The sequence below is a fragment of the Pinus tabuliformis genome, chromosome 7, assembly GCF_031772625.1.
Source record: "Pinus tabuliformis cultivar Carrire ecotype Pingquan chromosome 7, CPIR1, whole genome shotgun sequence".
Taxonomy (NCBI): domain Eukaryota; kingdom Viridiplantae; phylum Streptophyta; class Pinopsida; order Pinales; family Pinaceae; genus Pinus; species Pinus tabuliformis.
The window spans coordinates 2004809282-2004881370 of NC_142293.1; positions in this window are offsets into that span (position 1 = coordinate 2004809282).

The following is a 72089-nucleotide window of genomic DNA, read 5'->3' on the forward strand; positions in this document are numbered from 1 at the left end:
GGGTGGTGCCTGCACGAGGGGGGGCCCCCTTGTGCAGGCGCCACCCGGGCCGCACGTGCCCTCGCCCGGCAGGCAGGGCGATTCCCGGAATCGCCCTGCCTGCCGGGCGACGGCACGGGCGGCCCGGGTGGCGCCTGCACGAGGGGGGGCCCTGCCTGCCGGGCGAGGGCGCGGGCGGCCCGGGTGGCGCCTGCACGAGGTTGGGCGCCCTCGTGCAGCCGCCACCCGGGCCGCCCGCGCCCTCGCCCGGCAGGCAGGGCGACCCTGCCTGTCGGGCGAGGGCGTGGGCGGCCCGGTGGCGCCTGCACGAGGGTTGGGCGCCTGCACGAGGAGGGGTGCGGGCGCCCTAACCCCCCAGCCCCACCCCTCCGGTCGAACCACCCATGCCCCCCTCACCCGCTCGCCCGGCCCGGGCGCCCTCACCCGCCCGCCCAACCCCTCCCGGCGCCCTCACCCGGGCACCTCACCCCTTTGGATGGGCCACCCACCCCCGGGCACCCTCACCCACACGCCCCACCCACCCCAGGGTGCCCTGACCAGCCCGCCCGCACGGCACGAGTGCCCTGACCCGCCCTACCCAAACGCCCGCGGGCATCCTGACCCACCCGCCCCTGCCCGCCCCGACCCGCCCGCCCGTTCGGCCCACCCGCCCACGGGCGCCCTAACCCGCCAGCCCGCCACACCCGCCCGCCCCACCCGCGGGCGCCCTCACCCGCCCGCCCGCCTGCCCCACCCACCCGCGGGCGCCCTCACCCACCTGCCCGACCCACACCCGGGCGCCCTCAACCGCCCGCCCGACCCACCCCCGGGCGCCCTCACCCGCCCACCCGCCCGCCTCACCTGCCCGACGCCGGCCCGCCTCACCCACCCTCCGCCCTCGGCCTCACCCGCCCTTCGCCCGCCCGCCTCACCCGCCCTCCGCCCTCGGCCTCACCCGCCCTCCGCCCGCCCGCCCCTCGTGCAGGCGCCAGCCGGGCCGCCCGCGCCCTCGCCCGGCAGGCAAGGTCGCCCTTGCCTGCCGGGCGAGGGCGCGGGTGGCCCAGGTGGCGCCTGCACGAGGTTGGGCGCCCTCGTGCAGGCGCCACCTGGGCCACCCGCGCCCTCGCCCGACAGGCAGGGCGATTCCCGGAATCGCCTTGCCTGCCGGGCGAGGGCCCGGGCGTCCCGAGTGGCGCCTGCACGAGGAGGGGCGCCCTCGTGTAGGTGCCACCCGGGCCGCCCGCGCCCTCGCCCGGCAGGCAGGGCGATTTCGAGAATCGCCCTGCCTGACGGGCGAGGGCGCGGGCGGCCCGGGTGTCGCCTGCACGAGTTTGGGCGCCCTCGTGCAGGCTCCACCTGGGCCGCCCGCGCCCTCGCCCGGCAGGCATGGCGATTCCTGGAATCGCCCTGCCCGCCGGGCAAGGGCGCGGGCGGCTCGGGTGGCGCTTGCGCGAGGTTTGGCGCCCTCGTGCAGGCGCCACCCGGGCCGCCCGCGCCCTCGCCCGGTGGGCAGGGCGATTCCGGGAATCGCCCTGCCTGCCGGGCGAGGGCGCGGGCGGCCCAGGTGGCGCCTGCACGAGGGGGGCGCCCTCATGCAGGCACCACCCGGGCCGCCCGCGCACTCGCCCGGCAGGCAGGGCGATTCCCGGAATCGCCCTGCCTGCCGGGCGAGGGCGCGGGCGGCCCGGGTGGCGCCTGCACGAGGGGGGGCGCGGGCGGCCCGAGTGGCGCCTGCACGAGGGGGGCCCTCTTGCAGGCGCCACCCGGGCTGCCCGCGCCCTCGCCTGGCAGGCAGGGCGATTCCGGGAATCGCCCTGCCTGTCGGGCGAGGGCGCGGGCGGCCCGGGTGGCGCCTGCACGAGGTTGCCCAACCTCGTGCAGGCGCCACCCAGGCCGCTCGCGCCCTCGCCCGGCAGGCAGGGCGATTCTCGGAATCGCCCTGCCTGCCGGGCGACGGCGCGGGCGGCCCGGGTGGCGCCTGCACAAGGGGGGGCGCCCTCGTGCAGGCGCCACTCGGGCTGCTCGCGCCCTCGCCCGGCAGGCAGGGCGATTCCCGGAATCGTCCTGCCTGCCGGGCGAGGGCGCGGGTGGCCCGGGTGGCGCCTGCACGAGGGGCGCCCTCGTGCAGGCGCCACCCGAGCTGCCCGCGCCCTCGCCCGGCAGGCAGGGCGATTCCCGGAATCGCCCTGCCTGCCGGGCGAGGGCGCGGGCGGCCCGGGTGGCGCCTGCACGAGGGTTGGGCGCCCTCGTGCAGGCGCCACCCGGGCCGCCCGCGCCCTCACCCGGGAGGCAGGGCGGGGCGCCCGGCAGGCAGGAGCGGGCGGGTGAGGGGGTGCAGGGTGTGCGGGTGAAGGGGTGCGGGGTGAGGGGGTGCGGTAGGGAGCCCGGGCGGAGGGGGGTTCGGGTGAGGCAGGCGGGTGGGTGAGGGTGCCGGGCGGGGGGGCGGGCGAGGGCGCCGGGAGGGGTTGAGCAGTTGGGTGAGGGGTGCATGATGGGGTGCGGGGTGGGCGGGTTGGGGGAGAGGTAGGGAGGCCGGGCAGAGGGGGGTTCGGTTGAGGCGGGTGGTTGGGTGAGGGCGTCGGACGGACGGGCGGGCGAGGGCACCCGAAGGGGTGAGGGCGCCAGGAGGTTTGGAGCGGGCGGGTGAGGTGGTGCGGGGTGGGCGGGTGTGGGAAGAGGTAGGGAGCCCGAGCGGAAGGGGGTTCGGGTGAGGCGGGCGGGTGGGTGAGGTTGCCGGGCGGGGGGCGATTGTTGATTAAAATTTATGATAAGTTTTCGTTGTTACTTTAAGTCAATATGTTTTTATTATTTACTGATTTATGTGTTTCTATTTTTCAGGAAAATGGCATCAAAGAGAATTTCAGTGAATCTTTCTGGACCAAAGACTCATAAAGGTGCATCTAAAAGAAGCATTGGTGAACGAACTCCACCTCAGCTCATGACTACAAATCTATCAAGTGCCCAAATCTTCTTCACAATGAAGATCAACAATTTATAAATGATTGTGAGTTCATTCATATTGATAGTTGGGCAAAAGATGATAGCCATATGTCTATGATTTTTAATCGGGTAGACAGAAAGAGTCATAGCCAAATACTGAGTTATGATGCTGTTGTGAGAAAACTAACATATGAAGACAAAGAAGCAAAATGAGAGATAGTTAACATTTATCAAAAACCACAGTTATTGATTAACTATCTTATAGACATTTGTTCAAATGAAGGAGATTGGGTTTTGGATTTATTTTCTGGCTCAGGTAAGTTTTATTATATGGAATTGAATTTCAATATGTTATTTTTTTAATTAATATGTCATTGTACTAATTTAGTTCATTATTTCTTTTGTGCTTGAAAATTAGGTACAACACTAGCATGTTGCCTTCAAAAAGGAAGAAATTGCATTGCAATTGAAAAAGATCCAGTACAGTGCAATTTCATTCAGCAAAGAATTAATGCTCTTCAATTTCTTCCATATGCAATGCAAGAAATTGGGTTGAAGAAAGGGGACTTTAGTGAATCACGTGTGGCAAAAAAGGCAAAGGAACCCCAACCACCATTACATGGAATGTTTGGAAAGACATACATTGGGAGTTTCGCAGACATCAAAGACCCATTAGAAGAGGAAAATGAGCAAAATGAAACAGAAAATATTGTGGAAGAGGACAATGATGAAACTCTAGAGGACGAAGAGTTTGGATTACGTGACATTGTTGATTAAATTTAAGTTATGCTTGTAAATCAAGCTTTGCAATGTTTTGACTTTGACATTTTATGAGAAGAATAAACACTCAATTATGGTTGTTATACGTTCAATATTGGTAATATGTAATTTTTGCATTGATTTTTAAGTTAATCATTATTTTTTGAAAAAAAAAAAGTGATTTTTATTATTTTTTTGACATGAAATTCATAGAAAAAACTATTATTTAACCATTTTTAGTTAAAATTATCGTATAAAAATTGTGATTTTGACATGTCAATTCTAACAAAAAATTATCAAAACGTGTAGTTTTTTAGTTATATTTATGTTAAAAATGGTTATTTTTATGTCCATTGTTAAAAAATATTGTTTTTTAGAAACAATTATTTCATGTCGATTGAAAAATTAATTAAGGATGTATAAATATGTAGAATATCGAAAGTCTAAATATCGACCTTCTAATTTAAAAATGCAAAACAGTAAAAACCTCACGAATTTTTTTTTTTTAAATTATAATAAAAAACAAGGAAATGTGAAGAAAACGACCACTTCAAAAATTATCAAATTTACTAAATAATTATTTACATTTTATACATTAAAAAATTTAAAGCCAAAAAACAGGCCTTTTAAGAAAGGAGTGTGATGCAGAATGCTCACTTTTTAAAATCAGCATGAAAATCACTACCATTCTAAAACGTGATGTACATAAAAAAAACTAAAGTGCCAAAAACTATGCTCTAGAAAAAACATGTGCGTTCTGCATCACCCATTTTCAAAATCAGGTCACTTTTTAGCTATCTCTACGAAACGGGTAACAGTATCAGTTCCCGTTTCATAGTTTAAATTGTTTTTGTGGGAAAAAGATGGATTCGGGAACAACAAAATCATTAGCAAGCTAATGAGGCAAGGAAAGGCTGAGAGTAGCAAATGAGGGAAAATTTGAAAGGTAGAACGAGACCGAAGGACTACAATTAACTGGATGAAAAGGAAAGTAATTCAAAACAGCAGGTGAACATACTTGGTAGAAAACAAAGGAAAGGATAGAAATACAACTAAACTAACAACAAAAATAAATGAACTCTAACCTACTCAGGAGGCAACCACCAATGCGGTGGCTACTGGAAGTATCTCTTCAAATGTTGGTCATTAACAGGGAGCTTTTCAGTTTCCCCTTGTAATGTTTTTAACCTACAAGTCCCTTGACCAATCTTTTCAATGACTTGGGACGGGCCCAGCCATAAGTGTTGGAATTTTGTGACTTTACCCTTTGGCTCACTCAGCTTGTCCCATTTCAGAACTAGTTCCCCCACTTGGAAATCTTTATCTTCCACCAGATGATGATCAAACCATCCTTTCAAAATCATTTTGTGATTTTTGAATTTAATTTTGTCTCTATCCCTTAATTCCTCCAGCTTCATCAATATAAGTAAAGTGGAGGTATGGTAAATAAATAAAACGCCTTTTTCTACTTACTCAAAAGATATGGTAAATAAATAAAAATATAAATAAACTAGACGCCTGGTAAATAAATAAAACCTCTTTTTATATTTAGTCCATAACCCTCGTTCTATTTATGAAGGCTCAAGAAAGAGGTTTTATTTAAGTGAATCCTATGGGCCAAATACCATATTTGTAAAAGAGGTATGGTAAATTGATAAAAATATAAATAAACGAGAGGTATGGTAACTAAATAAAACATTTCTTTTATATTTACTCCATAAGTTAGCTTATATTTACGAACACTCAAAAAATGCGTTATATTTAGGTGAAACCTATGGGCAAAATACTATGGGACAAATACCATGGACTAGATTGTTATTAATACCATGCAAAAAAACATTATTAACCCTAATATTAGTATTAATAAAAATAAAAATGGCACAAGGTATTGACCCATGGTATTCACCAAAATGGCACATGGTATTGACCCATGGTATTCACTTGGAATGTAGAGTATTTAAATGAGGGAATTAAACCAACATAGATCCATCTTTACAATGGATCTACTAGCCCCCGAGAGGTATCAAATATCGTGATATGCAAACTAGCATAGAGTGAAAAAATATTTGATCCGATCAAAAGAAAAAATGGATGTTGTAATTTAATGTATGTTAAACATTTTAGCTTGGTGAAAATAAAAAATAAAATAAAAATCAACTATTAATTTTATTAATTTTTATAAATTACTAATAGTAATTTTTAAGCTCCAGGTTTATGATAACCCATGGTATTAACCCATGGTAATACCATGGTATTCATGTGAGCATAAACTATTTAAAGGGTAAATTCTATCATCTTAGATCCCTTTTAATTTTGGGTCTACCAAGTGCTCAAAGGGATAAATAGATTTCATCCCCCTAAGAGTGGTAGATGTGGAGTTAAGATGGATGTAGGTTGGTTTTTATGATAATGAAGATATTAAATAGACTTAGGAAATTATATTGTAAAAACATCTTAAGGTGAATGGTTAAAGCATTGACATTGGACAAGTATATTTGTATACTTCTGTTTTAAACTGAAACAAATCTAGGGCTAAAAGGAATGGATTGATTGCACTAGTCATCCTTTTATGACTTTCAAACATATGCTAGAGTAAACAGATTGTAGTTTGGGTAATTTTTCTAATTGCAAACAGGAACATACTTGTGTATTGGCAGGGTGGTTACAAGTTCCCTAGAAGTGATGAATTTGAATTTTTCTTGGTTTTATATATAGTATTAGGTTTTTTTTCATGCTTTCTCTAAATGGCACAAGTGAATTTTATCTTACACCCACTAGGTTATCGATATGTAATTTTGGTAATTTTGATTTCAAAAGATATTTTAAAGAAATGCAATGATTTCATTTGTGCATTCAATAAACACAATATTTTATAACTGAGTAAAATATTCGCCATTCCTGGTGAGAGATTCGCCAAGAAATTATATATACATATCATATTATTGATAAAATCGCCTTCCATTTTTCCTATATACCATGGAGATTCGCCCATTTATTATACATGTAAATTTAGGGGGGGTTATTAAAATTTTCCTTGCTTGTTTTTCTTCTATAACTTTTAAAGAGGCAGATAATTTCTTGACTGTTGTCAAGATTTGTTCTTCCTGAGAAGCAGAGATCCTAGTTGCTGGTAGTATTTGAGAGAGTTCTCTCAAAATCATGATCATCCTTGAATACCGTTTTGTTGGTTGTTAATCCCTTGTTGGGTTGTGTTATATTTTTTCCATGACTACCCCATGCATTGCAGGGCCATAGGGGGGGTGGGAGTCCCCCCTGTACGTTGTGCTGGGTGATGTATTATTTTTTTGACCCTATATTAGGTGAGCAGACCTACCTATCGTTTTGTGCATGGATTATGCACATGCTTTTGGGCATGATGTTTTACTATCCATGCTGTTTTTTACATCCAGTTAAGGGAACTATGATTATGTTCTAATCCATGGTTAATTGGTTGGGGTTTATGGATACTTTAGCATGTATATATATGTATTGTCACATTGAAAGGAACATAATGAAAAATCAATCTGGTAGTCCTCGTTTTGGGATCCAAGGAAAATCACTGTGTATATCTATTTTATGTTTTATGTTTTCACCATTGTTTATTTTCTATTTTTAGAATTTTTATGTAGGTAATTTATGTATAGGGTTAAAACCTACATTTGGTATTAGAGTTGCTTTGGCTTGAACGAGACATATTTCCTACTGAGGAGTTTTTTTCTTGGGCCTATGGTAGACCTTGTTTAGTGGGAGATCTCTGGGATTGATTCTTGTGGTGAAATAAGAAGGTGAGCAGTGGAAAGATAGAGATCGAGAAATTTAATGGCCAGAGTTTTGAATAGTGGAAATTCAATATGGAGGATCTGCTGGTGGATAAAGATCAGTGGATTGTGGTAGATCTGGGTACTAAACCAACAACAGTGTCAGCTAAAGACTAGGTGAAGTTGGATCAGAAGACAAAGAGTATAATACAATTGTGTGTCTCAGATTCAGTATTGTTCAATCTATCAATGGAAGCTTCGGTGAAAGATTTGTGGGACAAGTTAGGGATTTTGTACCAATGTAAGTCTCTGGTGAATAAACTGTTCCTACGAAAAAATTTGTATAACCTGAGGATGAAATACGGAGACTCGGTGACAAAGCATCTTAACGCATTTAAGACTATGGTAAGCTAATTATTATCTATTGATATTAAAATTTGAGATGAAGATAAGTGCATCGGTTCATTGCGTTCTGTACCAGATTCATGGGATAGTCTGGTTGTTGAAATAGGTAACAATGAAACTACCTTACAATTTGATGAAATAGTCTCATCCATGTTGTCAGAGAAGATGAGACAGCAAAATATGAAGGGCCAGAATGGTGATGTCTTGTCTCTTCGAGGACATTCCTGAAACATAAACAAAAATAAGTCCTCGAGTGGGAGGTCTAGTTCTAGAGGGAGGTCTAAATCTACAGGAAAGCTTATAAAGTTGTGCTAGAGATGCAGAAAGGAAGGGCACATCAAAATAGACTGTAAATCTAAAGCTCATGACAAAGGAAAGAGCTCTAATGATGCTCCTTATGCATAGGTGCAAACCAACTTAGATGAAGGTGGATATATATACTTGGCTTATTCTTGAAGTACACATGTAGATCATGAGGGATGGTTGATTGAATTAGGCGCATCCTTTCACTTCACTCCCTATAGAGAGTGGCTCTGCGAGTATGAGAAATATGATGGTGGTGATTTCTTCTTAGGGGATTAAAGGAATGTTAGAATCATTGGTCGCAGAAAGGTCAAGTTTAATGTTCAAGGTGGAAGGATTATAACACTTCTGGGTGTTCTGCATATTCATGCATTGGCCAAAAATCTAATTTTTGTAAGCAAGCTGGATGATGCAGGTGTAACAATAGTGTTCAAGAAAGATACCTACAAGATGGTTCATGGAGCACTGGTATTGATGTAGGGAGCTCGAGTTGGAGCTCTATAAAAGCTTCAAGGTAGCACTGTTATTGATGGTAGCAACAATTCTATGCTTCCTGAAAGTGGAGTAGAACATCTAGTGGTCTCTAGAGAAAAGATCATGCTATGGAATCAAAGGCTTGGACATATTGGAGAGAAGGGCCTTCAAATACTTTGATTTCTATGAAAAGTGTGTATATGGGAAGAAGATTTGGGTGAGTTTCCTCTCTGGTGCTAAGAGCATGAAATGAATATTAGAGCTTATGCAGAGTGATGTGTGTGGTCCTGTGTCTGTTCCATCACTGGGTAAGTCTGTGTGCTATGTATCATTTATATATGACTTCTCAAGGAATACATGGATATATTTCCTCAGGAAGAAATATGAAGTCTTTGACAGGTTCAAAGAATTTAAGGCTCTGATGGAAAACTAGACAAGGAAGAAGATAAAGGTGCTCAAGATAGATAACAGTGGAGAATTTTGCAAGAAGGAATTTGAAGAGTTTTGTAAGAAGTTTGGTATAGAATGACAGAAGACTACTCCATAAACACATTAAAAAAATGGATTTACAAAAGCATGAACAAGACGTTGATGGAAAAGGAAAGAAGCATGCTCAGTGGTGTAATCTTAGGATAGGAATTCTGGGCAGAGGTGGTGGAGACTGCATGTTACCTGGTTAACAGACCACCTTCATCAGTTTTGGAGGATAAGAATCCACAAGAGGTATGGACTGGTAAGAAACCCTCTATTTCACATCCAAGGGTAATTGGATGTGATGGATATGTACATGTTCCAAACGAGAAAATAACAAAGTTGGATAGTAAATCTGAAAAGTGCATCTTTATTTGGTATATGGATGGTTTAAAAGGTTATAAGCTTTGGAACCCAGAAACAAGGAAGGTTGTGTACAACCAAGCTGTGGTGTTTAGAGAGGTACAAAATTTTATTAAACATGAAGTCCTACCAAAGGAACCTGAAAATATAGAGTTTGATCTAAAGGAGGAAGAATGAAACTCTACAACATAAGAGGAATCAGAAGATCAAGAGCCACAAACTTCCGCTTTGAGAAGACCAGTTCGAGAAATAAGGTAGTTAAAAAGGTATCGTCCATATTCTTTCTATTCAAATTTTTCTTTATCTATTACTGATGATGATCTGAGAATTGTGATGGAAGCAGTGGATTTAGAGGATGGAAAAATTTAGAAAGAGGCCATGGTTGATGAAATGGCATGTTCACACAAAAATGAGGCTTGGGTTATTGGATAGAATGAAACCCATTGGCAAAAAATGGGTGTTTAAGAAGAAGATTAATGCAGAAGGAAAGGTGGAGACATGAAAAGCTCAGTTGGTAGAAAAGGGTTATTCCCAGGTGTTGGGAACTGATTTTGGTGATATTTTTTCTCTGGTTGCAAAGGTAACTTCTATTATATTACTTTTCTTTGTTTCTATGGCTTTTTATTTTGACGTAGAATAGATGGATGTGAAGACAACATTTCTTCATAGGGATCTAGAAGAAGAGATCTCTATGAAGAAACCTAAAGGATTTGCAGTGAAGCATAAGAATATCTAGTATGCAAGCTAAGAAATTCTTTGTATGGGTTAAAACATTCACCAAGAATGTGGTATCAGAGATTTGATACATTTATACATGGACTTGGCTTCACTAGAAGCAAAGTAGATCATTGTGTGTATTTTAAATTAATTGGTGACTGTGTTATCTACCTAGTCTTGTATGTGGATGATATGTTGCTCGATGGAAATGACAAAGAAATTATCCATGACTTGAAGACCCAGTTGTCCTCAAAATTCGACATGAAAGATCTTGGTGTTGCAAACTATATTTTGGGCATATATATTAAATGAGATCGAGAAAAAAGGAATCTCTGGTTAAACCAGAGGAAGTATGCCGAGACAATACTGTAGAGGTTTAATCTGCAAGATAGTAAATTGGTGAAGGTTCCTATTCCTATAGGTGTAAAGTTATATACTAAACAATGTCCCAAGACAGAAGAAGAGGAAGAGGACATGTCCTGTGTTCCATATGCAAGTACAGCTGGTAGCCTTATGTATGGAATGGTATGTACTAGACTAGACATTGCACATGCAATGGGAGTATTGAGTAGGTTTATGTCAAAACCAGGGAAGGAGCATTAGAAATAAGTGAAGCGAGTTTTCAGGTATTTTCATGACACTAGTGATTATGGTTTACGCTACCAGGGAAGACCAGGATTCGAGAGAGTTTTGGATATCTGTGGCTTTGTTGATGCAGACTGGGCTGGAGATCTTGATCAGAGAAGATCTACAAGTGGGTATGTGTTTAATGTATTTGGAGGTGCAGTCAGTTGGATAATTAAGAGACAGTCTATAGTGGAAATCTCAACTAAAAATGCAGAACACATGGCAGCCACTCATGCAACCAAGGAATTATTTTGGTTGTAGATATTTTGTTCAAGTAAGGGTTAGTACAATGAGCTATAGTGATAGACTGTGACATCCAAAGTGCAATTTTCTTGGAAAATAACCCTGCTTATCATTCAAAGACAAAGAACTTTGATGTTGAGTATCACTTTGTGAGGGATATGGTTAAGGACAGAAAGGTGTTGTTGGTAAAGATGGACACTTTGAAGAATACTGAAGATGCATTAAAAAAGTTTGTGAGCATTGAGAATTTCTCTTGTTGTAGAGAAACAATGGGAATTTCAGGACTGGATCCATGACACACCTCTCCTATGGCTCCGTATGGAAAGAAAACAACAAGTGGGAGAATGTTGGGTTGTGTTATATTCTTTGCATGACTACCCCACATTGTGGGCAGGTCATAGGGGGCGCGGATGTGCCCCCTTTCGGGGTATGCACGGGGTCTGAGGGAGTGCCCTGGGAAATTTTTTTTTGGACCATATATTAGGTGGGCAGACCTATCTATGCTTTTGTGAATGGATTTCGCATGATGGTTTATTGTCCATGGTATTTTGTAGATCCAAACAAGGGAGTTATGTTCTAATCTAGGGTTAATGTATTGGGGTTTATGTATGCTTCAGCATGTATATATATGTATTTTGACATTGAAAGGAACATAATGAAAAATAAATTTGGTAGTCCTGGTTTTGGGATGCAGGGGAAAATATCTGTGTATATATGTTTTATGTTTTATGCTCTTTCCATTGTTTGTTTTATGTTTTTAGAGTTCGTATGTAGGTAATTTATGTTTAGGGTTAAAACCTAAATCCCTGTCATCCACATGGATTAGTGTATGTAGTTATTAAAGTAACAAAACATTTTAAAAATCCTAAAGAAATAGAAAGGAAGCACACTTAAAAAAGGTAGATGCAAACAAATCATGTACTTGAAGCACCACAATGCTACCAAGACCCTGGTGTCACTAAGTTATTTGTTCACAAAAGTTAGGATTCTCTTATTGTCATGAATCAATCTAAAGGAAAACACACTTGAAAATAAAATGAAATAAAAATGAGGCTTTGAATCCCACCTTTAATTCTACGCATATGAAAAATAAACTAGAAAAACAATTAGAGACCAATAGACTTTAGAGCAAACCCACCATAGTGGATGTGTTTCTCTTCACCCACTCCTTACCATACTTTCTCCACCCTCTAGTTGTCCCTGTAACTGAAATCATGCAAAACAATTGTGAAAGAAACTATGCTCTAATTCCTTTAGCATCTCCCCGAACATGACACCAAAAATGTTGGTGGAAATATCTGTATTCTAATTCCAACATTTAATTATCGAATCTAGAATTGTAATACTTAGATATGGAAACGCATAAAATGCAGGTTTAGAGCCTATTCTAGCTTATGCTAACAACTAATACTACAAAGAATTAATCGCTTAAGGATTATCACTTTTCACTGGACTATGGGACTCTAATGCTTATTGGGTTCTAAACCACAAGCTTTCATTGCCAATAGACAATGTTCATGTGGCTTTATTTATGTAGATTATTAAATATTGAGACTTCATTGCTTATAATCCTATAGTGTTGCATACAAAAATTCATTAAACATGTTGTAGAAAAATTAATTGTAGAAAAGCTAATGTCGATAACTATACGAAAAAGCATGTGAGGCAATAAATAAAACAAGGCAATAAACTACATGAAATGCAGTAATAAAATATCAAAAATAAATGCTAGGAAAGATTAGAGTCAGAATGATAAATTGTAGGTTGTTATTCACTGTAGGAATCTTTTATCATGTAGCTATAAATATCTAATCAATTAAAGAATCTTAAACTACAAATTACACATTTTTAATATAGTATTCTAGTACAAAACTTAGTATTGAATTAAGTACAAAAATTTTGGCAATTGAAATTCTAAATATTAGTACCGAATTAAGTACAAAAATTTTATAGATTAAAATTCTAGGTATGAAAACATATTAAGAAACAATTTTAAGTTTTTTTAACTCTTAAGACTTAAGAAAATAAATTTGAATTTAACCATAACATGTTCTATTAACAAATATGAAAACAAATAAGTGAATTTAGAAAAAATAAAAACTGAAATGAAATATTAAACAGAATTTGTAATTAAGAAAACTGAATATGCTCTAAATATTACTCTACTCTCCAGATAAAAATCATGACATTACCTGAGTCGAGGGGCCTTTCCCGACCTAGAAACATTCCTATAAACTAAATCCAATCATAACAATATGCAGAACTGAACAATAATTAAATATTTATTGCAGATAATCAAATGTCATCTTTACATACAAAAATGGAAATATGTTACAAGAGAATCAACTCATAGTAATGATGCAATCCCTCTCTACATCCTCCCCTCTCCCACTTGTTGCACAAATCTATTTTTTTATAATGCATAGAGTGAAGGAAGAGTGATCAAAGATGATCATATTTACTTCCATGAAAATCTAACATCATACTAAAGTAAAATAACAAATATTATTTTAAACAAATTCGTTATGATTTAAGATCATATTGGAACTTTCATTGAAGATGGGAATGATGCCACTTGGAATTATTTTGAATTTCCTCCATGTTTAGATGTATACAAATATAGACGTAGCTCTGTAGTTGTTAGTGCACAAGAGAAAATTGATGTACTGATCTAATTATCGAATTAAGCAATGAATTTCTAGAAAATTCCAAATTGGTACTGAATTAAGTACCGAATTTCTATAGGTGGAATTTAGGTTTGAATAACGTCTTGAGCTTCACATGTGAGCTAGGTGTGAACATAAATTCATCCATAAACATATAGTTGCAACCCATTTCATCTCAAGAAGTGCCAATGTGTGAACATTTACTTAGTATCGAAACTAATGTAAGTATCAAATTGTCAAATTCTAGTATTAGAACTTATTATTTGGGCATATAAACATATTAGTAAACCATCATTTGAAAAACATGTTAAAAACTCATATAACCTTAAAAAATATAGGAAACCATTAATAATTAACCACAAGGTAAAATGAGTGCATTTAGTGAAAATTGGTAATAAGATAGTTATGGAATATGTTATAAAAGTATGAATACGGCTTGTAAATGAAAGGCTTGGATAACCAATACGATAACATATCTATGGCCCAACACCAATGTGAGAGAAAACCATCGATGTTGATTTCTTTGTCTTATTTCTTATGACATAAATAAAAATACTACATTTGTACTGATGCATACTCTTGTCAGTACACAATCAACCACCTACAGAAGGATACAACCTTCTCTTGTTCTCTAGCATACACAAGAATGGAGTTGCAATCACCTAAACTCGTTTAACAACTCCTGCCAGAATGAATCCCCTACCCCCTTTCTAAAGTTTGCAACCCTCAGCTCCCTATGGACTACCTTTCAGAATATTTCATACTGGATCCACCTGTCACACAACCATCATACAACCTCTAGGCCACCTTTCATCAAAATTCTAAACTAAACCCATATCAATAATAAACCCAAACAAATATGTCAAACTAAATCATTGAATCTAAGACACTTTCACACTGCAAAACAACAAAATTTTTGAAGCATCAAGCCACTGAATTCAAAACGTAACCAGAAACAATAAACATCAAATTATGTACATGAATGTACTAAATAAGACTCGTGTATTTACGCACCTTATCTATATAACACCTACGTACATATCTTAAGTTGTTGTAAGTTGAGTAATGATTAACTTTAATGTTGAATATGTAACAACCCTGGTGAAAATTCCATGTAAAAAATATATAAGGCCACAATCAGTGGAACGCGCATTCCAAGCTAAAAGGTGGGAGAAACATCCTAGTGGGTGTTGATTCGGTTTATTATGGCTAAGGAAATTGGAAAAGGAAATGGCTAAGGCTTTGGAAAGGCCTGAGGGATTAATTGGAATTTTATTTATGAAAATAATGGAAATTCGGAGAAAAAGGAGGTGAAAGATCACAAGTTTCATGTGCGGAGGAAAATGAAGGAAAATAATGGAAAATGAAGAAAATAGAGGCCTAATTAATAAAATGGCTTCTCAGGATTAGTTGAAAAGCTCTTGGCTCAACCTTTTGTCAGTTCAGTTTTGGAGCTCTCTCAATATTTAGTCTCTCTCTCATACTCTTCGCGACTTATATATTTCTTGGAGCACTCTTGGTAGGTGTGGAATACTTGGATTTTTAGAGCAAGAACACAAAGGAAGCGCGGGGAAGTGTAAGAAGGCATCAGGATCGGCAGCTACATCAGATTTTCTTGTAGGTACCGAGTTGCATGTATGTTTTCCTCACTAGTTTTGGCATACATGGAACATACATATAGTTTCTTGGTTATGATCTACCACTTGCATGGAGGATTACCTAGATTGACAGTGGATTTGCCTAGCTTTGTTATTTCCTAGATAGCCATGGTAATTGTGGGTTTACTTTTAGTGTTTGTTTTGGTTGGTTCTCATGTGTCCTTTAGATTGGGTTGAGTTATTAGTTCCTGGAAGTTTTTCTTAGATAAACGCTCTAAAAGCCTTGTAATAGCTTAGGTTGAGTTACTTGTCATGGAAGCCATAGTTGGAAAAATGCTTTGGAAGCCCTACAACAACTTGGGTTGAGTTACTAGTCCTGGAAGTCTTCATTGGAAAAACACTTTGGAAGCCCTTTGTAGGTTGAGTTGCTAGTCACGGAAGCCCTGGTTGGGCAAATTCTCTCGAAGCAAAGAAAATGTTGTGGCTTGCATTACTAGTCCTAGAAGCCTTGGTTGGACAAATTCTCTGGAGCCAAATGATAGTTGTGGGTTGAGTTTCCAGTCTTGGGATTTAGGTTGGAACAAATGCTCTAGAGCCCTGGAAGGATGGGATAGAGACCAATCTAATGATGGTTTTGTGATGTATGACTCTGAAATGGAATCATTGTTTTATGGGTTGAGGGGATGCCCTTTGGAAGCCCTGGATGATTCTTGATTAATGTTTTATATGAGATCCCACATTCATGCTTGGAATATGGCACGGCAGTGAATGGATGAAGAGAGATTGGGATCAGGCATTCTACGGTCGAGTAGAATGTGGAAATCCCATCACAAGTTTGGAATTTACATCATTAATGAATGGTTATTTATTCTCATATTTCTATGAGTATTATGATGGATTATATGTGTTGTATATGGATTTGATTTCATTGGTATTTTTGTACATATTATGTTGGTTATGTATATGTTTTATGATAGCAGCTATGTATGGCTCTAATCATGTTTTTACATGTAAATGAATGAAAACTGTATCTATGACCTAATGGATGGAATGGTATTTAAAGTGATAAGGAAATAATGCTTCATGCAAAATCTCAGATAAGTATGAGACCCCTCTGTGCAGATGTATTATTTACACCTGTAGGTTGCATATTTACTAAGTGTTTGACAAAATGTATGTCATGGTTAGGCTTGGTAAGGTCAAGCCCTTGATCAAGTTTTGTGTTAGAGGATTTTCCATGGTCTCATTTATTGTCTTGGAAATTCTCATCAAGTTCTATGCATTTCTTTGGAGACTAGCCCTGAAAAATTGGCTTAAATCGCGTAGTCTCTGGCATAGAACTAGCTAAAAAAGATTGCAGTCTCTCCATTGCAGGCATTGTGGGAGAGACTATAGGGTTCCAGTCGCATGCATGCCTTGTCCTGGGAGACACTTTGGGTTTAGTTCATTGAAATTCTAGGTTAACTTAGGGGTTGGGTACCTAGAGTGGTGGATTATCTCCTATGGTCTTTAAGCACCTCAGGGAGCTGTCTAAGGTCTTGCTTTATCAACTCCATTTAATTAAGATTACCTAGGAGGTCGAATCTTATCATAGTGGCCTCTTTTCACATGTTTACTCCATCTAGTTGGTTTCTTCGATAGATGTGGGAGGAGGGTGTTACAGAGTTGTATCAGAGCATGGTTCACCCCTCAGACTGGATGGGTTGTGTGTTGGTCATGCATTCATGTTGGTTGTATATGTGTTCCTTATCCATGTGGTCCATGTGATCTTTGCATTTACATGGTGTTGATCATGGTTGTAGTGATGTCGCCATGTGAAGGTTGATGATGTTTTCATGGTTGTATATGCGTTTTTTATGCACGTCAGTGTTCACATATTCTCAAGTGCATGCGATGTGGTTGTTGTTATCATGCATGGGGTCATGGTTTGTGTAGCTACTATGGTCATGCATTGATGACTAGAATTTGGCTAGAATGATTGTATATGGTTTTGTACTCGTGTGTTATACGTCTATATGCATTTGTTATGCATGTATGGTCTTACTTATAGTTTTAGATGAATAGTAGGTCAAACATGCCTTGTGAAGTCATTGTACGCAATTTAGGTCGTCATGATGCTATTGGTTATTATGATGCTAATGTGTTGGCTAAGATAGAGCAGGAGATGCAGATCATCATAATGAGGTTTCAACATTAGACTTTGGCATAAGAGCATATCGTCATATAGTTTTGCATGTTGGGCATGAAGGTAAGTAAGTCAAGGATTGTTATATGCATTAGGGTTATATACATAAGGTTTATGTACATGTCTTTTGATGTTATGGTTATGTACATGATATATGATAATTGATTGGTATAGTCATAGGCACATGTGACGATTGTAAAAAAATGATAGTAACATGTGGTCCAATGCATTGCTTTTGTTGTTCTATGTTAGACTATTTGATAATTAGGTTATATGTTGTTGATGAGAATGATATATAGCTTATTGTTTTTATATGCTATTAACTTGATAATTAGGGTTATTTTGTTGGTCTTGTAATTTGGATTGGTCATATGTGTGATGGTTATCTTCATTGCCTTGAAGATATTGATGTTATATGTATTTTGTTAACCTGGTTTGAACTGTGCATATGGTTAGGGTTACGATATTCGGGTATGAGCCGACATATTTGTGATATGGTGTCATACTAATCTAGACTTATCATACATATGTGATTGATATTCATGAACGCCAAATGTTTATGAGCTATGATGTGAACATGTTAGATAGTAACTATTTTTTATATCATGATCTTATTTATGCTTGAGTTGATATGTTGTGAAGTTATATCATGCTAACTTGATTGATTGTGCAAACAATATAGCCTCCCCTAAGATACATTAAATTATGAGTTTTCTTATGTTGTATATTTGGTGCTTTATCATTTGATTATTTCATATATTTGGTGTTCGAGTGTTTGGTGTTTATTATGTCATCTACTTGATTTATTTAACATGGTATGTTTGCAATTTCGTTGAATGATTGATGAATTGCATAATATGAGTATGTGTTCAAATGATATTGTTTTAAGATGATTGTACTAACACATATGTGTTGAGATAGTTGATATGTACATGAATGTAGTTGAAAGTTGTAGCATTATGTATAATTATTATGATTTGACTATGGCTTATGACATGATTGTTTGTAAAAGCTTATTTGAAATTGATAGATATGATTGTCTTGATATTTGGAACATGCGGTTGACGTGTGAGAAGTTGCAGGGAACATGCTTGGTATTAGTGTGACAAAGTAATAGTTGATGTGTTTATATAACTAAAAGTTGGGTGATGTGATAGTACATAGTAAACCTCGACTACAGCAAGGTAAAATGGTAAAGGAAAGGAATTGGGCAAGGATTCCTTTGGCTATGTTTAGAAACCATAATTCCAAGCGAATGAGTGCCTTGCATACAGGAAGTCTTTTTAACCTTGATTTTTTCTAACATTATATGGATATGTGCTATAGTCAAGAACATGTACTTGACAGGTATATTAGCTAGTCTCTAGCTGAAGGTGGATCTGCCAACGGAATTAGAGTCCCTTGAGAGATGGTGTGGATGTGTTCGGTTGCAAGTGACATGTTTGACACAACAAGGTAAGGTAACTAGTATGTCATTATGTTTATTTAGGCGCTGATAGTTATGTGTTTATGGAAATATGATGTAGCGGATTGCATGGCGAGGAAACGACCATGAAATTTTGAAGAAGGCTTGGGTTGAGCTTTCCTTGTGAACCATGGGGAATGTGTCATGATGTTTTTTGTTAGTCCTCTGATTTTGATATTTTGAGATTGTTGTGCTTGAATGGTGATTTTGATTGTGTCTGGTTTATAGTTATGCCACTTTGTTTGTGGTGCCGTATTTTTGTTGATTTTCCATGGTTTTCTTCTTGTTTTATTCTCGGTCTTTCCTTAATTGTTTTGAGTGTCTTCAGAATAAGTTTGGGAAGGAGGAAATTTAATGGAGCTCGAGGAGAGATGTGTGGTACCCAATAGGTAATGTAAGACTGAGATGAAGCTTTGTGCACGAGTAAGAAGAATGGAAGGTAAGACTACGCTAGTTGGTTGGGTTGATTGTGTCCATTGTGGTAAATGGACGATGATAGGACAATCATGAAAAAGGTAACCAAGGAGGGTAAAGTAAATGGATCTGGGGTGTCAGGTGCCTTGGCTATGTTGGGAACGATTGTTCTAAATGTTGTGCATGCTATGTAAAAATAAGGAAATTCTCTTAACCTTGACCTTATGTAATTATGTTGGGATCATGATTATGATCATGTCTATATGTGTATACATGTATATATGTATGTCGTTGACTGATTCTATCATTATTATTTTATGTTGATGTTTATATGTATGTATGTGTATGTCTGCATATTGTTGCCTGATAGGATCATGATTTTTTATGCTAATGCTTGTATATGTGTATGTATCTATGTGTTTGTGTCACTGAGTGGCAGGGTTATCAAGAGTTTTTCTTATGGAGGAATGATTTCTTACGCAAGAAAATGACATGAAGAGGTTCCTGGTCTTACGAGTAACCAATTGGGAAGAGTAGTCATGACAAATATATGAGGTTGGTATCATGTGGATATGAATTGATATTATATTCTTGTATTATACTTTTATGTTATGATAGGTAATGTTGAGGGATGCATGAGAAAAATGAAAGTAGTGTGGTCTACGACATGTTGGGACAAGCATGGATACAACAATAGAAGCAAAGTTTCTTTGTAGAGATAGTGTGATTTTGGATGTGAGGTACTATTGTTGTGCATATGTTGTATATGTTGTACATGTTGCATCTATGATGTTGTGTGCATGTAGTGTTGTATGTATATAGTGTGTGTACATGTTGTTATGGAATGATTATGTACAAAGTGGTATAGATAGTGTTAGTGTCGGTATCTTCATCCCTCCATTTGAGATCAAATTCTCTTGTTGCACTGCATATTAGGAGTCTCGCTCAATCAGCTGCATTCCACTAGGAGCATGGATCATCTAATAGTAGTGGCTTGTTGTAAATTTCCCCTCATGCCTTTAAATTTGCAAAAGTCAGTTCTAGGGTTTCAGTTTCATTAGGTCTAGGGTTTCATTAAAAAGGCCCTAAAAATGTCCAATAATGGTCAGCAGGCGCATGAGGAGGTTGAATAGAAATTTCATAATCAATTGCTCAGAAATGTATTTTTCCTCAAAACACTATTTTGAGGAAAAACACAGTCTTTTAGGTTTTTATTGTATAAAGTCACGTATTTTCAGTTCTCTGATGTAAATCACTTCAATGGCAACCCTGGTCACCTTCCCAAGCCTCAGTAGCTCCATCCCCTGCAAGGCAAACAAAAAATCAAGTCATTCAATTCATCAAAGGTACAAATAAAGTAAACTACCCGAAAAATAGAGTTGAAAAAGTAAGTCACAATGCAAAATTATAAAAGTGGGTCTTATGAATGAAAAATCAAAAGCTCTTGTATATAAATAATTTTTCACAATTCAAAAAGCTCATTGGCATTTAAAGAAGAAAGATTGAGCAAGAGAAGGTCGTGTTGAGCAAAGGAAGCAAGTTTGTGGGTGCGGTGCATTAGGTGAGAGGCGCGGCGCATTGGGCCGTCCTCCACAGTGTTAAAATTATACTGGCATGATGCATACAGAAGGCGCAGCGGGTTGGGTTTGTGGTGCAGTGCTTAGAGCTTCCAATCCCAATTTCATCATAAACTCCCTCAAATTTCCAAAGTTGATCAATCCAATGGTGTAGAAGTAAGTCCATAGCTCTTCCCTTGCTAGTGAAAGAGTTCTTCTTAAAATTTATGGTGGTTTAGTGTGAAAAACCTCAAACCCTACCTCTTTTCAATTTCTAAAAAAAAAAATTCCTAGGGATTACATCTGTGATTTTTCTACCAAGTTCACTCCACCACTCCCTTTCTCTTTGACTACATTTATTTTCCAGTCCATCCACTCACTCCTTCACTCCCATATTCCTAAAAAATCATTCACCCTTATCCCCAAATCTCATTTTCCCAAATCCTAATTCCGAAATCCCTAAACCCCAATTGCTGTCCCTAAGCTTACACACTATTCCCTACACCCCTATTTCCCAAAAAACTTGTCTTAATACTCCCAAAACCCCTCATACCCTCTCCCTCCACAGTCCCTCATACATTCTTACCCTTGATGTCAGAAAACTAAATCACCATAAATCTCTTCATACTCATCAAGAAAACTCACACATTAGCAAGCATGGAATCTGATCCTTCATATGACCGAGATGAAGAGATACACAGTAACTCTACTACAGAAATGAATGCACCAAGGAGACCTCACAAAGGTGGCAAACATATATGAGAGGAGCCTACTTCACTTGTTGAGCTATAGGCCTGCCCTCTTGCTATCACATGCTTCCAACACCATTCCTATTACCAGTTCTGTGAGATTGTTGCTAGAGTCGAGTATCATCATGAGTTAGCCCGGTTGTTTGTGCTTCATCTACATAATGGCCAAACCACTCTAGCTGGTGTGACATTTACCTTGACACAAGAGTCTATTTCTCTAGCAACCAACATTCCTAATGTCGGAGAGTAGTGGAATAAAAGGCAGCAGATTGATAGGGAACACTATGAACCATACATCAAGCTTGGTTATTTGAGAAAACTCAGCAGAGTTTTTCCCTTTTGGTACCTAAAACACTCATATGCTCCCTTGATGAAACTCATAATGAAGTATTTCAGCTGTGAGGGCTGGTTTTCTCGCCTATATGCTTATCATATCATATTGTTGATGCACTTTACTAGGGTGAGAATGATGAATCTTCCCTACTTCATGTGCCAAAATATTGAAAAGATGACCACCATAGTACAACAAAAGACTCCTCAGCAGCAGTTTAACAGTACATACCATTTTGCACTATCAAAATTGCTGTCATGCATCAACTTGGTTTGCAGGCCATCTCATGGGAGGATTTCATTTCTCATGAGTTCTTCACAGCTCCTCAGGTACCCCCAGAGACTTTTCATGAGACAGGTGGACCTTCTCATTAGCAGGAGGGTCATGAGACATATATCGCTAGTGTGCTGGTATTTGTCACATATAAAAAGGGCACTAAACAGTGTTTTGCAGCAGCAAAGCGAGTATTATCTCCACCCGGGGTGGAAGGGGTCTCGCTTCCTTCATCAGCACAAGTAGTTTACGACAAGGGCAAGACACCATTACATGATGAGGGGCCTTCAGGTGAGCAGGAGACCGATTTCATTCTCATTTAGGACGATGACATGAATTTGGGCCCACAAAGCTCAAAGCTCAAGGAGGTCATCCAAGAGAAACAGGTGGACATCAATGCTTTGTCCCTCAACTAGGAAAGATCCGAGTGGATAATAAAGTACCTGGAGCAAAGAAACAAGCAACTAGAGGATCAACAAATCATAATGGAGCTTCAAAACATACGAGAAAACCGGCAATTTGCCAAAAGGAGGAAGGTGAAGCTCATATCACTTGAGCAAGAAATCAATGCTGATCAAGAATCTTGGCTTGGGAGAGCTAATATCCACTTAGAAAGCTTGCTAGAGAAGGCCAACCAGAAGAAAACAATGTTGAGGCATATGGCCTATCATTACATGGCGAGAAATAAAAGTTACAAGGCAAGAATCAGAAGCTTGAAAGCAAAGTTGAGGAGGGCATCGAGGAGGCGAAAGGAGAAAGATAGTCTTCAGATATTGGCTGAGGCTTCCTTGGCCCAAGATAGCACTCGATGGAGAAGACTCAGCCCAAATTTCAAAAAAATTGGGGCACTTTTTGCATTTTTGGAAATTTTGGGCTAAAACACAGAATTTTCTACCCAATGCGCCGCGCCACCTGGTGCTCGCTTTTGATGGAGGCCTCCAAATGATCAAAACTCAGCATTTTTGGATTTCTCCTGGAAAAATATGCATGCTTGCCAATGGCCCAGAAATTTTGACAGGCTTTGAGTCCCCAAAAAGGTCAAAAACAACCAAAAGATGACCTTACTGCCCCTATTTTGACACAGAGGAAGCAGTGTTGGGAGAACTCAATTTTGAAGGGGAAAATGGAGGAAAATTTCAAAAATTCCACTTGTTCTGGAAAGTAGATGGGTAGACCTATCGAACATGCACACGTGGAGCATATTTTGACACCATGAAGGCCTCCAAAAGTGGCTACAAACAGGCGCTATGCATGGGGAAATCAGGGCGAAGCATTGGGGAAACTTTGCTCAGTTTAACCAAGTATACTCTATTTTCCACCTAGTTCCTTGACAGTTTGACTTTTCTCTTTCTTAATGTCAAACTTATGATGTAATTTAATGAAAATTGATGGATCTTGATGTAATTTTGTCAAATTTTCTCTCATGGAGGTAGATTCATCTATCAAAAAGTAGTTTGCAACTGAATGAATCAATTCCATAGTTTCTAGAGGCAAGTTGTTCCACTGCCTAATTTTTAGTTCTCAGTTTAGAATTAGTTGAGCTCCTAAACTTATGAGTTCGACCCCTAGAGGCTAGCATGACTTATGGTTTGTCTATATCTTGTGATTTTTCATTCTTTAACATGGTTTTACTTTTGAGAAAGCTTGGAGCTTCATTGTATACTCATCTCAGCAGTTTTGGCTAAGGAATAGACCAGGGTTTGCAGCACTTTATGGGATTCATGTGGCATCTTGTTTTGGTATTGTGTTTCCTTTGGTAATTTTGAGTTTACTTATGTTTTATGTATTCCATTATCTATCTTTCTTCTTCCTAACTAAAACAAATAAGGATAAAGGTAGAATCCATTGAAATTGTAGTGCTCTACCTAGGGCTTGCTTAGTTATTGATGTTTTTAGCTATCTGAAGAGGTTCCCTAAGGTTTTATTGCCCTCTTCAACTCCTCACCTATCTAAGTCTCTCCATTTCATTCAATTTGAAGTGCCAAATCATTTGCCTACCTTGCCCCATAGAGATCTCTGTGAAACTGAGCCTCATTCCCCAAACCTAAAGTCCGCCCTTCCATTTGAGCCAACAAAACATCATTATACTCAATTAAACTCTTTTTCACACATACCTAGCCTAAAATTAGTCTTTACATCAGTCATCTCAAGCTTTATTGATCATATTTTCCTGAGATTAACAAGGAGAGAGCCCTCTCCCAACCTGGTAGGGCTAGCTACCAGGTTAAGTGTGGTTTGATGTTACCCTAGATCCTACCTTTCTCAACCTGAGGTAGACTTAGGCACTAACATAGTGGCAACCATACTGGGGAAGAAAATTTTATTTGTTTGTTAGTGTTCTTCGTTTTATAAACTACAGATGGAGTCTGAAGACATCTGGTTTCCTCAGTAAAATGTAATCAAGTTCAGATCTGATTGTTGATGGTGGACAACGATCAGACATCGGAACGCTGAAATCATTCACTTGGTGACTCCAGTGTTGAAAATCCCAACGTTCAGACTTTTTATGGAAACTCTACTCTTCAAGAACCAGTAGCCTGAAGAATCTCTTGGTGAATTCATTGTTATCAAAATGGTTTCACTGGATCGAAGATATGCTCCCATGAGCCGAGATCACATTCCCGCTTTTCCAAATAAAATGCTGAAGGTAAATTGGCAATGGAATTTGCCTATGTTTAAAGATGATGATATGAATGATGTTGCTTTACATCTAGTTAGATTTCACATGCATATTCACAAGTTGAAGGTTAATTTTCCTGAATATTGCTTGATGAAGATATTCATGGCCACTCTGGAAGGTGAAGCTTGATCTTGCTATGAAAGTTTGTAGCCTGCTTGTATTTACTATTTAAAGGATTTTCATCCCATGTTCTTTGAAAGGTATAAATAATCTTATCCATCATTAAATTTAGTTCAGAATTGTTGCAAACATGCTTATAGTTTTATTGAAAATCTTGAGAGAATTTATGAAGATGATAACTCCGTGGATGATGAGATCATGAAAGCCCTGCATGAAAATCCATTTCAGCAGCAGCATAAAGAGGATATTTATCAAGATATGCAGGAAAGTTTGCAGCTGGATCAAGATCTTACTACCATGGAAAATGATGAAGGAGAGGGTTTTATTTTAGATTTGTCCATAGATGAAGACAATATGCAGGAAATTCAAGTTGGTTATTTTAGATCCAAATTTAGATCATGATGATCGAGACTACCTTGTTTCGAATCCCATGAGGGAGAGCTTTGTTATTGAGATCATCTAGAATGAAGAAGACAGAGTTATTGATCCAAATGTTCTCATTTCATTAGAACAAAGCCTTCATGAGGAGGTAATCCAGTCAGTTCATGAAAAACAAGATGAGATCTTTGTTCAAGTAAGTGAAAAATCTTCTTTCAATAACTCAGTGATAAATGATAATTTGATTGCCATGTAATATGAAGATGACTAGCAATATTTTCAAATTTCAGAAGATCAGGGAATTAAGGACTGTCATTCAGGCTTTTCATGTTTTAAAATGTTATTTCATGAAGACAATCACTGTTTGAGCAAAAGAAAACAAAAAGTATTATGTCCTTTCTCTAAAGATGAGATAGATCAACTCCTGAAAGGTCATGTTACAGCCTAAGATAAAGACAATTTGCAGTGTGCACATGGTCAAGAAAGTGTTGGTGAAACTTCTTCCTTTTTTGAAAATGATGACAGTCTTGTAATTAGCTTTATAGATCAGCGAACAAATAATATTTTCTTTCATGAAGATGATAAGGATGTCATGTTTGATAATCTTGAAGACTGTTTTCTGTTTAAGAATGACCTAGACCATGAAGTTGAGGAATATGAGCTTGAGAGAGACAATATGCCACAATTTCTCATGGTCAAGGAATTTACATCTAACACTCAGATGGTGAATCTTATACCTCTCTTGGACTTCCTATCACTTGGCAACTAGTTGTTCTTTTAGATCAGAATGAAGGGAGTACTTGTATTTTTGCTGCTGGATCTCAAGCCAAGCTACTGCTTTAGGACTTTCAAGATCCTTTCGACATTCTTTTGCAAGCACTAGAGAAGATGAATGTTTCCTGGTTCATTAGAATAAGCCTTGGTTTAAGTTCTTATTGTGAGTTGCCTACATGTACATCATTCTGCCTGCTCAGGGAAAGTGAGAGCAGAATTTCAGCATGTAGCCATCTGCTGGATTGGTTACATTGGAAGGCCCACTTCACATGATTGTACATATTTCATCAGTAGGCACGTGGTTGTCATCATGATTTGAAGTCCTCAAATCTCAATGGTCTGTTTCCCTTTAAAAGCTTTGTAAGTACTTGTTTCAGTTAACTAAGTCTTGAGTAATTTTTTTTGTTTTAGTCAGTGTCAAGATAGTTTCAGAGTCAATTTGTACTATTGTCATTCATTCAGTTTGGGGCCTGAGGTGAATGCTATAAAACTGAGGTTTGATTTTAGTTTTGGTTTGGTTTGTTTGATTCAGGTCTTTCGTTTGATTTTAGTCTTGAAATTGAGTCAGTTTTGAGTCAGATTTCAGTCCTAAAAATGAGTCAAGAGTTTGGTTTTAGTTTGTCGAAGTTATTGACTCCATAGCCCAATGGACGAAAGGCATTGCATGCTTTCCTAGAGATATATAGTTCTTGGCACCTCCAAGGAGCTACCATCCCCATTAGAGCCAATGTTAGTTTCGGTATCTTCATCCCTCCATCTGAGATCAAATTCTCTTGTTGCATTGCATATTAGGTGTCTCGCTCAGTCATCTGCATTCCTTTAGGAGCATGGATCATCTGACGGTAGTGGCTTGCTGTACATTTTCCCTCATTCCTTTCACATGATGGCCCACGTCCATTCATCAAGATCTTCTACAGTCACTTTTGTCTTTAAATTTGCAAAAGTTAGTTATAGGGTTTCAGTTTCATTAGGTATAGGGTTTAATTAAAAAGGTCCCCAAAATGTCCAATAACTATCAGTAAGCACATGAGGAGGTTGAATAGAAATTTCATAATCAATTGCTCATAAATGTATTTTTCCTCAAAACTTTGTTTTCAAGAAAAACACAGTATTTTAGGTTTATATTGTATAAATTCATGTATTTTCAGTTCTCTTGTATGTAAATCACTTTAGTGGCAACCCTAGTCACCTTGCCAAGCCTCAATAGCTCCATCCCCTGATAGCCAAACAAAAAAACAAGTCATTCAGTTCATCAAAGGTACAAATAAAATAAACTACCCAAAAAACAGAGTTGAAAAAGTAAGTCACAATGCAAACATTATAAAAGTGGGTCTTATGAATGAAAAATCAAAAGCTCTTGTATATAAATCATTTTTCACAATTCAAAAAGCTCATTGGTATTTAAAGAAGAAATATTGAGCAAGAGAAGGCCGTGTTGAGCAAAGGAAGCAAGCTTGGAGTAAAATTGTGCAAGTTTGTGGGCGCGGTGCATTGGGTGAGAGTTGCAGCGCATTGGGCTATCCTCCACAGTGTTAAAATTATACTGGCATGACGCGTTGGGTTTGTGGCGTGGTGCATAGAGCTGCCAAGCCCAATTTCATCATAAACTCCCTCAAATTTCCAAAGTTGATCAATCCAATGGTGTACAAGTAAGTCTACAGCTCTTCCCTTGCTAGTGAAAGAGTTCTTCTTAAAATTTATGGTGGTTTAGTGTGAAAAAACTCAAACCCTACCTCTTTGCAATTTCTCAAAAAACAATTGCCTAGGGTTTGCATTTGTGATTTTGCTGCCAAGTTCACTCCACCACTCCCTCGCTCTTTGACTCCTCCATTTATTTTCCAGTTCATCCACTCACTCCCTAACTCCCATATTCCTAAAAAATCATTCACCCCTATCCCCAAATCTCATTTTCCCAAATCCTAATTCCAAAATCCCTAAACCCTAATTGTTGTCCCTAAGCTTACACACTATTCCCTAAACCCCCTATTTCCCAAAAAATTTGTCATAATACTCGCAAAACCCCTCATACCCTCTCCCTCCATAGTCCCTCATACATTATTAGCCTTGCTGGCAGAAAACTAAATCACCATAATCTCTTCATACTCATCAAGAAAACTCACACATTAGCAAGCATGGAATCATATCCTTCATATGACCGAGATGAAGAGATACACAATGACTCTCCTACAAAAATGCATGCACCAAGGAGACCTCACAAGGGTGGAAAACATATAAGAGAGGAGCCTACTTCACTTGCTGAGCTACAGGCCTGCCCTCTTGCTATCACATGCTTCCAACACCAATACTGTTACCAATTCTGTGAGATGGTTGCTAGAGTCCAGTATCATCATGAGTTAGCCCAGTTGTTCGTGCTTCATCTACGTAATGGCCAAACCACTCTAGCTCGTGTGACATTTACCTTGACACCGGAGTCTATTTCTCTAGCAACCAGCATTCCTAATGTTAGAGAGCAGTGGAATAAAACGCATCAGATTGACAGGGAACACTATGAACCATACATCAAGCTTGGTTATTTGAGACAACTCAGTAGAGTTTTTCCCTTTCGCTACCTGAAACACTCATATGCTCCCTTGATGAAACTCATAATGAGGTATTTCAGTTGTGAGGACCGGTTTTCTCTCCTATATGCTTATCATATTAGATTGTTGATGCACTTTACCAATGTGAGAATGACAAATCTCCCCTACTTCATGTGCCAAAATATTGAAAAGATGACCACCCTAATATAACAGAAGACTCCTCAGCAGCAGTTTAACAATATATACCATTTTGCACTCATCAAAATTGTGGTCATGCATCAGCTTGATTTGCAGGGAATTTCATGGGAGGATTTCATTTCTCATGAGTTCTTCACAGCTTCTCAGGTACCTCCAGAGACTTTCCCTGAGACAAGTGGATCTTCTCATCAGCAGGAGCATCATGAGACATAGACCGCTAGTGTGTCGATATTTGTCACATATCAAAAGGGCACTAGACGATTATTTGCAGTAGCAAAGCAAGTATTATCTCCACATGGGGTGAAAGGGGTCTCCCTTCCTTCATCAGCACAGTAGGTTTAGGACAAGGACAAGAGGCCATTACATGATGAGGGGCCTTCAGGTGAGCAGGAGACCGATTTCATTCTCATTCATGATGATGACACGGATTTGGGCCCGCAAAGCTCAAAGCTCAAGGAGGTCATCCATGAGAAACAGGCGAACATCAATGATTTTCCCCTCAACTTGGAAAGATCTGAGTGGATCATAATCTACCTGGAGCAAAGAAACAAGCAACTAGAGGATCAACAAACCATAATGGAGCTTCAAAACATACGAGAAAACCGGCAAGTTGCCAAGAGAAGGAAGGTGAAGCTCACATCACTTGAGCAAGAAATCAATGCTAATCGAGAATCTTGGCTTGGGAGAGCTAATATCCACTTAGAAAGGTTGCTAGAGAAGGCCAACAAGGAGAAAACAATGTTGAGGCATATGGCCTATCATTACATGGCGAGAAATAAAAGTTACAAGGCAAGAATCAGAAGCTTGAAAGCAAAGTTGAGGAGGGCATCAAGGAGGCGAAAGGAGCAAGATAGACTTCAGATATTGGCTGAGGCTTCCTTGGCCCAAAACAGCACTTAATGGAGAAGACTCAACCAAAATTTCAAAAACATTGGGGCACGTTTTTCATTTTTGGAATTTTTGGGCTAAAAACAAAATTTTCTGCCCAATGCGTCATGCCACCTAGTGCTTGCTTTTGATGGAGGCCTCCAAATGATGAAAACTCAGCAGTTTTGGATTTGTATTGGAAAAATATGCATGCCTACCAATGGCCAAGAAATTTTGACAGGTTTTGAGTCCCCAAAAAGATCAAAAACACCAAAAAAATGTCCTTACTGTCGCTATTTTGACACACAGGAAGCAGTGTTGGGAGAAATCAATTTTGGAGGGGAAAATGGAGGCCAAATTCAAAATTTCCACTTGTTCTAGAAAGTACCCAGGCAAAATTTTCCAAAAATCACACTTGGAGGATATTTGGACACCGGCAAGGCCTCCAAAAGTGGCTGCAGATGGGCGCCATGCATAGGAAAATCACCGCAGTGCATTGGGGAAATTTTGCTCAGTTTGACCAAGAATACTCTGTTTTTCGCCTAGTTCCTTGACAGTTTGACTTTTCTCTTTCTTAATGTTAAACTTATGATGTAATTTAATGAAACTTGATGGATATTTATGTAATTTTTTCAAATTTTCACTCATGGAGGTAGATTCATCTATCAAAAGGTAGTTTGCAATTGAATGAATCAGTTCCCTAGTTTCTAGAGGCAAGCTGTTCCACTGCCTAATTTTTAGTTCTCAGTTTAGAATTAGTTGGAACAGCTCCTAAACTTATGAGCTCAACCCCTAGATGCTAGGATGATTTATGGTTTGTCTATATCTTGTGATTTTTCAGTCTTTAGGCATGGTTGGACTTTTCAGAAAGCTTGGAGCTTCATTGTATACTCATCTTAGCAGTTTTGGCTAAGGAATAGACCAGGGTTTGTAGCACTTGTCATGCGGAAAGAGTTAATTTTGCGGACAAAACCGACCTCCCTAGAAGCTAAGGCTTTCTAGTGACAAACAAGACAATGAAACACTATCTTTCCCTAAATATGCATTTAGAATACAAGTAATTAGGTGTTATAACATACCTTTAGTCCAACGCTTTGTAGTAGTCCAGTCTCGCAGATCCTGATGAGCTCCTCCTTCTCTTCGAAACCTGCATTCACTAACAAGCAAATGATTACATAGCACCTGTATAACTCATAAAATAACACATATTCATCATAAAGACCAAGGAGTATATGAAACAAATCATGTATAACAACTTGTTGAGAAAAATGAGCTTAATTGTATTAAGTGGAAACAAAAGAAACCATTACAACCTGAGCCTTGGTGTTGTGCAGGTCCCTCCCAGGGTCCAGCAAGAGTTTTCCTTTACTTTGATCAGCTCACCCACTTCCAAATGAAGCTAAGAAAGGATGGGAATCTCTCCTCTCAAGCTCTATAAGGGAGTCCTAATTTCAGCAGCATCTACCCTTAGGAATCTTCAGCTTTCAACCTCCCCTCCCTCTAGCCCAATGCCTACATTTATAGTGCTTAGGAGGAAGTTAATCAGGTCCACCATGAATGGGATAAGCCCCTCTTTCAATGGGATAGCTCCCCTCTTCATGGGATAAGTTCCTCTTACATAGGGATGCATGAACCATCTGGAGGCGCTCAATCCACGTCAAACCATCTTCTAGAATGCTCTAGAAATGACCACAAGTAACTTTTTTGAAGTGAAAATTGCGCCTTTTGACCTTTACAGGATTACACACCCACCCCTTTACAGACAAAGCGTACAAGTACGCAGGTATTGTGAACTTGGGGTGCGTACACGCAGGTAAGGCCAAGAGAAACTGCGTAACCAGAGTTAATTGACTTTTTAAGGACTTTCTCTCTTTCTTGGAGTTTGACATGAGGAGCAGAGGTATGAGACTTGCCAAGGAGGATAGTATGACATTTGATAGAGCCATACTAATTGAAAATAGTCATGGTGACAAATTTTAGTGTAACAGATTGCCCCCTAAAGTGCGAAGCCTGTAGTAGATTAGGGTTTCATATCATCTAGGAAGGGTGAAGTACTTTATCATTTCAAGGATTATCTTGTGGAGAGCCCGGTTGGAACTTGCAAGTATTCAACACAAAATACATGTATGAGATCATATCATCGCTGAGGTAGGCATTCCCATACTCAGATCAAAAACTTTTAACTAACAAACTAACTACTGCTCTGATACAGGAATGATTCCGCAGTACATCATAATCATAGACTCATGTAGACACAGTATGGACGTAGCCATCTGTTTATAGTTAGTCTACTATATAATGAATACAAAATTCCTCGCAGCCTGGATGGTGGAAACTAGATCCAGGGTCTTCATTTCTGCTTCCCAAAATAGTATGATTCTATCCATGCGAATAAATGAGTTGATGTCGAGCATGGTAGAAACCACTTGATTACCAGTCAATGATGTAAACTGTTAACAAGTGTGAGAGAAACCACCAGTGATGTCAATGGTTCTCAAAGTACCCAGTACAATCCATGAGATGTGAATGAATGTGCTGATGTCGAACATGTCACGGAATCCTTCGATCGAAAGTCAATGATGTAAATTGTCGTCGAAGGCGAGAAATCTGCCATTGATGCATGCGGATCTCAAGGTATTGACGATTTCTAGATCATCTTTCTAGATAATGTGTCGATGTCGATAGAAAGCGATCCGTCGTAGGCAAGCCCACAACACGAAATCATAAATCAAGTTGAAGAAATGTAGCTGTAAGGACTGACTCAGGGATGGTCAAGATGGATGACAGGTATTTTGCAGATGAATGGTTTATTTGTAGCGACCTCTTGAACACATAACGACACAACAGATGGTTTGGTGACATTTGACCCAAAGTTAATACCTGGCTAAAGACTTTCAATGTGGTTCAATCAACTATGAGGCAAAGGATTTCCCAACCCAGGTGAATGAAAAGTGTCGTGTTCAAGAGTGGTGATAATGTTTCTTCTGAGACAAAGGATAACAGATAGGCTCATTTTTCTCTCTTTTCCCCCACCATTTCTAGCAAGTACCTCTTTATTTTTTACAAGCTTGAGGAGGATAACATATGCTTGATTATAAGCTCATCCTTCGGATGAGTCCAACTTAGTTTAGATTCGAACCCTAAGAAGGAGTGGTCCGTTCCTGTTTGTAATCGAACAGGCCCTTTACTGTGAAATTTTAATGAGTCCAGTATAGGAGAAACTCAACGTTTTTCAATTTTAGAGAGTCTAAAAAACTTAAGAAGACTCCAGGGTTGAACTTTTTCGTAAATTTGTGTCTCCCAAGCCCGAAAAAGTATAAAATAATACTTGAGAGAACCGCTTGGTTTTTTATGACCAAGGAGTACTTTCATAGTTAATCTCTTTGACCTGAAAAGTAAAAAGCGATCAAGGACACGTTGTTTTATTTCCAGTATCGAGTTTGAAACGACAAAAACCCGACAATCTTTTCCTGTTTTTTACGGTCAGAAAAGGGCTATAAGGGGACCGTCTTTTAATTCCGTTTTAACGAGTGTAAAAGAAACGCTCGGCAATATTTTCATGTTTTAGGAGTCAGAAAAGGGCTTAAAAGATGACTATGATGTTTTTGTTTGTGAAAAATGACCATTTTCCCTGAAAATCCTTTTATCCTGCACAAAAACCAACACATTACTCATACCTGTTTAAGATAGATAAAAATACTTTGAAAAATACCTTTTCACGGTGGAAAATAAAAAAATTTAACATTTATTTACTCAAAAAACCTATAAAAAGGGCTTTTACCATTTCATTTTACCATTTTACTGTTGAGGAGAGAAAAAGGGCTTTTGGCAAGAAACTTCCCGTGGTCGTTGCGGAGAATCTGACCGTCGAAATCGAACGCCGTCTCATCAGATATTCTACAACATCCTCCCTTGCATTTCCATCCATTTAGAATTTGTTTTTAAGCTTTAGTTTCATTTTTTGGAGGCCTTGGGGTTTCAAGGTCCGCTTTTCGGGGTACACAGGTGCTCCATTGGTGACCTGCGTACCCCGACATTTTCTCAGTTGGGAAAATGCCGAGCGTATGCAACTTGCCTTAAGAGAACCTGTGTACACACACTCTGTCTCTAAAGGCGGGCTGCGTACACCGTGGAGTGGATTTTGAAACCCCCATTTCTCCAAAATGAACCAAAAACATTCAATTTTATGGACTCTAACATATGTTTTATGGTGTGTAGATTGCCCACCATGCTTGATTGGCACGAGAGAGAACATGAAGATGTTGATTTGGCCGCGATTAATCACCAACCTTCCATTGATGCTTTAAAGGCATGCGGTCTTTACAAATACTGGGCCATACCTGGCATGAGGGCCCAGGTGCGCTTTCTAGAGTGGCTGGTTGAAAGGTAGAATGTTCAGGATGAGTGTTTTTACATTGGAGGGCACTAGCTTGAGATAGAGCCCTCAGATATTTACTTTCTCACTGGTTTGCCTAAGAGGGGTGAACAATTGACTCTGTCTGGGACTAGGCCGGGTGGCCAGTCCATCGCTAGTCTCCGTCTAGAGTGGTGTAATAATCAGAACCAGGAGAGGGGGATAGAAATTAAAAAGATATCCCGACCTGAACTTATGGTAATTGCCTTTACAGTTGCCAGACTTTGCGGCGCTGCCGCTTTGCACATTGCCACCAGGTCCCAAATGCGGATGGCGATTGACTGCTATCGAGACACCATTTTCAACTGGTGTGATGCTGTGTTGGCCAATTAAAAGGGCCAACTTACTAGGGCAAAAAACGGGCAACTAAAGACTTTTGGTTATGGGCCTTTAGTTGTGAGTTTTTCTCTAGAGAGGGTTACGATGTTGATCCCGCAGCAGCTTACTGTTGAGGTTGGGCTTCCTCGAGAGGCTAAGTTGATGCGATGGGTTGCGGTGATGGCCCGTCATCCTGACGAGGGTACGGAGGTTGTCCGATTTAGACCGGAGTACTTTCACTGGTTAGAGGACCAGATCTTTTCGATACAGGATTTTCCTTATGCCAGAGTCGATTTTTGTGGAGATCCGGACATGATTCTTCGACCAGGAGAACAGTGGGATGACACAGGTACTTCATTTTTCACAAGTTTTAAATTATCTATTGTTTTTTTGTTTTTATATCATCTCAAAGCTGACAGTGACAATTTTCAAAATGCAGATGTAGGCCCACGGCGTCCAGCCAATCTCCGGCCTTTTGAGAGGAGACAACCAGTTGCACCGGCACTGGTCCCACAGAACGAGGCTACAGAGACCTTAGCTGAGTTGGAACAAGACCTAGAGCGTCTGACGGCAGATATACCAAAGACTACTATAGATGATATTCTTATCAGGCTTTAGCACTATGTAGTCGGAGTCCCAGGACATTTTAGAATGTTCTTGTGTAGAGTAGCCTGTGCAGTGGTGTCGTATAGAGATCATCACCAGTGATTGGATGGTCGTTTTTTGTAGACACATGTGACATTTTGGTTTTTTGTACTTATCATTTTTGCCAATCATAAGGTGTTTTGCAACCTATGATCGAAGACAATGTATTTTTGACACACTCCTATCTATATATATCATTATTACTGGCTTATCTTGTTAAACATGTGTGATTAAATGTTTTTAAATTTACATGTATGATTATTGCAAATGTTTGTTTAACATTCGAGAAGAAATTGCATCTGCTAATGTATTTAAAGACCTTGGAATATGTTGATATTCAATGTAATAAAATTCACGTTCCAAGAGACGCACTCTGAAAAATAACCTTAATAACACTGGATTTATAATGGCATACACTCTATTAAGCTGTAATACAACGAGTTCAGAATCTAACCTCACTATCAAACTCCGAATCCCAAACGAAATAGATTCAGACAATAACTCAATAACTGCACTGTATTCTGCAATGCTGTTTATTGTTTGACCGAGGCTCACCCCATGCATAGAAACTAACTCGTCAGAGGGCGAATAGATAACCCAAGCTGCGGAAGAGATATTCCGTGTATTACGACAAGCACCATCAGCGAATCCAATGTATGTTTGGAGAGGCATCGACATCTGCTGTTATGAAACCAGCTCACAAAAAGATAGAAAAGAGAGATCCACGCCTTAGAATTCAGCCTCTTCGAGGGGGCAACCTCCTTTACTTTACATAAATGCACAATTCTTGGATGATACAAATGACAAAACCTCCTTTCTATATATAGGAGTCTAAGGAGTCACAATATAATCCAGCCGACCTAACAATAATAATATAAAGCCACAAAAATAATAATAGAGGGATTCTATGGGGCACAAAAATAACAATATGTGGGTAATAGGGGCAGAACAATATAAATAAGGGGTATAACTACAATAGTAATGGGGTAATCACTAGTATTATAGGGACCCAACATGCCCCTCTCCTTCAAAAAAGTGTTGTCCTCAACGCTTGAGTAGTTCTGGATACTTCTGCATAAAATTCTCATCCTCCCATGTGGAATCTTCAGCGGATAAGTTCTTCCACTTGATAAGATACTCTGAAATTGATCGATTTCGTAGCTGTCGAGTTCTTGTTTCTGTGACTGCTTCCGGTTCCAATATAATTTTTCCTTCCTCGTCAAGTTCTGGCAATATTGTTTGAACTGGGAGCTTGTCGCCTATAACCTTCTTTAAACATGAAACATGGAAAACTGGGTGCAATCGAGAAGCTGCAGGAAGCTCCAATTTGTATGCCATAGTACCAATCTTTTCCAACACCTTGTACGGACCATAATACTTTGGTGATAATTTATTATCCTTCTTAGCTTGCTTTAGGGACATTTGCTTATATGGTTGTAGCCGTAGGAATACCCAATCACCTACATCAAAACTTCTTTCACTGCGATGTTGATCTGCCTGTTGTTTCATTCTATTTTGTGCCAACACGAGGTTATCCTTTAAGAGTTGGAGGACTTGTTGTTGATGTTCGATGTGATGTTCCACTGCCTGAACCTTAGAATTTTCTCTTAAATATGATGTGATGGATGGTGGTTGATACCCATAAAGTGCCATAAATGGGGTCATTTTTGTTGCTGTATGGAAGGAAGTGTTATACCACCATTCAGCCAGAGGCAACCATTTGACCCATTGTGTCTGTTTATCAGATACAAAGCAACGAAGATATCCTTCCAAACATTTGTTTACTATCTCAGTTTGCCCATCAGATTGAGGATGATAAGATGAGCTATGAGCTAACTGAGTACCAAGACAAGAAAATAATTCTGTCCAAAAATTTCCAGTGAAAATGGGATCTCTGTCACTTACAATAATCTTTGGGTTTCCATGTAGCTTTTGAATTGTTTCCATAAATGCAGTAGAAACTGTACTGGCTTTAAATGGATGTGATAATGCACAAAAGTGTGCATACTTGGTAAGTCTGTCAACTACCACCATGATGACACTCTTTCCCTCAGACTTGGGTAAACCTGTGATAAAATCCATTGAAACCTCCTCCCAACGTTGGCTTGGAATGGATAAAGGTTGTAATAGACCCGGTGTCTTAATTGTTTCAACTTTATTTTGTTGGCAAACCAAACATTCCGCCACAAACTTTTGAATATCTGATTTAAGGCCATCCCAAAAAAATTCCTTCTTAACCCTGTGGTAAGTTTTTAAAAATCCTGAGTGCCCTCCTAAGGGAGAAGTGTGCAATTCCATAAGAATCTTTTGTTTTAGCTGGGAATTCTTACAGAGGTATAAGCGATCTTTGTACCATAACGAATCATTTTTCCAGCTAAATGTATCAGAAGTACTGGAATCTTGTTGTAGCTTTCGAATAAGTGCCCACACTTCTTCGTCATTCTTCCATTCCTCCCTTGCTTCGTTTATCCAATCTGGTTGGATAATAGAAATGGCACACAACAATGCTTCCACATCCTCATCCTTTCTTGAGAGTGCATCTGCCACCACATTTTGCTTCCCTTTTTTGTAGATGATTTCAAAGTCATAACCCAACATCTTTGTGACCCACTTTTGTTGCTCTTCAGAGGATAATCTTTGTTCTAAAAAGTATTTAAGGCTATCATGATCCGTTTTTACCTTGAAGTGTCTTCCCATTAGGTAGGGTCGCCATTTCTTAAGTGCATGGAGTATTGCCAACATTTCCTTCTCATAAATAGCTTTGCTTAAAAACTTTCCCTTGATTGGACGACTTTCAAAAGCAATGGGTCTTTCATCTTGCATTAGAACAACACCAATTCCATTTCCTGAAGCATCACATTCCACAATAAAGGTTTTTGTGAAGTCCGGTGTAGCTAAGACCGGTGCTTGGCACATTGCCTCTTTAAGATGTTCAAAGGCCTTTGTTGCTTCCGGAGTCCATGAAAATGAATCTTTCTTCAATAATGTTGTTAGAGGTGCTGCTATTCTCCCATAATTCTTAACAAACTTGCGATAATACCCTGTCAACCCAAGAAATCCTCGCAGATGCTTTATGGATGTGGGGATTTTCCATTCCTTAATGGCTTTAATTTTGCTAGGGTCTACCTTAACTCCTTCATGAGATACAATATGACCCAAATATTCCACCTCCTGGACTCCAAAGAAACATTTGGATCTTTTTGCATATAATTGTTTCTCCTCCAATAGTTGTAGCACCCTGTCAACATGTTCAACATGATCCTTCCAAGACTTGCTGTAGATTAGTATATCATCAAAAAATACTAACACAAATTTTCTAAGGAATGGTTTGAAAATTGAATTCATCAAACCTTGAAATGTTGAAGGTGCATTGGTAAGGCCAAAAGGCATGACCAAAAATTCATAATGACCCTCATGAGTTCTAAATGCCGTTTTCGGAATGTCTTCAATCTTCATTCTGATTTGATGATATCCCGAACGAAGATCCAACTTGGTGAAGTAAATTGATCCATGCAATTCATCCAGTAATTCATCAATGACAGGAATGGGGAACTTATCTTTAATAGTGAGCTTGTTGAGCTCCCTATAATCTGGACACATGCGCCATGATCCATCCTTCTTGTGCACCAATACTACTGGAGCTGAGAAAGAACTTTGACTCGGTTGAATTATACCAGCCTCTAGCATTTCTGCAACCATACGTTCAATTTCACTTTTTTGGACATAGGGATATCTGTACGGCCTGATGTTTGGAGGAACACTTCCTGGAATCAGATGAATAGCATGATCATGATCACGCATAGGTGGGAGACCTTTGGGAGTCTCAAATACCTTGGAATGATTGTCCAGGACTTTTTGGAGATCTGGAGAAATAGATGATTCCAATGTGGAAACATCTAGCGAACATAATTGTGCAATTACACCTCTTTGCTCCTTTTTTAGAAGCTTTGTCATGCCATTAGAGCTGATTATCTTTCCTGGTTTCCCTGCAATACCCCTTAATTCAACTTCCTTTCCTTCCACAGAAAATTTCATGAAAAGTTCTTGAAAATTAAAAGCTATTGTACCCAAGGATTGTAGCCATTGGACTCCTAGTACAACATCAGCACCTCCCATTGGAATGGAAAGCATTGGGCTAGTCAATACATATTCTCCCATGGATAGCTTGATATTATGGCACTTTCCAGAACAATTTATTGTTCCTCCATTTGCAATCATCACTTGACACTCTGGTGCTGGATATAGGAAGCAATTCAATTCTTTTGCTACCCTACAATGAATAAAATTGTGGGTGCTTCCTGAATCAATCAACACTATTACCTTTTTCTTCTTGATTTGTCCTTCTATCTTGATGGTTTGAGGAGTGGTAATTCCCGCCAATGCATTACAAGATATGGTCGGATTTATTTGTTCTTCATCTAGGCTTTGTTCCTGGAATATATCCTCTTCTTTTGACCTTTCTTGCTCCTTTTCTTCTTCCTCTTCACAATCTATGTAGAATAATTTCTTCTCAGCACACTTATGACCTTTTGTGTATTTGCTATCACAATTGTAACAAAGCCCTTTTGCTCTTTTTTCTTCCAATTGTTGTGGTGTCAACCTTGTAGGTTGTGGAAGACTATGGGCAACAACACTTCCGTCTTTATAGTTGTGAATGGTATGCTTCCTAGTTGCCATAATTTTGCTTTCCATTTTTCTTGCTAACCTGAATGCCTTCTCTAATGAATCAGGTTCCCAAAGGCAACATCATGTTGGATATTATCCTTTAAAGACCCTATGAACACATCAATCCTATGCTCCTCTGGAATATCTTTTACCCTTATGTTCAATTTTTGGAACTCCTCAATGTGCTCCATTATTGAACCCTTTTGTTTGAGACTTATCAATTGGCTAAAAAAAGTGTTGCTTTTTGTATCCTCATAATGTGCTATCAATTCTTCCGTAAAAATTGCCCAAGTGATAAATTGTTTACGAGAAAAAAGCCATTGATACCATACAAACTGATTTGGTTCCAAATATAAAGTTGCCATACGTACCTTTTGTGTGTTTTGCACATTATTGAGATCGAAGAATTGCTCCATCTGTAATATCCATGTGGCGGGATCCTTGCCATCAAACTTCCTCATATCGATTTTTGGAACATGGTGAGTCTTTGATCCAACATTAGAGTCTATGGAATCATGATTAACATTTCTTTTGTTCTCATCATGAGTTTCCTTTAGTACTCTTTCACCCTTAGTGACCATTTCTTGTAGCAACTTATCCATCTTATCATCCATGCCATTAATTTTAGCGTCCATGTCATTCACCTTAGCTTCCATGCCATCCATCTTAGCTTCTACACCTTTCTTTAAACCGTCCATCTTAACTTCTACATCTTTCCTTAAACCATCCATTTTAGATTCTGTTGCTTTTTGTGCAAGTGACACTTGTTGCACTTGTTCTTGTAATTTTGATATATCATGTAGCATTTCTTCCTCTTCTTCATGAGTCATGCTAGAGCTTTCAGGTTCCTTACTAGGTGTTTGCATTTTCTTTCCTCGGGGCATCAGTTACCGATAATAATTCTCTACTATGCCCTTTGAATTCCTTCAAAATAAATTTTCAAACCAAGCTTAAGCAAAAATTAAAGAAAATCTACACACCTTTTTTCACTTTGTAGGAGCTCGATATTGCCTCTGATGTATCTCTGTACTTTCTGATCATCTAGTTCTGAGTTTGTGACCTGTAGTAGCCCTCTGTGTCCTCTTTCCAATGCCACAAGTCTGACGCAAATTGGATTCTCCAAGGAAGAGTTATGCGAAATCTCCCACAGTGACTTGATTATAGACTAGTTCAGTAGAGCGAACTTGTACGACGTGCCACGTCTCACTGTTTCAACCTTTGACTCTAAAAAATATATAAAAGAAAACTACAGTCCGTCCTCTTTCTGTACCTTCTTACGAAATTTCAATCCGATGCTCAGAAAGAAAGTTATGACGATTTTCCCCAGGTCACCTGTTTTGAATGTAATTCAGGAGTCTGCAAAAAGACCAACTTCCTCAGATCATATCTCCGAAAATATCGCGCAAAAACTCTGAAATTCGGACCCAAGGTTCAGCGTGATTTCTTCTCAAATGGGTTTTTTTTGCGACTTCTGAAACGTCACAGAAAAAAAGTTATAGCGAAAATGCCACGATGACCTGTTTGGAGCAGCGAAACCCTAGAATCCAAAGCTCTGATACCAAATGTTATGAAACCAGCTCACAAAAAGATAGAAAAGAGAGATCCACGCCTTAGAATTCAGCCTCTTCGAGGGGGAAACCTCCTTTACATTACATAAATGAACAATTCTTGGATGATACAAATGACAAAACCTCCTTTCTATATATAGGAGTCTAAGGAGTCACAATATAATCCAGCCGACCTAACAATAATAATATAAAGCCACAAAAATAATAATAGAGGGATTCTATGGGGCATAGAAATAACAATATGTGGGTAATAGGGGCACAACAATATAAATAAGGGGTATAACTACAATAGTAATGGGGTAATCACTAGTATTATAGGGACCCAACATCTGCAAACATCAAGGGTAAAACCAAAATAAGAAGAATAACGATGAAAAACACACTTTCTAAGCTAAGCACACTGTCTAAACTAACAAACACACCAGCTAGAAAGAAACACTGTCTAACCTAATCTAACTAAAATCTCCACACTCATCATTTAAGCATAATACCTCTTTAGGTAAAGTCCATTTCTGGGTTTACCCAAAGAGTCCTCGTCAAAGTCAACTAGCTCATAGGCCCCTTTTGCTAGCTTTCGCTTGCCAATATAGGGCCCATGCCACATAGGAACAAATTTTCTAGCACCTAATTTATCGTTAGCTTGATCATATAATAGCACTAGGTCTCCTTCCGAAAAATTTCGAGGGGTCACATTTCGATCATACTGAGCTTTCATACGTTTTGCATGAGTTTCGATCGCCAATGTAGCATCGTGTCGAGTCTCATCTAATTGAGCTAAGTATAATAAACGCTTCTCCTCTTTGGAAGTAGCTGGAAGTAATTTGACAGCCATTTGAAGTGACGGGATTTCGCATTCAATGGGCAGCACAACTTCCAAACCATAAACTAGTTGGAAAGGAGTGAACCTTGTTGACGTTTTCACTGAGGTTCGGTATGCCCAAAGCGCGGAAAATAACATGTTGTGCCAATTCAACCGATGAATACCAATGATTCGTCGGATCATGATAACTAAAACTTTGTTGATGGACTCAACCATACCATTGGCTTGTGGATAATAAGGAGTTGAGCTATCATGACGCAAACCAAGCTGGCCTGTCAGTTCTGTCATCATAATGTTTCAAAAATGGTGCCCATGGTCAGTGATTATAGCTTGTGGGACACCAAACCTAGCAATAATGTGATTGAATACGAAAATTGCAGCTGTCTTGCCGTCAGCCTCGAATGTAGGCATCGCCTCGGCCCACTTAGTAAAATAATCAACCGCAAGGATGATATACGCATGCCCCCCGGCCGAGTGAGGGTTACATGTAATAAAATCGATACCCCATTTGGCAAAAGGACCAACGGAAATTATAGGGTGGAGAGGAGCAGGTGGAGCGCGCATCTTTCGATCAAACACTTGACAGTTGTGGCATTTTCGGACCGCAGTAATACAATCGTTAAACATGGATGGCGAGGAGTAGCCAGCGCGCAACACCTTTTGGGCTGTGGCATACCCAGACATATGACTGCCACACGCTCCAGAGTGACAGTCATTCAAAACCCTTTCAGCTTCTTCGTGAGTTAAGCAACGTCGGAAAACCAAGTCTGCCCCACGGCGATAAAGAGTATATCAAATAATTTTATACTGTTGGGACTGGAATCGAATTTTCCGACGTTTTGACTTTGAAACATCAGGCCGAAAGGATTGGGTTTGGAGATAGACAATTATATCCCCATACCCCGGATCTAAAGTGCTGATGAGAAACAAAGATTCGTCCGCAATGGGTTCCTCTGCCACAGTTTCCGTATCAGCACGCGGGAAATCACACATCAACTCTGCAAAAACTAAAGATTTCTTAGACTTAGATTTTTCAAATTCCAAGTCGAACTCCTGCAGGATAACAATCCATTTGGAATACTTGCCCCCTAGCAATTGTTTAGTCAAAATGTAGATCATAGGGTTGCAATTCGAAATAACTATAGTTTTACGGAGAAGAATGTAATGACGAAAACGTTGGACAGCTTGAACGGCTGCCAAGGCCAATTTCTCCACATGTGAATATTTGACCTCAATTGGATTTAACGTCCTACTAAGATAATATATCACATGTTCCGTTTCGTATTCATCTTCCTGAACTAACACCATTCCAATAGTGGAATGGGAGGCCGCGAGGTACAAAAAGTAATCATGGTTGTAGTTGGGAGGATGCAACAACGGTGCATGGGTCAATGTGTGTTTGAGTGCATCAAAAGATTTCTGAGCTATCTCATCCCAAGAGAATTGAGCATTCTGTTTTAACAACCGTGTAAAACCTTTGGTAACCTCGGCGTAGTTAGGAATGAATCGTTGTAAAAAGTTTGCTTTCACCTGCAAACTTTGGAGTTGGCGAGGACTCGAAGGAAGAGGAAATTTGATGATAGCTTCTACCTTCGAGGGATCGACGCGAATGTCGGCTTTTGAAACTACAAATCCCAGCAATCGTCCCACTTCTATACAGAAGACACATTTGTGTGGGTTCAACCGTATACGATAATGCCTACACCTCATGAAAATTGCTCGTAAATGGACAAGGTGATCAGCTCGATGTAATGAATGAGCGGGAAAATCATCGAGATACGGTTGCACAATGTGTTTGATGTCATGAAACGCATAAGACATCGCCCTTTGAAAAGTGGCTCCAGCATTCTTAAGCCCAAAAGGTAATTTGCAATACGCAAATGTCCCCCATGGACAAATGAAAGCCGTTTTTGGTTGATCAGCAGGTAGAATATTGATTTGATTGTAACCGGAAAAACCGTCCATAAAAAAAAATATTTCACTACTGCCACAATCATCAATTATTTGATCGATATAGGGTGTTGGATAGTTGTCCTTGGGACAAGCACGATTGATATCCCTATAGTCGATGCATATTCTTATTGTTCCCTGTTTTTTGTTAACCAGAACAATATTCGATACCCAATCCGTTAACGGGATTGGATAAATGAAACCTTCTTTCAACAGCTTCTCAATCTCTGCTTTAATTGCAGCCGCTTTTCATGGGTGAATCTGACGCAAACGTTGCCGGACGGGTTTAGCATCCGGATAAGTTTTGATCTCATGAACAATAATTGCGGGATCAATTCCTGGCATTTCCTCATAGGACCAGGCAAACACGTCGCGGAATTCTTGAAATAGGGCCTTGTATATCTGAATTTCGTCATCTGAACACGAGGCACCTATATGAATGTTTTCAATGATTCCGGGCTTGACTGAAATGTCAATGGGAACAGTGTGAGAGATGTTTCCCAAATTCAGCTCTGAATCAGGATGTTTCATTGGACTCTGAGCTTCTTTGACATATTCAGCTGTAAAAACTGATGAGAAATCGTTTTCAAAACGATCATCCTCAGGTAAAAACGAAGATCTATGATGGAGATCTTCCTATGGTAAATCGTCTACACACAGGACTTCACAAAGTTGTTCATCAGATGACACAACTTTGGGAAACGCTATTAACTCCGAGGTTGACGTGAAAAGTGATTCCTCATGGACCACATTCATTTGGTCGATTTTGGTTGAACACGGGTCGGTAAAAGACTGCACGGCTTCATAAGCAATTTCATATGGACTCAAAGGCATATCATTACCAAACGAGTCTATTTCAGATTCAGAAGGAACGATCCAAGGATCGTCATAAACAATGGTATCTGAAGTAATCATATGAATAGATGCAAATGAAGACACGGCGTTGATTGGAGGAAAAGGAAAAGTTCCCAGAAAACCGGCATCTTTAACTAATCCTACGCCAACATCCTTATAAGGGATAGTCGTTTTACCGACATGCTGGATACTCTCTGAAGAGGCTGGGTCGGATGAAAAGTAAGCCAGCTTGTCTATGGTTACGATCTTGCCATTATGTGGAAACTTTATTACTCTGAAGACCGATGAAACGACCGCTTTCATAGCGTAAGACCAACTTTGACCCAAGAGAAGGTTGTAGTCTAGAGGGGCATCAACCACCTCGACATCCAGACTAACAGTTTTTCCTTCAACCCCTATAGGAAAATCCTGTAGAATGCCAAACGAATGGAACCCACGGCCATCAAAGGCCTTAAGAATTGTCGGGGATTGATTTAGTGAAGGAGAACCAAGTGATCTCCAGCACTGTATCGACATAATACACGTGGAAGCTCCCTCATCAATTACAGTCTGATCAATAGGCCTGCATTTTACTATCACTGGGATCTGGAAAGCCATTTGATGAGGTAAACGCGGTGTACTATTTTCTACATCAAAGATTATTAGGTTCAGGTGCTGAACATCAACAGCTCCTATAGCCGACAAAAGTAATTTTCGCTGTGCTGGGCATGATTGCAGCACTTCTAAAGCCGACATTGCTGAGGGTGAAACAGCTAAATCCTCAACAATGTCGTAATTCTGAGCCGCTCTCGCATGTGGATTGAAAGCAGACCTTCGCGGTACACCCTTGGCGGGCGGTTTGATTACTAAGACAGGGTTAGGTTTCTCAATCTGTAGTGGATCGGAACCGGGAGCTGAGGTTGATGGATTTGAGTGAGACGATTCTGCTTCTTTCGATCCATCAACAGGTCTTTTACTACCATAATCTTGCAATCGAGTCGCAATCCTTACATGAGACATCATCAATATGGGTTCTTCACTGGCACTCGAGGAAGAACCTATCATCTTACTCTCCTACTTTGGAAATGGATCTTTCAAAACAGCAGGAGTTGGGGAACCTTTGACAATTTTCACAACCTCGGCCCGATGAGGGCAATCTCTTGTAAAATGATCCTCTTCACAAATAAGACAAGGATATCGAGGTTTGCGCTTTTCGTCATTGGTTTCCGACTTTTCTGTTTTCTCCTTTGGAGTTTTGTCTGCTTTATTCTTCTTCTTACCTTTCTTCTTCCCACTGTTTTTTTATTTAGCCATAGATGACTCTATAGCGTGAATATCAGCGGAAACTTCAGCAGAAGAATCTCCTGTCGGGGAGTCTGGTAAGGTTATAATGGGTGAAGAATTCTTTGAAGACTTCTTCTTGCTTTTAGTATTCACCGTACCAATCATGCCATTAGCAACATGAGATCTCGAAGGAGCAGCAGCGATTTGATTTGACTTTGGAAGATCTGGGATCTTTTCGTGTAACGTACCTGACTGAGTGTAAACTAAGTCAAGGTACTGCACTTTAGCAATCACTTGCTCCTCAGTAACTACTCCGGCCTTAGCTACGTCTTTAGTAATCTTCGGTAATAATGATTTAACAAACCATTCAGCTAAGATTTGGTCCGGGATAAAAACTTTCACTAATCGCCTTCGACATCTCCATTCATGAATATGATCGGAAATATAAGTGGACGTCGACTGTTTTAATGAAGTTAGTAACTCCGTGCCATTATCATATCTCACCAGCAACTGAAAATGAGTTAAGAACGAGGTAGCTAACTGACTAAAATTATAAAAAGAGGCCCGTGGTAACTAAATGTACCACTTGGCCGCAAGACCAATGAGCATACGCTGGAAAAGACGTAAACAGATCGAATCATCCAAGATGGAATTTGAGGCACACCAGAGGTGGTAAGTCATCACATGATTCGACGGATCCTCTCCAGACTTACCCTCGAACTTGGGAATGTCACTGGGCAACTTATTCGGCATTGGCGGCCAAAATGGAAGATAATTGATTGGATCGTTTGTTAGGCGCGTCAAGTCTGGTAAATCCAAAGTTGCGATAAACGGTAATTGCCGATTAGGATCCCTAAAACTCTGGGTCACAAGACCAGTCCCAGGGGGAGGATATCTAGGATAACTTGGAATAGGAATCGCATTCGGGATATTGTATCCTCCCGGAAAACTAGGATTAACTGGACTGTACTGGGGTTGTTGATAAGTGTACCCAGGATACGGTTGATACTGGTAAACTGGTTGTTGGACAGCAGACCTGTATTGGTACTGTCCCTGGTACGGTTGATAAACGAATTGTGGTTGACTAGTGACAACCGTACTTAAACCAGGCTGTCCTACAGGCATCTAAACCGTAGTTTGAATCGTGGATCCAGACAATGGTAAAGAGGTCTGAGGAGTAGTGGCAGAGACAGTAGAAACTGGAGCTGTCGATACTCCAGAAGTAAGTGTGGTGGATGGAACAGATGTTGCGGTAGTTGCAGCAGTCGTTTGAGATGGAGTACTAGGTGCAATGGGCGACTGAGTAACTACCAAAGGTACAGAAGTTTGAACATTAGACTGGACTAGTTGCTGGGGTGGACCAGAAACTAAAGGTTGTCCAGTTTGAGATGACAACTGTACGCTTGGCTGCAACACCTGTTGAACTTGCGATGGATCCCACACTATGTTCATTCCGAGGTATTGACCCATGACAGGTTGAGGATATTGAGATCCATAACCGGATTGAGGGTAGGATTGATAATTGAAAGGTACATTTCCCTTACCTTGAATATACGATTGACCTTGGGGTGGTTGATAACCTTGACTCGAGTACTGACCTTGGGGTAGATACCCTTGAGGTAAGTACTGATACTGGGTTTGACCTTGAGGCATAAATTGATACTGAGGTTGACCTTGGGGTACATATTGAGGCTGGGGTTGACCTTGAGGAGTGTACTGTACCATGGGTACATACTGTCCTTGAGGTTGCCCCCTAGACGCAATTTTTGTACGTTGAGGTTGCCCCCCAGGTGTTAATTGAGGCTGCCCCCCAGGCGGTAACTGGCCACCTTGAGGTTGAGAACTGGGAATTGAACCTGACATCATGTAAATGTCTCCTACGTCCAATGGTTTATTACCATTGTTTCCAGTTAATAACCCATGTTCAATGGGTTGAGGAGATGCTCCCGCAAAAGTACCAGAAAGTGACTGATACCCAGCAGGAACAGAAGGACCGCCGTACAAGAAAGATTTAGGAGATTGAGTGAACATGGACGACTGACCAGACATATTTACAGGAGTATAAATACCTCCAGGTGGATAAGGAGTACGAGGTGGAGAAAAACTTGACCCTGAGTTGTCCAAATAATTAATTAACGAAAGATACCAAGTAGTACTTCTAGGAGGACTATAAAAAATGGATTCACGCTCCCTTAGATCAATAGTAGGTTGATCTTCAGGGATAGAGACGCCTACTTCTTCTTCTGGAGCAAGTTCTTCAATAGCTATCAAACCAGAAGGAAGATTTTCAGTGATGACTCTTTCTACCCTAGGTGAATCAGGAACACTAGAAGTTGGAGTAACAGGTTTAGATATTTCAGGTTCTTCGCCTATATCACTAGTAGATGAAAAACTACCAGCAAACTCGGAAACTGCAACAGCTTCAGGATTATAACCTGTTTCTAGACTTTGGTAATCTAGATGGACTACCAACGAAGACTCTCCTTCTTCTGGTGAACCTACTTTACTGCCACTAGGAGTTACAAGGACTTTCAAACCTTCGTAATGACCCAGGATGTCTTCAGGAGGTTCGCCCCGAAGTCTACGGGACTTCCTCAAAAAATCGGCCACGGTAACAATCCTAGGAGACTGGCCCTGAAGTCTACGAGACTGTCTCGGTAATTCAGCCACAGTTAAAAACTTTTAACTACTGCACACGCAAACAAAGTAAAATCTCAAAGCAAACTGCCTAAAGTCTCTAAAGAACCAAACAAATTCAAATCACACGCCTAAAGAATCTAGGGCGTCAAACCATACACAAACAGTAGCCTTCCGGACCGAAAACACTAGTTAGTGATGAAGCCCAACATCGCCGAATTCAGTACAAAAGTGGTGGGTGGAACAGTTACCCCGGCAACCTGCTTAATGAATAGACCGGCACAAGTTCCTCCACTTTAACCGTCTCGAGTGAAGTGAACCCCCCGGAAAATCCAAGTGAGTCTAGCCGATGTCTGCTCCAGGTACAGTGGGATCTTCCCTCCACCGTCACCTCGGGTAGAATCCTAAAGATAATGGTCACTAAGGTTACCAACAGCAACAAATATACCTCGGGGAACAATCTACGACCCGATAGCACGCAAGGGCAGAGTAACAAGCTCAATCCCCTTGCCGGCTCCTTGACAATAATCCAAGGTTTACCGACAAGTGACCCCAGGCTCCTCAACAATAATCCAAGGTTTACCGTTTGTAGTACGTGCGCATCTGGCATCTTTCCCAATGAATGAGGATTGATCCCCTCACTGGTTCGGGCACGGTCTCGTGCTTCTCCTTTAAGAGGAGCTTTCCCATAGTACAAATGAAACAGTTGGAATTATCCTACCACAAGATAAGCTACTTGTTTGGTTTTACTGTCTTGGAGAGTTAATTACTCTCCTACTCCAAGACACTAGCCTGATCTATATTGGTGTTTCAGAGCCCTAGTAAATAAAAAGTTACTAAGTTGATTTTACTTTAAGCGTTAATTTTATGGCTTTTCTTTAAGACAAAAGGTAGCGGAGATGAAACTGATGGTGTGTAGACTCGACTCAAATCCACTAAAAAGATGCACTTAGGATGATTTATACTAATTTTCTTTTTCAATGAATTCCCTAGCTAAGAGAGTTGGAGAATGCAAAATTGATATAAAGACAACTTTCTTGGCAATGAAAATCAATGAAACAATCTCTTTATATTTTCCAAAGCATACAACACATGACCACTAATTACTTCACGAAAATTCCTTTTCTTTTCAAAGACTCAAATGCTACCTAAGCAAACTTTCCTTCAAAAGAGATTTTTTGGGTTTTTTCCTACTTAACAAAGCATATAAAAATCAAAAAAATCTCTTTTGAAGGAAATTGGAGATGCTCTTTATCGCCGTGGGGCAGACTTGGTTTTCCAACGTTGCTTAACTCACGAAGAAGCTGAAAGGGTTTTGAATGACTGTCACTCTGGAGCGTGTGGTGGTCATATGTCTGGGTATGCCACAGCCCAAAAGGTGTTGCGCGCTGGCTACTTCTGGCCGTCCATGTTTAAAGATTGTATTACTGCGGTCCGAAAATGCCACAACTGTCAAGTGTTTGATCGAAAGATGCGCGCTCCACCTGCTCCTCTCCACCCTATAATTGCCGTTGGTCCTTTTGCCAAATGGGGTATCGATTTTATTACATGTAACCCTCACTCGGCCGGGGGGCATGCGTATATCATCCTTGCGGTTGATTATTTTACTAAGTGGGCCGAGGCGATGCCTACATTCGAGGCCGACGGCAAGACAACAACAATTTTCGTATTCAATCACATTATTGCTAGGTTTGGTGTCCCACAAGCGATAATCACTCCCTAGTGGAGTCACCATTTTGTCATGTGGAAAGAGTCAATTTTGCGGACAAAACCGACCTCCCTAGAAGCTAAGGCTTTCTAGTGACAAACAAGACAATTAAACACTATCTTTCCCTAAATATGCATTTAGAATACAAGTAATCAGGTGTTTATAACATACCTTTAGTCCAACGCTTTGTAGTAGTCCAGTCTCACCGATCCGGATGAGCTCCTCCTTCTCTTCGAAACCTGCATTCACTAACAAGCAAACGATTACATAGCACCTGTATAACTCATAAAATAACACATATTCATCATAAAGACCAAGGAGTATATGAAACAAATCATGTATAACAACTTGTTGAGAAAAATGAGCTTAATTGTATTAAGTGGAAACAAAAGAAACCATTACAACCTGAGCCTTGGCGTTGTGCAGGTCCCTCCCAGGGTCCAGCAAGAGTTTTCCTTTACTTTGATCAGCTCACCCACTTCCAAATGAAGCCAAGAAAGGATGGGAATCTCTCCTCTCAAGCTCTATAAGGGAGTCCTAATTTCAGCAGCATCTACCCTTAGGAATCTTCAGCTTTCAACCTCCCCTCCCTCTGGCCCAATGCCTATATTTATAGTGCTTAGGAGGAAGTTAATCAGGTCCACCATGAATGGGATTAGCCCCTCTTTCAATGGGTTAGCTCCCCTATTCATGGGATAAGTTCCTCTTACATAGGGATGCATGAACCATCTGGAGGCGCTCAATCCACGTCAAACCATCTTCTAGAATGCTCTAGAAATGACCACAAGTAATGTTTTTGAAGTGAAACTTGTGCCTTTTGACCTTTACAGGAGTATGCACCCACCCCTTTACAGACAGAGCGTACAAGTACGCAGGTATTGTGAACTTGGGGTGCATACACGCAGGTAAGGCCAAGAGAAACTGCGTAACCAGAGTTAATTGACTTTTTAAGGACTTTCTCTCTTTCTTGGAGTTTGAAATGAGGAGCAGAGGTATGAGACTTGCCAAGGAGGATAGTATGACATTTGATAGAGCCATACTAACTGCAAATAGTCATGGTGACAAATTTTAGTGTAACAGCACTTTATGGGATTCATGTGGCATCTTGTTTCGGTATTGTGTTTCCTTCAGTAATTGTGAGTTTACTTATGTTTTGTGTATGCCATTTCTTCTTCTTAACTAAAACAAACAAGGATAAAGATAGAATCCATTGAAATTGTAGTGCTCTACCTAAGGTTTGCTTAGTTATTGATGTTTTCAGCTGTTTGAAGAGGATCCTTGAGATTTTATTGCCCTCTTCAACTCCTCACCTATCTAGATCTCTCCATTTCATTCAATTTGAAGTGCCAAATCAATTGCCTACCTTGCCCCATATAGATCTCTGTGAAACTGAGCCTCATTCCCCAGACCCAAAGTCTGCCTTTCCATTTGAGCCAACAAAAAATCATTATATTCAATCAAACTCTTTTGCACACATACCTAGCCTAAAATTAGTCTTTACATCAATCATCTCAAGCTTTAGTGATCATATTTTCCTGAGATTGACAAGGAGAGAGCCCTCTCCCGACCTAGTAGGGCTAGCTACCAGTTTAAGCATGGTTTGATGTTACCCTAGATCCCACCTTTCTCAACCTGAGGTAGATTTAGGCACTAACAGATAGTCTTATGTGCATATCGTGCTATGTGCATGTTGGATATGTGGTGTTGTGTACATATGATGTTATGTACATGTTGGATATTCATTGGTATGAACATGTGGTTTGGTGTCCATGTTGTACATGTGGTGCTATGTACATATGGTTTTGTGTGCATGATTGTAAAAGTGGTGTTGTGTACATGTTGTATAAGTGGCATTGTATGTAGTTGGTGTTGTTTACATGTCATGCATGTGGCTTTCTGTATGGGTTGTGTTGTGTACAAGTCATGTCTGTGGTATGATGTACATGTGGTATTGTGTATATGTTTTACAAGTGGTTGTGGTGAAGTAAAATTATAAGTGCAGACACAAACAAATTCCTCTAGCCTAATAATGGGTCTAGCCACAACAGATACATTCTATGGAATCTTTCCTTAGGTTAGAACCAATTAAGAGGGCTTACCTCATAGTACACTTATCCTATTTGATGGTGTCCTTGCTTGCTCGCTCCAACTATCTCTCACTTCCTTCTTCAAACACCTGCAACAAGTAAACAATGACAAACAACAACCGTGATAATAGAAAAATTGTAATTCAACCTACTTAACAAGTCAGGAAACATTAAGCCATGAATATGTAAGATGAAAAATCATGTACGAAATTAATCGATAGTTTCATATATTTTTATATCAAGAAGAGATTACAACAATTGTCTTGACGTTGCGGTTCTCCTCTGACAAGACTAGGTTCCCACACAGTTCTGCTAGCATTCCATGATGGCCTCAATCAAAAATAGTTTTAAGGACCTTCCCTTTAGGCTTCACTGGAAACCAAATCACACTTCTCCCTCACACAACTAGATAGCTACAACTATGAATAGCTTGTTGTTTACTCCAAACCAAAATAACACTAGCACACCAACATTAACACTAGCTTGTGCTTGGGAAGAAGGGAGGTTTATATAGGATGAATGGATGGTAGATGGATCCTCTTCTCATGGGAGAAGGTCTTATTCCTTGAGGTAGTTCCATCATTATAGGGGAAAGGCACCCAAACTAACATCCTCGACCCCATCCGGCCAAAAAATTTCCATAACAAGATTGGCGTGGCTGGAACACAGCTCAATAACTCCAGTCAGTGCTAGGGATAGTGCTAATCTCTACACATCGGCACAAAGGAGACAAATTCCATTAGTGCTTGTCTTGTAAATTGGGTAAAACAGAAGTTTTAGGGACACAATGGGAGTTTCTTCATGAATTCAAAGCATGTCGGGTTCAATGTAAAGGTCCTCCAAGATCTAGGAATGGGAAGTATAGGGATAGTGACAAAATGTTGTGTAATAGATGCCCCCTAAAGCGTGAAGGTCAAGCTAGAGTAAGGGATGAAATGCTTTATGAATCAGTGTAGGGAACCGTAGTCTTCCTTCGGAAAACTTGCAAGAAAGTACAGATACATATACATAACTAAGAAGTCTATCAAATGATACATGAATCGTGGCATCAACACATCCCTCTGGAGAATGATCATGTAAATGGATCCAGGTATGGGTGAAGCCATTCGACAAAGAGGATCATAATGAAACCAACATATGGTCGTAGCCATTCAATAATGAGAAGGATCACATCTGATAACTCATGGTATGGTCAGAGACATCCATTAGAAAGAGACATTCATATCAACATTACCATGTCACATCACTTCACAACCTGAACTTTTGTGATCTGCATCCAGGGTCTTGCGCTCCAACACGACCCGATCAAAGTAAAAATTCTAACATGTGAATAGATTTGTTGATGTTGAACATGCTATAAAGTCGCTTGATTACAAGTCAATGATGTAAATTGTTAACAAGCACGAGAGAAACCACCAATAATGACAATGGTCCTCAAGGTGCTATCAGCACAATCCATGGAATGTGAATAGAGGAACTGAAATCAAACACCCGTGAAATCACTCGATCGATATCCAATGATGTGAACTTATTGTTGAGTGCGAAGAACTTGCCACTAGGGCATGCAACCTCTAAGGTATTGGAAGGGAGTATCTCGATCAAATTCCCAGATAATGAGCTGAAGTCGATGGGAAATGACCATGTTGAAGGAGGGCCATAATTTTTCCCACATCATCGACACGAGATGAAAGGATGAAAAATTATTTTGGGCGATACAGAGAATCAGAGGTAAGTGTAACTGCAGAACAACAACTCTTGAACATATTGGTGACACAACTAGAAGTTTGGAAACTTTTGGATCCATGGAATCGATGGTCATGAAGACATGGCAGAGATCAAATGGAAGGCAAAAATGAACCGCCCAAAACCAGGAAGCTAAATGGTACAAAGGAGGATTTCCCAACCTGACATGAAGCAAAAAGTGTCATGCTCAAGAGTGAGATGCCGACACAATCGATAGATTTCCAAATTTTCCCCCACCATTTTTGGCAGGTACCCCAATTATTTTTTAATCACAAGCTTGAAGGGGATAGAATATCCTTGCACTTTAATTTCATCCTTCGGACGAATCTGACCTAGTAAGTTTAATGAGCCGTAGAAAGGAGAAGCTCATGTTTATTATGGTGACAAATCTGATGTCATTTAATAGTTTAACGAGTCTAAGAAAGGTGTAACTTGGTATATATTTCAGTTTTAGAGAGTTCGAAAAAGACATGTAAAAGAAAACTCCACATGGTCCCTTTTTTTATGTTTGTGTCTCTCGAGCCCGAAAAGGTAGAAAATGATACTCAAGAGAACCACTTGACTATTTCATTGGAGTACCTTTTTTGTAAATAGTGCATCCCAGCCTGAAAAGGGGTAAACTTATACTAGGCACATGACGTTTCACATCCATTAACGAGTTCAAAACGACAAGGGCTCAGCCATCTTTTCACTTTTAAAGGGTTAGAAAAGAGCTTGAAAGTGGACTCCCCATTTTATTTTCTTTTACGAGTCAAAAGGGAAAACACTTGGAAATATTTTCATATGAGCTCAATGAGTCGAGAAAAGTGCTGAAATGTGACTCATCATCATTATCAAACATCCATCACCTGTCGCTGTGCAAAAAGGTAAAATGTATTATCTAGTTCTTGAGGAAAGATAGGTTAAAATATTTTAGAAAAACTAATATTTTCATGAAAAAATAAATAAAAAGGAGAAAAGTAAATATATTACCATTTACCATTTCACCTTGTTGTGAAAACGTTTTACTCACTTTTCCCCTAATTGTTCCGAAGTAGATTGTGGGAGATCCAAGAGGTCAATCGACGAGCCGCCAGTTACGGGTAAAAGCCAAAGCCCTGAGCTCCATTTTCATGTCCAGTATTTCTATTTTTAACCTTTTTTTTGGTTTTTTGAGGGGGTTTTTCAAAAAAATTCGCCCTTGGTCAGCATGACTTCCGGGCACAGAATCGCAGGGGGTGAGGATGATTAACAAAGCAATTCGTGTTGTTGGTGCAACTGTTTTTAAAACATGCGTGTCAGCGTTGTGAATAGGTAAAAAACCCTATTTCCTCAAAAAATCACTGTTAAAACTCAAATTTTATGGGCCAAGCATGACTATTGACTCAGATTAATGCCTTTTGTAGGAAAGAATAGTTGAAAATGGTGGACTGGAAAAAATGGGAACATGAGGATATTCATACCCACGTAATGAATGACCCAAATTTCCTGGAATATTGGAGGGCTTGTGGGCTCCTCAAATTCTTTCTCACACCAAGGATGCTGGCCCAAACCGAGTTGCTTCGGTATCTGATTAGTCTTTGGGACATTAATCAAGATATATTTTTTTTGGTGTCCAGGAGCTGGAGTTGGAAACTTCAGATGTATACTTCATCACTGGACTGTCCCGAAGAGGGGAACTAGTAAGCTTGTATGGGTCATGACCGATTGTGGCAAGCATATCTCCATTCCTTGCTGAAAACTGTCCTGAGGCCCTAAAATCCAAGGGAAGATTCAGATTTCCAGTGTTTGGGATCTGATACTGAGAGTGCTTATGTTGACCATCAACAGAGTGGCGGGGTCCCAGGTAGAACATGAGACCACCAAGTAAAAGTTCCTATATGTTATTGACTGCACAACACCTACGATCTTCAACTGGGCAGAGGTCATGAAGATCAACATAAAGCACCAGCTGTCCAAAGCTAAGGTGGGAAATCTGAAGCAATTTTTCTTGAGATCTATTCTCATGACCTTCTTCTTAGAATGAGTACCCTTGTTCTAGTATCAGCTAACTAAGGTAGATCCTCCTATGCCACGCGATCCGCAGATCACCTACTGGAGTCATTTGATGCCCAAGATCACTAGGGGTCATCACATGTCATACAGACCTTCATGCTTTTCATGGCTACGATGACATAAAATCATCATGGAGGACTGGCCATGAAGTGGCACCAAATTCTGTGGAGATCCGGACATGCCCTTACTAGATGGAGAGGATTTTGATGATGAAGGTAAAAAATCAACTTTTTAATTTTGAGATTTTTTAATTGTTTTTGGTATATATATGCTTATAAAAAATTTCTTGTTAATGCATACATTGGACTAGAGTGGCCTACTGGGATGTCCCCAATGGCCAGGCATGTCCCCCACCCTATTGATGCTGTCGCTCCTTATGAGGAAGGGAGTGACAATGAGGAGGAGGTCACGAGGAACCTTGAAGGGTTAACTCGTGGCATCCTAGAGTATGCTCAAGTAGGATACATCCCTTGTCAGTACCATAGACACATGGTGGGAGTCTCGGATCAGATCTACCAATTTCTGAGTTGTGTTGCACGAGCTTTATCATGCTACCATGATCACCATGCTAATTAGTTCCTAGGTCCAACACTTACATTTTTTGAGGCCTGCATGCCACGGATATATGAGGTGTCAGGATATTTCGACAGATAGGAAATAGTTAAGTACAACTTGGTCTAGTATAGAGTTAGGTATAGAGTTAGGTAAAGTTTGTTTCTTTACTATGTACATTTTGTAACTTACAATCCGCCGGTCACGATATGTAGTGATCCGACGGTTCATTCTCTCCTCGATATTACCGACACTTGATCCGTGTCTTAACACCCGATTGGTCCATGGTCTCTAATTAAAGAGCATGGAGTGTCATTTGTAGTTTAACCGTTCATGAGAGAAGCTTATGTAAATTTTCATTCTTTTATTAATAAATTGCCTGAAGTGGCCGCTTTGGCTCAGGCCGTGGACTGTTTCCCTCATTGAGGGTTTTAACCACGTCAAAAGTACTGGTGTATTGATCTATGATCTGTTTGTGAGTGGTGTCCTTTGGTGTTCTGTCTGAGGAACTTACACTGTAAATTACTGCATGGTATCAAAGCTATTTGAGGGCCGCATCCGTTGGTGATCCAAATCTGAAGCCAGTAGAACTTCATCCGACTACCGTTTCCTAGATCTACTGTTTCTAACTGCTTTAGGGCTGAGAGGACTGCTCTGTTGTGTTGGGAGCATCTGTTCCAGTGAGGAACCCCTTTCGCTTCACGCGAAAACGTTTCCGGTAGCCCTAGCTGCGTCATTTTTAAGATTTGGAGGTATACAGTGTTTATTTGTAGTTTACAATTATTTTCTCTCTATTTATTTCGGTTTCGGTTTATTTAGCTTTGATTTATTACCGTATCTATACCTTTCATTTCTGTGTATGCTCTTTGCCCCTCGACTCTGTGCGATCTGGGCAAATCAGAAACAGAAAGGAAGGATTTTTCTCATGCGTATGCTCTTTTCCACTGCGCCTTAGTGTGATCTCGAAAAATTATAAGCATTGAGGAAAATATTTAGTTTCCGGGTAAAGCTAACTTCGAGCCACCAGGTTCGTTTTTGAAAATATTTAGTTTTGGGCTAAAGCTAATTCGAGCCGCAAGGTTCGTTTCTTTTGTATGTCCGTGTTAGGTTTTGTGTTTTTTGTTTTGTAGGGAAAAAAGAGCTTTCTCAAAGCAAGCATGCAACTCAAAGCTAATTTATGAGAGTAGAGGTCTTCGGTTCAAGTCTCCATTTTGTGGGGGCAGATTTTTCATTTCCGCACATTCCTGCACTTCGTCGGTGACTTCATCAAATTTTCTTCAAAAAGCCATAACTTCTTCATCCGGAAGCCGTTTTCAGAACCGTTTTTTTTTAAACAGCCTAATTTTTTGAGATCTTTCCATTGAAACACTTAGTTTCAGCATCTATAGCTTCAACATTTTTAAAATGGAAATTCCATGCCAAGCTATTCTTGGCAGCACCAACTACTTCCAATGGTTGTCCTACATTGTGGATTTACTTAGAAGTAAAGGTCTTTACAGAATAGCCACAGGCCAAGAGACCAAACTGAAAGATGAAGACAAGGCAGCTAAATGGGAAATTAGGCAAGACCAAGCACGTGGGTTGATAGGGATGTCTATTTCTCCAGATCTTAGATTCCATATTGCAGAACTTGATACTCTTGATGAAGCAATGAAACCGATTACTAAAGTCTTTGGAATTAAAAATGAACTTAAAGCCCATCAACTCAAAAATGAATTGATTACATTGGACCCCAACAATTTTTCTTGCATTGAAGATTTTTTGTCCAAGTTCAAGACCCTTAGACTTCTCTTGGAAGGTGTTAAGGTTATGAAAGAAGATAGTAGCCTTATCTACTCCATTCTTACTAAGTTGGGACCAGCCTATTCTGTGTTTGTTTCCACCTTCCATTCTACAAGAGAAGCCTTCATTTCTCAAGGACAAGCCTACAAGTCCCCTTCCTTTGATTCCTTTTGTGATTCTTTAATAAGAGAACAAGAAAAACTCTTACACCTTGGTCTTCTTCATCTTGGAACTCTTGTAAGAAAGCATTAGCCGCCTAGCAGCAACCAAATTCAAAGAATCCTAAGAAGTCGTATCCTAAAAGGAATGGTCCTAAACCAAACAAGGGTCATAAGCAATTTCCGCCTCAAAATGAAAAATCATTTCAGCAAAATGATAAGACAAATAAAAACAAATGGAAGAAGACTGATAGACATTGCAACTTTTGTAATCGAGATGGCCACTTAGAATCCAAATGCTTTAAGAAGATGGAAGCCTTGGAAGCAGTAATGAAGAAGCATAACATCCATTTGGAGCAATCTTCAACTTTAACTTCATCTTCAGGAATGGCACTTTCTGCATGTGGTTGTCAAGCATCTCGGTCTGGCTATGCACTAAATGTATCTTCTTCTTCTTGTCATTCTCATGAGTGGCTCATTCATTCTGGAGCTTCTTATCACATGGCCAAAAACAAAGCCATTTTTTCTTCTTTAAATGATTGTAACACCAAAAATATATATGTTGGTGATGATAGATCTCTTAGTGTTGTAGGGACTGGAACTGTTCATCTAGACAATGGTCAGTTTAATGATGTATTATGTGTTCCAACCTTATCCTACAACCTTCTATCTGTATATCAGATAACCCATTCAGGTGAAGGTAAAATCGTTGAATTTTCACCTCATGATGTTGTAATTAAGGACCTAAGAGATCCTAGACAAATTTTAGCTACTGGCATTACTGATGATTCTAAAAGGTTGTATAAGTTTCACAACTTTGGGTCATCAAATCTTCCCCCAGTATTTGTTTCTCATAATGATGAAGTGAACAAACTTTGGCATGAGTGATTTGGTCACTTAAATTATCGCTCTCTTCAAAATCTATGTAAATAAAATATGGTGACAGGTCTTCCAATGGTATCTTGTAGAGATGGTGTTTGTTCCGGATGTGTACTCGGAAAACATCATCAGGACAGTTTTGAAAAACGTGCCTCTTGGCATGCCTCATCCCCTTTACAGCTCGTGCATAGTGACTTATGTGGTCCACTTCCAGTTGCTTCATTCTCTGGCTACAAGTATTTCTTAACTTTCATTGATGATTTATCTAGATGCACTTGGGTATACTTCTTAAAACTCAAGAGTGAAGTATTTAACATGTTCTTGGCCTTTAAGGCCCTTGTTGAAAAACAATCTGGACATCAAATTCCTAAGCTAAGATCTGATAATGGCGGAGAATATGTTAAAAACGCATTCATCAACTTTTTCACTGAGAATGGGATTCGAATGCAACATACTGTTCCATATACTCCACAACAAAATGGTGTAGCTGAAAGGAAGAATCACACCTTAAAGGAAATGACTAATTGTATGCTTCAGTCAAAGGACTTAGTCTTAATTATTGGGCAGAAGCAATTAACTGTGCAAATTACATAATAAATCGCACTCCTACTAAGGTTTTAAAGAATATCACTCCAGAAGAAGCATGGAGCTCAATCAAATCTGTTGTAAGTCACTTTCGTATTTTTGGAAGTGAAGCATGGGCCCATATTCTAGATGAGAAACGTAAAGCTTTAGAACCTAAGAGTGAAAAATGTATTTTTGTTGGATATTCTGAAGATGTCAAAGGATATAGACTTATTCCACTTAAGTCCAAAAATGTTATCATTAGAAGAGATGTAAAGTTTGTTGAAAATATATCGGCCTGTGAGCCTAGTTCAACAGATGTGCCACCTCTCCCTATCTCTTCTACTTTTGAAAATATTTCTTCTTCAGATGATGAAAGGGAGGATGAAAATCCTCCCCCACCTTCTCAGGATCCTCCTTCAGCTCCTGAGCTTCCAAAATGGGTCCGTGCTACTCGGGATGCAGTAGGTGATCTTGCCAGTGATCCTACAGTTCAGCGACGTACACGTTCTCAGTTCGAGAGAGCCTCTTCATTACTGGCTCAAGCTTCAGTGAATTATGATCCTGACACCTTTGCAGAAGCTTCAGGCCATCCAGATTGGGAAGCAGTTATGAATGAAGAATATCATTCATTATTGGCAAATGATACATGGGATCTTGTTCCTTTACCAAAGGGATGAAAACTTGTTAGATGCAAATGGGTTTACAGAACCAAGTATGGACCAAATGGGAAAGTTGATAAACATAAAGCTCGTCTTGTTGCTAAGGGTTTTTCACAAGTTGAAGGAATTGACTATACTGAAACCTTCTCTCTCGTTGCCAAAATGAACTCTATCTGCCTTGTTCTTTCCCTTGTTGCCTCTTTCAAATGGGAAGTCCATTAGATGGATGTTAAATCCGCCTTCTTACATGGGGACTTGCATGAAGAAATCTATATGGAACAACCTATTGGCTTTATACAAACAAACTCCAGCCTTGTATGTCGGCTTAAGAAATCCCTTTATGGTCTCAAGCAAGCTCCTCGAGCTTGGTATGCCAAAATGGATAACTTTCTTTTAGAAAATGGCTTTTCTAGGTGTCATTCTGACAATAATGTCTACACCAAGAAAGTGGGCAAGTCTCTTATCATTCTTGTTCTTTATGTTGATGATCTTATCCTGACTGGTAGTGATCCCAACCTTATAAACCATGTGAAGTCTAGCCTTAAAAGGAAGTTTGAAATGACAGACTTAGGACACTTACATTATTTTCTTGGTCTTCAAGTCTTGCAATCCAAGGAAGGTGTTTCCCTTTCCCAATCCAAGTATGCCTATGATATTCTACGCCATTTTCACATGGAAGACTGTAAGCCAGCCCCTTCTCCCTTTCAGTCTGGAGTCAAAATTTTAGTCACTTGTACTTCTCTGGAAGTTGATGCTACCTTATACTGTCAACTTGTAGGAAAACTTTTGTATCTAACCCATACTCATCCTGACCTTTCCTTTGTTGTTGGCCTTCTTGCTTGGTTTATGCAAAACCAACGTGAAAGTCATTGGAAAGCAGCTAAAAGAATACTTCGTTATGTTCGAGGTATAGTTCAGTTTGGGATTCATTACAGTGCCAAAGCATCTCCTCTATTGGTTGGTTTCACTGATTCCGATTGGGCTGGTTACCATGATGATCGGAAGTCTACTGCAGGTTATGTGTTCACTCTTGGTTCAGGACCTATTACATGGGCTTGCAAGAAACAAGGTGCCGTTTCTCTTTCTTCAGCAGAAGCAGAGTATCATGGTGCCGTAGAAGCTAGTAAGGAAGCCTTGTGGCTTCATCAGATCCTGTAGGAGTTTGGCTTTCAGCAGTAGCATCCGACTACACTTTGGTGTGATAATCAAAGTGCCATTCAACTATGCAAAGATCCAGTCCAACATCAGCGTAGCAAACACATTGAACTGCACATGCACTTCATCAGAAATCTCATTCATGACCATGTTATTGAAGTGCAATATTGTTCAATAGATGATCAAGTTGCAGACATCTTTACAAAGGCTCTCACAGAGGGGAAGTTCACTAAACTTCGATTTATGGTTGGAGTTCAGGAAGTTGTCACTAAGGGGGGATAGGCTCTAGTGCCTCCTTCCTTCTCCTATTGTGTCATATTTGTAAATCCTTCAATCCTATCCCAAGTTGTTCTTGAGGGGGGATGTTAGGATATTCCGACACATAGGAAATAGTTAAGTACAACTTGGTCTAGTATAGAGTTAGGTAAAGTGTGTTTCTTTACTATGTACATTTTGTAACTTACAATCCGACGGTCACGATATGTAGTGATCCGACGGTTCATTCTCTCCTCGATATTACCGACACTTGATCCGTTGCTTAACACCCGATTGGTCCATGATCTCTATTTAAAGAGCATGGAGGGTCATTTGTAGGTTAACCGTTCATGAGAGAAGCTTATGTAAATTTTCATTCTTTTATTAATAAATTGCCTGAAGTGGCCGCATTGGCTCACGCTGTGGGTTGTTTCCCTCTTTGAGGGTTTTAACCACGTCAAAAGTACTGGTGTATTGATCTGCGATCTATTTGTCAGTGGTGTCCTTTGGTGTTTTGTCTAAGGAACTTACCCTGTAAATTCCTACATGAGGCCTGCGAGCCGTCGATGTTATTTTGGACACACATAGTATTTTTTTGGGGTTCTGATGTATTAAAATTATCACCATATATATCTATGTTGTATTTTCTTGTCTACTATGGTACAAATGGTTTGTTTTATCTTTTCACGTGTTTCGTAAATGTCTATCCAACACATGATTAGCTAATGCATCTGTCAATGTATTCATGCATCTAGGAATATGATGATATGTAATGTAATCAAAATGTCTTTCCAATAGACAGATACGGAGATACATTCTCAATATTTGAGGGTTTCTAACGGAATATTGCCCATTGAGTTGAAGGACGACAAGCTGTGAATCCAGGTTGACAACCAACTCTCTAATGTCAAGAGCAATGGCTTCTAACAACAATTCGATGACCGCACTGTATTCAGCAATGTTGTTAGTTGTGTGACCTAGACAGATACCTTGAAGGTTAATCAACTCACCGTTACGGTCATAAATAGCCCATGCTGTGAATGATAGGTTACGGGTACTATGACAAGCACCATCAACAAAACCAATGTGGGGAGTCGCAGACATCTGCAAATCAAGAAAAGCATAGTAAATAGGAAAGTTGTTTGAAAACTGACACACAAAACCACATTGCACAAAAATAAATGACACACTAATGTACAAAAGTAAACATGCAAGATGACCTAAGCATAGTACGTCTTGAGGTAAAGCCCGTTTCATGGCTTATCGAGAGGTTTTCCTTCATAATCAATAAGCTCATAGGCTCCTTTCTACAAAATGCATTTCACAATGTAGGGCCCCTACCACATGGGTTCGAACTTGCCTTCCTCCAACTTATCATTAGCTTGGTCATATAATAAGACCAAATCACCCTCAGAGAACGCGCGAGGGGAGACCGACTGATCAAAATGGGATTTGACCCGTTTCTTTTGTGCTTCGATGACCAAGGTGGCGAGATGGCGAGTCTCGTCTAGTCATTATAAATATAAGAGGCGTTCCTCTTGAGGTGACGTTTCGAGGAGGAGTTCAACAGCTAACTTGAGTGAAGGAATCTCGCATTCGATCGGCAATGTTGCTTCCAGACCATAGACCAACTGGAATGGTGTGAAACTAGTTGCATCTTTGGTTGAGGTTCGGTAAGCCCACAGAGCTAAAAAGAGCATGAGATGCCAATTTGACTTGTGCGTCCCAATAGTATGCTGAAGCATTGTGACCAAGAATTTTTTCACGACTTCAACTTGGTCGTTGGCCTAAGGGTAATATGGGTTAAGCAATCACGGTGCAAGCACAATACAGATGTCAGCTCAGCCATCATGTAATCTCTAAAATGGGAGCCATGGTCTGTGACAATGGCTTGAGGTACGTCAAACTTGGAAATAACATGGTTGAAAAGGAATTGAGCCACCATCTTATTGTCTTCAGAGTATGTAGACATCGCTTTAGCCCATTTGGTGAAATAATCCGCAACAAATATAATATATCCATGCCTCCCGACTGAATCAGGGTTACATGTCATATAATCGATGACCCATTTGGCAAAAGGACCAATAGTAATGACGGGGTGTAGGTGAGCGGGTGTGGCACACATCTTGTGTTGGTAAATCTGGCATTCGTGGCACTTGCGAACAACAAGAATGTGGTCCTTGAAGATAGATGGCCAAAAATAAAAAGCACGAAGGATTTTTTGAGTGGTAGTGTAACCAGACATATAACAACCATAGGCCCCAGAGTGGCAATCATTGAGAACTCCTCCAGCTTCCTCGATTGTATGGCATAAATGAAGAACTGAATCAACACCGACACGGTATAAAGTATCGCCAATAATATAGTAGGGTTGGGAGTGATGCTGAATCCTTTGGCAATCACCCTTAGTCAATGTGGACATGAACATGGACGTCTAGAGATGCACGATGATATCACCGTACCATGGATCAAGGGTGCTAATGAGGAAGAGGGTCTCATCATGAAGCTATTCATTTGCACCAGCAAAAAGAGACTGAGAATGAAAGGAACAAATCAATTCGGTGAAAACGAGTGACTTCTTAGATTTGGCAGTAGTAAATACAAAATCAAATTCTTACAGGATCACGATCCATTTAGAATATTTTCCCCTAGCAACTAACGAGTCACGATATAGGTTACGGGGTTGCATTAAGAAATTATTGTAGTCGTGCATAGAAGGATATAGTGCTAAAAGCATTGAACAGCCTGGACGATAGCCAAAGCTAACTTCTCGACATTTGCATAACGCGTTTTAGTGTCAAGGAGATTCCGATTAAGGTAGTAGATCACATGTTCGTTTCCTTCATTGTCATCTTGGACCAAGACCATAGCAATGGTGCGAGGGGTCATGTCTACGTAAAGAAAGTAATCTCGATAATAATTCGGTTGGTGAAACAGAGGAGCTTTTACAAGGATGGCCTTGAGATCATCAAAAGGTTTTTGGGCCACCTCGTCCCATACAAAGGGCGTTCCTTGTTTTAGTGACCAGGTAAATCTTGTGGCTAGCCCGACATAATTGGGTATAAAATGACCGAGAAAGTTGGCCTTTCCTTGCAAGCTCTAGAGGTGGTGCGGTGAATATGGAGTTGGGAAATTTACAATGGCCTCGACTTTTAGCGGATCAACACGAATACCATCCTTGGAAAAGATGAAGATGAGGAGTCATCTGAATTCTATGCAGAAAACACATTTGTGTGGGTTTAAGCGAATGTTATAGTGCCTGCAGTGTAGAAACATTTGCCAAATATGGTGTGGATGATCTTGGCACTTACGAGAATGAGTGGGAAGGTCATCCAAGTAAGGCTAGAAAATGTTACGAATATCATGAAATGCATAGGACATTGCCCACTGAAACATAGCCCCAGCATTTTTGAGGCAGAAAGGAAGCTTTTTGTATGCGAACGTACCCCATGGACAGATAAAAGCTATCTTTTCTTGATCAGGCGGTGTGATGTTGATCTGGTTGTAACCAGAAAAACCATCCATAAAGGAAAATATCTCGCTCCCAGCACATTCATCAATGATTTGATCAATGAAGGGAGTAGGATAGTTATCTTTAGGACAAGCACGATTGAGATCTTGATAATCAATGCAAACGCGAATTAGGTCGTATTTTTTAATCACCGGGAGTAAGAGGGATGGGATAGATGAACCCAGCTTTGAGAAGTTTTTCAACTTCACACTTAATAGTGGTGGCCTTCCTATGGTGCACCGGACAAAGCCCTTGGCGAACAAGCTTCACATGCAGATAAGTTGGTATCTTGTGCACTACAATTCTAATATCAATGGTGGGTATTTTGTTGTAGGACCATGAAAATACATCACAAAATTCCTGAAATAGACGAGTATATGTCTTGATCTCATCTGGAGAGCAAGATACCCCAATATGAACGTGTTCAATGATACCGGGCTTGATAGAAATTTCAATCGGTATCGTTCGGGTAATATTACCCAAAATTTCTTTCTGACCATACTTCTTGAGTGATGATCGGTAGTGGAAACAAAGAAGAAGAATCTTCGAAAATGATAGACATGACCATTGGATGAGGCAAGAATGAGGAGTGACGATGAGCATCGATCCAAGGTGGTTCCTCAAGAGACATGACTTCCATGATACCTTCATCAGCAAGGAAGGTCTCAGCTAAATGATCAATCGATTCCAAAGTGCCAAGCCATGGGGATTGAGAGTACGTATCGAAAGAGGTATTCGACATAAAAGAATCAGAGGATGCAGAACTTGAAGTGGAAACAATTTCCACGTAATTGACTTCAGCAGGATTGAGCAGCACAACCTCACCCCAGGTATCAACAAGATCTTGTGAAGGTATGACCCAAGGATTAGATTTAACTGAGATCATGTTGACAGAGGCAACATGAGCAGGTGGGAGTGGGAAAATTCCCATTAAGGTAGAATCTTTGAAAAGGCCTGCCCCCAGACTCTCATAGGGAGCACCAGTGTGTTTGACGTATGGAAAATTACCATCTGAGGAGGAAGAGGCAAAGAAAGACAGTTAGTTGACAGTGAAAATATTTCCTTGATGGGGAAAATGAATCACACGAAATAAAGAGGACGCCACTACATGCATGGCATGGGTCCAACTTCGGTCGAGTAGAAGATTATAATAAAGATTGTGTCAACAATTTCTACCTCGACTTGCATTGTCTTGCCTTATAGAGTGATGGCAAGGTTAGGTAATACACCAAAGGGTCGCGAATCGCACCCATCGAAAGCTTCCAAAGTGTTCGGAGATTGGTTCAAAGCAGGAGATCCAATATCCTTCCAACATGAGGTGAACATGATGCAGGCGAAAGCATCGTCATCGATGACAGTCCGGTGGATGGTCTTCTCATTGATGATTACCAAAATGAGAAAGGCAATATGATGAGGGAGATCCGGAACATGGTTCTCTGGATAAAAACATATCAAATTGGAATCTATCGGATCGATGCACCTGATAGCTGAGAGCAAAGATTTCCGCTGTGATGGGTAGCTTTGGAGCACCTCGAGAGCCAACATGGCTAATGGAGCTTGAGCCAAATCCTCAACAATATTGTAGTGTTGAGTGGCTTAGGCGTTGGGATTATGCGAGGATTTCCGCAGCACACCTCAAGAAGGTGGTCGTATAGCAGAATTAGGGTTAGGGAACTCAATATGAAGAGGGCCAGAACTTGGGGTAGAAGAAGAAGGTGCGGCTTCTTTCTCTTTCCCAACTATTGAAGCAGGAGTTTGATAATATTTTAATCTAGTAGCAACATTAATAGGTGTACTCATCATGAACACTTGAGATCTGGAGGAAGAAGATTGGGATTAGTATACCATTTGGGTCTACTAAGATAGAAACGACTCTTTGAGGATAGCAAGGATCCCTTTGGGAAAGCAACTAACTTCAGATTGTCGAGGACAATCTTTAGTGTAGTGATCTTCCACGCAAATGAGGCAAGGATACTTAGGTTTCCATTGTGAAGATTCGCCAGCAGACGATTTGGGAGGACCCTATTTTGGGGCATCGACTTTACCCTTGCCTTTTCCTTTCTTCTTTCCTTTCGAGGATTTGTCTGCTGTAGTAGAATGGACAGCGTGGACCTCTGACTTTTAGGAGGTCCAGGTAGATTCTAGGATGAACTATTAGGAACAACATTTAATATTGACTTCTATTTGGAACAAGATTTAGCAGGGGTTTGGGATACTAAACCAATAACTCCATCAACGGGAGGTACAACTTGTGATTTTGATGCTGCGAGATCGGATGATGGTCACAGAGCATTGAGTAATAACTCATACAAAGTGCTAGACTAAGAGTAAACTAGATCCAAGTACTGGGCATGAGTGATGGCTTGCTCTTCAGTGACACATCCACCGATAGCTATATCACGAGAAATTTGGGCCACGAAAGATTTGGTGAACCATTCAGTGAGCAACCCATCAACAATCTCAAATTTGATCACGCGATGTCTATGTCTCCATTCATGGATGTGATCAGAGATTTGTTTTGTAGTATCTTTCTTAAGAAATGTGAGAAAATAGGTGCCAGTTTCATAGCGAACCGACAGCTGAAAATGTGTGAGGAAAGCCATGGATAAAGAGATATAGTCATGGTAAGTACTTCTAGGTAGCTCAATGTACCACTTAGCTGCAGCGCCCATGAGGATTTGTTGGAAAAGACAAAGACGAATGGAATCATCAACGTATGAGTTCGACGAGCACAAAGGTGATATGTCATTACATGGGCCTGAGGATCTTCTTTAGCTTTCCCATTAAACTTTGGACAATCGCTCAGTATCTTCGATGACACCGGAGGCAAGTATGGCAAATGAAGGATTGGATCATTCGTGAGGCAAGATACATCTGGCAATTCGAGTGTAGCCAAGAATGGAAATTGGGTGTTGAAAGGCATGGGAGGTCGATAAGCGGATTCGAATGGAGGAGCCCATCCTTTCTGGTAAGGATTTTTGCCCCATGGTGGGGGATTTTGGCCATATGGCATCTGAGGCTACCCCTATTGTGGATTACCTTGACCATAAGGAGGATTTTGACCTTGAATACCTTGGAACTATCCAGCCATAGGTTGTTGATAAGAAACATACGAGTTAAAAGCATGTTGAGCCTATTGACATTGGACATATGGATATTGGATCTATTGTCCTTGAACATGCAGGTGATGAATCTGTTGCCCCTAAACAAGAGGATTTTGGACCTGTTATCCTTGGGCATAAGGTTGATACACTTGTTGCCCTTGGTCATACGGGTTTTGCACCTTCTTCCCTTGACCAAAAGGATTTTGAACCTGGTGACCTAGGGCTTTAGGGTTTTGCACCTACTGCCCTTGGCCAGTATGATTTTGCACCTGTTGACCTAAGAAATTAGGATTTTGAGCCTGATGCTGCAGGACATGACCTTGACCCTACCCTTCCAAGGGTTTACCATGCTAATATGTATACAAGGGTTGTTGCTACCCTGGTTGGTTTTTCTGTCACAAGGGTTGACCTTGTGGTTGCAAAAATTTTCCCTGAGGCTGCAGAGGTTGGCCCTATGAGGACATGGGCTGGGAGGTGTGTGGAGCATATTGCATTTGTTGATGCATAGTTTGTTGCAACTGTTGCAAGGGTTGACCTTGCGGCTGGTGCAGTTGACCTTGCTGCGGGATCATTTTCCCTTGCAGTTGCACGGAGAGCCCTTGCTGCAGCAAAGGTTTCCCTCGCAGTAACAAAGGCTACCCTTGCTTTCGTAAAGGTTGTCCTTGTTGTGTACTTGAACATTTTCTGTGAAATTTCCGAACTGAATCTGGCCATAGCTAGGTTAAATGTACTGCCCAGATTGGAGGGTGTAAGGTTGATTAACCATTCCTTGAGAACCATGTGGAACATAAGGAGCTTGGTATTGGACCTGAGCCCCATAGGCTATTGATACTAAGCATTTCTCAATCCAAACGGACCAATGGGATTCTGAACTTGTTGGTACTGGACATTGCTTGATCCAGTAGGATCAACAAGGTTGTGAATAATACCAGAAGAAGGATGGTTCATACCAAGCATGTGAGCTTATGAGCCACTCACATTGGTGGCACCTGGTACCATAGAAACATTCAAGCTTTTCCCCCGAGGCGGTGGCACAGCCTGGCCACTAACTAGAGGGATGGAGGAACTAACAGAGACATTCTTTGAAACTACACGTTCTGTCTAACAGGTAACTGGGATTGACGATACAAGGGTTTTTTGAATGATGGGTTGTGTTAGAGTTGGTATTTTGTTGCATTTCATTTTAGGGGTCTCATTCAGTTTGATGATCTCCATTCCATTAGGAGCATCGATATTTTGACGGAAGGGTCTTTTCACTCATGCCCGTCATGTCATGTATATGCTGGTCCGTGTTTATACATCAAATTCAATTTTAAAGTCATTCACAGTCCTATTTGGTCTCTTGGTCAGCAAAAGGTTCATTTTAGTCATTAGGTCTAGGGTTTCATCTTCAAAAAGTCTAATAATGTCCACAGGCACATGAGGGAGGTTCAAAATCAGTTTTCATTGCAAAATTTCATCGTCAATATGTTTGATCATGATTCTTCTTCAAAAATTTGTTTTCAAGAAGAAATCATCAAATTTATGGTTTGTAATAAATATGTAATTTTTAAAGTTTTTCAATTATGAGGTACTTTAGGCGTAGCCCTGGTCATCCTTTGCCAAAATTACATGCCAATCATCCCTGCAAAAATAGACAGAGCTTCATCATTCAGCCAAAAATCAAAGTGGAAGCAAAAAAAGACTTATGTGAAAGTGCCAAAGTCTACAACATTACAAAAGTGGGTTTGCAAAATGAAGAATTAAAGTACATGCCATAGGAGATATTCTTGTGCTTCAATAGTTCATTTACATGCAAAAGAGAAAATTTGGTGAGTAAGTGTGAAGTGTGGGTGAAAATCGCACTAGGTTGCTCAGCGCGACGCATTGGGCAGGAGGCGCAATGCACCCATCAGGCGCAGAACATTGGGCCTCAGTCTGTAGTGAAATTTAACACAAGCGTGGCGCATTGGTGAGGTGCGGTGCATTGGGCTGAGTGCATGATGCATACAGCCAGGAAGCCCAAAAATTGCCAAATTCGCTCCAGAATCACCCAAAACGTATGCCTTACCATCGATACAAGTAGGTTGAACTGTTGTCATCGTTTTTCATCCAATATTGATGGTTGTTGATGGTGTTTGATGAATTGTGAAGTGTGATAAGGAAAGCAAACCCTATCTCTTCAAAATTTGCAAAGGAGATTGCTACTAGGGTTTTTTATTTGGCTATTTTGCTCATCACTCCCTTATTGCATATTTTCCTTGCTTTCCTTATTCCCCAAATTCACATGCCGCTAATCCCAAGTTCCCTTTCCAAAAATCCTAAATGCACCAAACCCTAGTCTCATACTTCAAACTCCCAAACCCTAATCTTATAGAAAAATCCCAAAACATCCCACATTTCCCTAAACTAAAATCTATCCCAAACAGTCCCTTAGTCCCTTAATTCTCCACTATCTTTCCCTCACCTTAAACCCATCATCCCTATTAAATCCCCTGTTCCTCTACATCCCAAATCACTTATTTCTAAAGTCCTATTTTCATATCCCTAAACCCTACCATACCCTATTACTCTCTCTTTCCCATACCATTTGAAAAATTCCTAAATCCCTAAACCTCACACTCCTAAAACACAATCAAGTGACTCTCCTCACATTGCAGACTTCACTTGATTGAACCATATCCTTTCCCTCACTCCATTATACCTACTGTTCCATATTTCTCACAGTCCCTCATTTCCATTTGGCATATTTGGCACTTGGAGACAAAGACATCAAGTCTTCATTTCTCATTTTCAACAAACCAAACATACAGTTGACATACACCTTGTAGCACCATGGATATGGACACTGACATATCATATGAACAAGATAGTGATTTCCACCACTGAAACCGCATGCACCAGGAGGACGCTAAAACGTCGAAAAAGAGGATGAAGGACTTCAAATA